The 72,089-nt window shown below is 36.6% G+C and overlaps 3 protein-coding genes across 3 annotated transcripts in view; 2 read left to right on the forward strand and 1 right to left on the reverse strand.

Annotated features, from left to right (window-relative positions):
* LOC149164703 (uncharacterized) overlaps positions 1-6,953 on the forward strand; it is an 8,745-nt gene extending 1,792 nt beyond the window's left edge. Inside the window, exon 3 of the mRNA XM_089429581.1 lies at positions 6,854-6,953. Within this exon, the coding sequence (XP_089285707.1) occupies positions 6,854-6,953 (100 nt within the window). The remainder of the gene's footprint in view (positions 1-6,853) is intronic.
* Positions 6,954-29,949: 22,996 nt separating this feature from the next.
* LOC149164704 (malate dehydrogenase, mitochondrial-like) lies at positions 29,950-44,410 on the forward strand. The gene is made up of 6 exons (XM_089430969.1): positions 29,950-30,288; positions 41,208-41,381; positions 42,219-42,387; positions 42,749-42,810; positions 42,966-43,093; positions 44,271-44,410. The coding sequence occupies exons 1-6, from the start codon at positions 30,019-30,021 to the stop codon at positions 44,278-44,280; spliced, it is 813 nt and encodes a 270-aa protein (XP_089287095.1). The 5' UTR covers positions 29,950-30,018; the 3' UTR covers positions 44,281-44,410.
* On the reverse strand, positions 38,066-39,388 carry LOC149164705 (uncharacterized). Its single transcript, XM_089432158.1, has 2 exons — positions 38,840-39,388; positions 38,066-38,713 (listed from the first exon to the last, which is right to left on the reverse strand). The coding sequence occupies exons 1-2, from the start codon at positions 39,272-39,274 to the stop codon at positions 38,081-38,083; spliced, it is 1,068 nt and encodes a 355-aa protein (XP_089288284.1). The 5' UTR covers positions 39,275-39,388; the 3' UTR covers positions 38,066-38,080.
* Positions 44,411-72,089: the final 27,679 nt, after the last annotated feature.

Raw genomic sequence — 72,089 nt, forward strand, 5'->3', positions numbered from 1 at the left:
ATTTTTTTCCTAGTTTTGCTAATGTTTTTTCTTAATTTTTCTATTTTTACATACTTAATTATATATATATATATATATATATATATATATTTACTTTTTTTTTCTCCAAATTCTTTTAGGGTTTATGAGATAATTTTTTTTAACATTTTTTATTTTTTATTTTTCTCTTTTTTATATATTTTTTTATATTTGTTTTTTACAGACAATTATTTCATTTGGATTGAAAATTTAATTAACAATGTATAAATATGCAGAATATGGAAAATGTAAAATATTGACATTCTTCTTTAAATATGCAAAACAATAAAAACCTCACTACAAAAAAAATTAAAAAAAAAATTAAAAACAAGATAATATGAAGAAGAAGACCACTTCCAAAATTATTAATTTTAAAAAATAATTATTTACATTTCATACAATAAAAAAATTTAAAGTAAAAAAATAGGTCTTTTAAAAAAAGGGTGCGATGCAGAATAACCACTTTTTTAAATCAGCATGAAAATCACTACCATTCACTACCATTCTAAAACGCAATGTGCATAAAAAAAATTAAAGTGCCAAAAACTATGCTCTAAAAAAACATGTGTATTCTGCATCACCCCTTTTCAAAATCGAGTCACTTTTTTGCTATCTTTACAAAACGGGTAACAATATCAGTTCCCGTTTCAAAGTTTACATTGTTGGACACATGGCTCACCAAGTTGACAACATTCCATCCCCAGACTGATGGCCAGATAAAGGTTGTCAACAGGATGATAGTGCACATACTCCGCATGTACAAATCCAAACATCCATGAATCTGGGATGAGAGCCTTCCCTATGTGAAATACAGTTATAACAAAGCTCTTCATAGCTCGAGTGGTCGCAGTCCCTCTCAAGTGGGTCTAGGATTTCAACCATTGTGTCCAATTGATGTTGCCATGCCTCATGCGGCTACACAGACAAAATCCACACATGTACTGTTCGAGGTTGATAAAGCAACCAAATTTATTGAATACATCCAACACATCCACTAGCAGGTTCATGATATCTTGGATAAGTCCAACGAAAAGCACAAGCAGTGACATGATCAACATTGGGTGCCACACAAGTTTCAGGTGGGCGACAAAGTTTGGTTTCATTTGCAGAAAGTACGCCTTACTAAAGTCCATCAAAAGCTCAAACCACTCCGATATAGGCCTTATAACATTACTAAGGCTATGTGATACAATGATTTTGAGCTCAATAGTTCCCCATTCCTTGGCATGCACCCAATGTTCAATGTGGACCAACTTCAACCATTCTTTCCACCATTACTGGACACATCAACCATTGCAGAACAACTCACACCAAGAAATTTAAACCCAGACTGCATGGAACAAGCCACAACTGATCAGATCATGGAGATACAAATCAAAACACTCACCAACATAATATCCAACTGTATCGGGTTGTCAAAGATGAAAACTCTTACACCAAGGCAAGTGGCTCACCATGGCCCAAGTTTAGCAAAAGTTTCCCCATCTCGTGGAGGTACTCAATGCAATGGAGACCATTTCTTCCTAAGGATGGCAGACTAATCCAGGTGGATATTGGTGGCCACCTGCCTATTCCACTTGGACCCCCACCATTGTTTCTTTTAGTTTTTCAATTTCCTTAATTGTAGCACAATTTACTATTTTTGGAAGTTTTTCAAATCCTGAACTTTTGGATCTGTTTTGAGGCCCTAAACAATTTTTTTTTTTGGAAAATGGGAACACATGAATTTTCAATTGATGTTTGTATTCAAAATTTATAGTGCTCGAATAGATATTTCTAACGAGATATCGTGCCCATCAAACATAGATCATATGCCAAAGTTATAACTTGAGAAGTTGATGTACCAATTTACCCTAATGGGGCCCATAATTTTGGCGCTTCATCTCCCAAAGTTAGGTTTTTGGCTGTTTAGGGTTTTCCATTGTTTCTTAATAATAAATAGGCCTTCGAGCCTCATTATAAAAGATTTCATAGTCATGTAGCCGCCACATCCCTTCTTAGAGATAAGCTACCATAAATCGAACTAATTTATTTCCATTCTGTATGTAAACATATTTCAATTCTTTGATATTAATGAAATAAAGTTTTATTTTTGCTGCATCTTTGTGTTTATGTTTATATCTGTATTCTATTGCGTTCCTGCATAAGTCTGGATCAATGGAGATTTATGTGCAAAGTGTAATTTGTTCAATAAGTTGTTGTGTTGCATATTTTTTTTCTGCATGTGTTTTTATTGTCATCACGTACTATATTATACCTTTTTTTGTTGAAACCTGTGATTTTCTTGCTTCATTTGTAGATGGTTTTCATCTAAATAAATCGATAAAGAAGCTATAAAGTATTGAAGAAAACAAATTCCTTGTCTAATGTGTGAAATAAAAAAGTATATACCTCCGACATTTTTCAATGCACAAGATGTTGGAAATAATACTAAGAGGGGGGGGGGGGGGGTTGAATCAGTATTATCAGATCAATAAAATTTTTTCATTTCCATACTTAGATACATATACGCTACTTCATTCAAGGGAACCCGCGTGTATACGCAACTGTGTCTAAAGCAACTAGCGTATATCCAAAATACTTATGATTCAGTTAATCCATTAAATGTTGATCTTTAGTTATTGCATCAAAACTTCATTAACCATATGAACAGTAAGCAGGTGCAGTAAAACAGAACAGATCATCACACACAAGAAGCACACATGAACACCATGATATAAGGTGGAAACCGAATGTGGGTGAACACCACCTGTTGCAAGTCGTCTCTATCTTCTTTCAATAAGATACTTCACTTTACAATATTTTGTACTAGTGCAGTCCTTTACCAGTACGCAGGCTTCTACCTGCAGAGGGCTACAACCCTCTCTCATTTTCCAGGCTCTCCTGGATGGGAGCTACAACCCCCTTTGCTCTTGTACTAGCCGATGTACTAGTACGTAGGCGCCGGCCTACAATCTTCTCTCCTCCAGGTACCACGTTTCATACATTTTCAGACTGGATAGTCCTGAAGCACAACACATAATCTGAAATGCCACGTTTCATCAAATTTTCATACTGGACCCATAAATATCATTGAAACACAAAACAATCAATACTAGCATCATCAATCTCTGAATCACTGAAACCCTGTCAACAACACAGTCACCAGAACACAGAGCAGACAACAGAACTCTGCAACAACAATTAGAACCAATTGAACCATCAAAATCATGCATCAGAGTGCATACGCTACTTGGAAGTGCCGAACCAGCGTGTATACGCAACTTCACCAAAGCGAACCAGCGTATATGTCATTAATTACTTATTCATAACTCCGCTGCACATCGTGACTTCAGTCATACCCAGATCATTACATATACAAAGGTAATATATGTGTTAGCACCCATATCTAGTCCATCAGATCACATAAATATGAGCCATTAAGATCCTGATCCAATATTAGTTCTCATCCATCAAAACACAATCAACCAATCTGAATATGCAGAATACTGACACCATTTAAACTGTCATCAGAACTCATCATCAATCAAAACCACCTGCAACTTCAGACATCATAGCTCAAATGGTATACGCTACTACAATGAACCAAACCCGCGTACATACACGCTTACACCAAAGCCAACCCGCGTACAAATCTATAAATATTCAATCATGACTTGTAGCGATTTCAAACTTAAGTTAAACCCAGTTCAGATCATTACATGCGTCAGTATATAGATCTAGAATTAACATAATAAATCATATAGAGACAGTTTATTTCAAACCATTTGATCCCGATCTATCCTTAGATCTTGTTCTCCATCAACCGGTGAGATCCCTCCTTAGCTCAGATCAAGCAATGCATCATCAACCCATAACCTACATACTGGATCTCATACTTCTTCAGATATTTAAGACTTTTTTGATGCACTTGCCTAATGATCTTCTTCTCCTTTTATAGTCTTAGGCCTTGCTCAATACCATGGTCCAAAACCATAACAAGCCAATACCATGGAACCAATACTTGGGATCAACACATCTGACGAGATACTATGGTCCAAAACCATAGGTTCAAATTCCGAGGACTAACTACCACGGACCAAAAGTAAGTTCTCCAACATATACGCGCTTTTCCTTGCATGAAAGTGCATGTATACGCATACGCGCCTTGGAAACGTTTAACCCGCGTGTATATGCGGCTCGGTCACAATGAACCTGCGTATATGTATTTTCTCTTCATACTTGTAGTCTGATCATCAATTCCTTGCTGCTAACCTTCTGCTCATCAATTCCTTGCTGCTGACCTTCTGCACTATGATTTGACATCTGTGTGATTTGCCATCAAGGACAACACTTGTCTCATAATGCCAACACAAGAACACTACCTCATACACCAAGTTGAAGAGATTGAAAAGTGCGGACCTATACACAAGATCAATGTGGATGGTTGAGAGGCACTTGAAATCATTGAAGGCTTTGGTAAGAAAAAGAGCACGTTCTAAGGGTTCTATGGTAGAGGGATATATGGTATATCAAACCATTTTTTATTTTCATCAATATAGTGATGAAATAGGAAAAAGTATTAATGTATTGGATCACATTTGGGATGTAAACTCAATGGACGATTTTGAAGGGGAGCACCTATTGGGGAAAGGTTGAATGAGGAAAGTGAGATGTAAGTAGATAGTGGATATTTATAGCACATTTGAATTTTTTGTTTTTATGTATATCGTACTTATTTAAATTTTAGTCTTCCTCTATAATCCATTATTATGAAGGTATAACATGGTAACTAATTATATATATGTGAATTGTTTTATTTTAATACAGCTGGTCGAAAGTGGGATGCAATACATTTGTACATTGCGAACAATAAATATTGGATGAAGGTATGGATTGAACAATGAAAACAAGCTAATAATGGTAGGTTATCATGTTATGGTGTGTCTACATTGGTCAAAGAAGCTCAACAAAGTGGAGATAAGAATCTTACACTGGAGAAAATTGATTTAACATATGGTTTAAAATATTATCAGGGACGCATATTCACCCACACTAAGTTTTGCTACAATTATATTGATGCATATGGCATGATTTTTTATAAATTTTCAAATTGTGAAAGTATAAATATGCATGATTATCAATTGACAATGCATTTTTTATGTGTTTGATGTATTGCAGTTGAAACACCACAACAAAATGTGGTGCAATGGCCACAAATTTTGCATAAAAAATTTAGATGAAAATAAGAAAACTTCTAATAGTGGGATAGCTGCATTATTTCAAGTTATCAATGTTTCCTCTAGAGGTGACAAAAATCCATAACTCTCTAAGAATCGATACTATGGGTATCTGCATGATATACTTGAGTATGACTTTGAATCCTTCAAAATAGTTTTGTTCGATGCCAAACGGTTTAGGCTACGAATCCATGAACATGAACTTGATAGAATTGTTATTGAGCAGGTTCACTAGTTGATACAAGGAACCTTGAGACAGGATTAGAGCGATATGTTCTTCCAAGCCAATGTGAACAAGTATTTTATGTAGACATTCAAGGTAAAGTGGGCTGGTCATATATCATTAGATATGATCCCAGAGGAAGGCCCGTAAAGTATAATGTAGCAGAAGAAGATGAAATTGCAGAAGAAGATGATGTAGAGGAGTAGGGGGTTCATGCAATGTCAGATGAAGATGTTGAAGAAGTTTAAGGAATATATGTTAATCGAGACAATGTTAATTTGAATGAACTATATGATATTGACATTGTGTTAGACAAAGAACTTGAAGAAGTTGAACCAAATGTAGAAGAGCATGTTCCAGATGATGATATAGATGATGATGATGTTGATATGGTGAATCCTTTGTACATGAATTTTGAACTGGATGATACAGATGATGAGTTGGACGAGGAAGAATATTAATGATATCAAATTGTTTAAAAGTAAGAGGTATGTATTTATATGTTTTCAGTTGGTTTGTTCTCTTTCGTTCACCTTAATTTTTTATTTTCCTAGTTTTTGTGTTTTTATGTTATTGTGTTTATTTCAATATATTATAGTAGATAGATTAGGAGTGATGTGGAGTGGGGGGGAGGGGCCATATGAGCTTCCAACTTCACGTGGTTGGCCTTGTTAAGTAGAGAATATATTATTCTTGAAATGAAGAGAAGCTCATTTACGTTTATACCATCATTTCCAATTTTGGTTTTGGTTCGTTAAGTAGACATACCAGGCGAGTTGGGCGACGAGTGAACTAGGCGACACGACGGTCGAGAAGACGTGCAAAGTAAGGTAAGCCCATGACTAGAGATGAACTAAGTTCCCACTAGGTTGTCTCATAATGATTTTCAGACAATTAACTAAATTAATGTTTAGGTGTTAAAACCCAGTTTATAGTTGATTGATTATGCAACATGGACATATTAAAAAATGATAATATTTTGTTGTCATTGATGATCTAATGATTTTTATTGAATAATTTGTACACAAAGGTGAACACCTGTGCCTTGGGTGCATCGACATGAAGGCGGATCACCCGGGTGCCATAGAGGGCGTCTCGTGTAAGGCATGCCAAGGCGCCTGCCCAATAGGGACACTTGTGCAATGAGTTGGTGGGTTGGCTTGACTTGGCAGGGGGTGCCCACAAAAAAGAAGTATTGTTGCCCCATGAATGCCCATGAATAGAGTTCCCACAAGGGGGTATCATAATGTTTTTTAGAAAATTAACTAAATTAATGTTTAGGTGTTAAAAGTCAGTTTATAATTGATTGATTATGAAACATGGTTCTAAAAAATGATATTATTTTGTTTTCATTAATGAGATAATGAGTTATGTTCATTGATTTTAATAGCAGGGCGAATGCCTACACCTTGGGCACACCCACACGAAGGCGGGGCACTCGAGCGCCCACAACGGTGTTGCGTGCTGGGCATGCTTGGGCGCCTATGCGATGAATTGTTGGGTCAAATCGAATTGAAAAGTGGTGCCCAGACGAAGAAGTAATTTCAACCCATGATTGCCCATGAACAAAGTTCCCACAAGGGGGTCTCATAATGATTTTTTGAAAATGAACTAATTAATATTTAGGTGTTAAAAGTTGGTTATAATTGATTGGTCATGCAACATGATACTAACAAATGATAATATTTTGTTGTCATTGATGAGCTAATGATTTGTGCTCACTGATTTTCATAGCAGCACAAATGTCTACACCTTGGCGCACCCACATGAAGGGAGGGCACACGACCGCCCATGGGGGCATCACGTGCTAGGAATGTTAGGGCACTCATGGGGCGAGTTGGTGGGTTGGCTTGAATTTGCAAGGGGCGCCCATAAAAAAGAAGTAATTTCATCCCACAACTTCCCATGAACAAAGTTCCCACAAGGGAGTCTCATATTGATTTTTGGAAAATTGGCTAAATTAATGTTTGGGTGTTAAAAGTCGTTTATAATTGATTGATCATGCAACATCGAAATAAAAAATGATAATATTTTTTTGTCATTGATGAGATAATGATTTATGTTCACTGATTTTCATTGCAGGGGGAACGTCCACACCCTGGGCATTCTTGCACGAAGATGGGGCACGCGGGCGCCCATGGGGCATTGTGTGTTGGGCATGCAATGGTGCCCACCTGGTAGGGGTGTATGTACGAAGAGTTGGTGGGCCAACCCAAATTGGCAAAGGAATCCCACATAATAGAAGTAATGTTGGCCCATGACTGCCCATGAAAAAAGTTCCCCCAAGGAGGCCTCATAATGATTTTTAGAAAATTAATTAAATTAATGTTTTGGTGTTAAAAGTTGGTTTATAATTGATTGATCATGAAAAATGGAAATAACAAATGATAATATTTTGTTGTCGATTTATGTTCACTCATTTGCATAACAGGGCAAATATCTGCACCTTGGGTACACCCGCATGAAGGTCGGGTGCTCGAGCGCCCATGGGGCATCACATGCTTGGCACACAAGGGTGCCCACCCTGCATTGGCGCCCATCTAATGAGTTGGTGGGTCGACCTGACTTGGAAAAGGGAACCTGCATAAAAGAAGTAATGTTGGCCTATGACTACTCATGAACAAAGTTATCACAAGGGGGCATTATAATGATTTTTAGAAAATTAACTAAATTAATGTTTAGGTGTTAAAAGCTAGTTTATAATTGAATATTTATCACGCAACATGGAAATAACAAATGATAATATTTTGTTGTCATTGATGAGCCAATGAATATTTGTGTTCATTGATTTGCACAACAAGGAAAATTCCTACATGAAGGTGGGGCATTGGGGCACCCATGGGGCGTCAGGGCACCCATGGGGGTGTTGGGGTCGGGGCGCCCATGGGGGTGTCGTATGTTGGGTATGCCAGGGCTCCCATGTGATGAGTTGGTGGGTCGGATTGACTTGGAAAGGGGCATCCACACAAAAGAAGTAATGTCGGCCCATGACTTCCCATGAATAGAATTCCCACAAGGAGGTCTCATAATGATTTTTAGATAATTGAAAAAATTAATGTTTGGGTGTTAAAATTCGATTTATAATTGATTGATCACACAACATGGAAATAAAAAATGACAATATTTTGTTGTCATTGATGAGATAATGATTTGTGTTCACTGATTTGCATAGCAGGGCGAACACTTGCGCCCTAGGCATGCCCGCACAAAGGTAGGGCGTGTGAGCGCCGATGGGGTATCACGTGTTGGGCATGCCAAAGAATCCGCCCAATAGGGGTGCCTGTGGGATGAGTTGGTGGGTCGACCCGACTTGGCAAGGGGAGCTTGCACAAAATAAGTAATGTCAGCCCAAGACTGCCCATGAAAAAAGTTCCCACAAGGGGTTATCATAATGGTTTTTAGAAAATTAACTAAATTAATGTTTAGGTGTTAAAATTCGGTTTATAATTGATTAATTATGTAGCATGATACTAACAAATTATAATATTTTGTTGTCATTCATGAGATAATGATATGTGTTCATTGATTTGCACAAAAGTGTGAATGCCCGCATGAAAATGGGGCACGCGGTTGCCCATGGAGGCGTCGCGTGCTAGGCATGCCAAGGCGCCTGCCCAATAGGGGTGCCCATGCGATGAGTTGGTGGGTTAGACTGAATTGGCAAGGGGTGTCTGCAAAAAATAAGTAATGTTGGCCCATGACTTCCCATGACTTGAGAATGGGGCCAACATTGATTTTTTTGTTTGTTTGTGCTCATATGCATTGAAATTTGACATGGTTATGGTAGATGCATGCATTGATGATATAGGAGGGTTTTGAGACTCAAATATGACTCATAGAAATAATTTGACAATCAAATGACAAAATTATAACATATATAAATTTCAAGGAGATGAAAGAGTTTCTTACTATTTACTAGTTATGGGCTTATAATGTACTTCATAGTCCATAGGTCGAGAAAACTCCTTACTCTTCCATTTGAGAAAATTTCTTACCCTTCATCATCATCATCACCATCATCTTTGTACTGGGCGAGTTGGGAGACAGGTGAACCAGGCAAGGTGGCGGTCAAGTAGACATGGTTTAATAAAGCTTTAAAAACTAAGACTTGATAAATAATGTCCCATAAAAAACTTAATGGTATGAAACCTTGTATAAATATTTATTAGTATTATCCTATTATATCTAATTCTAGTGTTCACTCTATTGATCATGTAGAATATTTATTCAAGGTTTCATTAAAAGTCTTTAAAGGTGACTTACTTCTCATTATTACTTGCAGTAATCAAATTCCTTGAACAAACTTACCCTCTAAAACTTGTTTGGAGTTCTCCAAATACACACATAGTTGATATGATTCACTTAGTTTCCATAGGATTTAGGATTTCAAGTGGAATTTCCCCCAAATGTTGATCTTAAATTATACCCATCCTCAATAAACTCCTAAACTTGACATGTTATAAGCTAAATCTGGCATATTCCAAGCCTAATATAATCGATTTAACAATTCATATCCATTCACAGACATAAATGATTAATACACCCTTATAATTCATAAAAAATGTAAGCATAAATATAATCAATTAAATAGCCATAAATAATGAACACATCGATTTTTGAGGAAAACTCACCATAGAAACACTATAACACTTAACTTATTAATCACAAAATCTTTTTCAATCCATGGTGCTCCATCAACATTCTTGAATAGAATGAGTTTCCTCTCAACAAATAACACACAACTTTGGCTTTGCATTGTTTAAATTATGTGGACAATATTTTGTTCTGTGACTCATAATATTTGGGCATATCTTGTAGAAATATACAACTTTTACTCATGCTAACATTTGGGTCTCTATTAGTCAATTCTATATTTGCAAAATTCTTAATTAGTGAGCTTCATTTGTACATATTGTACACCATAGGCCACTTCATTAAAGGGTCAAGTTTGTAAGTCAGTTTTGAAGCATCTCAAACTTTTATTCAACTTTTCTATCAAATGATGATGAGATACGTAGGTTTTGACCCTATATAGAAATTACCTGCAGACAAATTCTTAAAATATAGAAAATATACAATGGTGAGAAACACAAAACAAATACAGAAAGATTTCCCCTGGATCCCAAAACCGGGACTACTAGATTGATTTTCATTATATGCCTTTCAATATTACAACACATATATATACATGCCGAAGCATTCATAAAATCAAATCCATTAACCTTGGACTAGAACATAACGGTAGTTCCCTTGACCAGATCTACAAGATACCATGGGCATAAAACCATCATGCCCAAAACCATGTGAAAAACCCAGGCACAAAACCATAGGTAGGTCCGCCCACCTAATATAGGGTCAAATTTTTTTCCCAAGGCGTGCGCGGCTAGTAGTGGAAAGAATATAACACACACCCAACATGATAGACCAATATTCATATGATTACATATGTTATTCTTTCTTAAGGGCATCTTGGAAAGTTTTTATTTCATGTATTCAAAGAGTACCCCTTATATTTTATAGAAGGCATGCTATGAACAATTCTATGGGCAAGTCCTTGTTGATTATATAAAAGATACGGTTAAGAAAATATATAAACCTCTCATTGTATTCCAACACAAGTTCACAAGGCATCTAATTAGTGCCTTTTATTTTTTGTGCTATTAGATGTTTGACATATTGAGTTTAAAGGAATGATAAAAAATTGTCCTTCACTTCCATATATATATATTTTTTTTAATTCTCCTTAAAATTCATAAATCATGTTAACATTCTTTTCTTTAATCACTTTCCAATTTTCTTTGCTTTGTGTGTGGTATATCCATCACAACCTAATTTTTCTGACATATGGACCAATGATTTTTAATATCTTCATCACACTCATAGAGGGATAGATGGTGGTGCAGCATTTGCTTAAGGAGGAGGGTTGTTTTACTATATTGTAGTAGGTGGAGCTAGTCATAGGATAGTCAAAGGTTTCTTAGTGTTAAATTCATCAATTTTGGTTGATTTTACTGAAAGGTTTATTTCATTGATCTAACAATTTTTATCTTTATAGTATGTAAATTGTCTTGTTTGTGGCTGCATCTCTTTCTTACTATGTTTGAAAAAAATTGGGGTATCCTCCTCAAATAGTAAATCATATAAGGGGTATGGTTCTACTATCTTTTTATGTGAAGTAGTATGTTATTATCTCCTTCAATACTTAACCAATTTCACTTTTTCTGGGTATTATAAGGAACAACATATCTCTCATATTGACATGTTTGTATAGTTTATACCACTATGAATATCATCAAGAACATACTTGTAAATGTTCCCAAAAGAATTATTGAACTCGAGGAATTATTGAAAATAGACGACTTGTTACATAAGGATTTGGATGATTACGTATCATATGTCCTAACTCTCAACCTCTATGCTTTCAAAATTCTCTACCAATCAAAGGGTGATAATTCCTACCTCTATTAAATTATATCTTCATTCAACTCGAGAACCATCAAGGATTCTTCCCATGTGAAATCTATATAATAATCAAACCGATTTAGCACTCCAATGACTTGCCACTGTTGAGGATTTTTTCTTCATGATTGAAGATGGTTTGTAACATCATGCATCACTATGATTTTCTTCTAGCTTTTGTCCCTTCCAAATTTTTGAATATTAATCGTCTTCTTGTATGATTGCATTCTTTTGAGCATCCTTTTCTTATTTTCTTCATCTAGTGCATACTCTCACTCTCTTGTAGTTGAGTTCCTTAGTTTCCTCAGCATGATGACTCTTCAATGTGTATATACTAAGATTACTCCATTTTAGGTATTCTCACAAATTGTTACCCCCACCACAAAGCCAAAATTAATTTTACTAGTTGAGAAAGGTACCAAAATTAGCCATTCATTTCTATAAGTATTCCTAAGCTTCTTGAGAAAATTTTCAACTCGCATTAAAAAAATATTCCCACCTAGATTGTTATTTTTTTCTAGTAGTTACTAGTTAGTCTTGTTAGTGGATATCGGGGTTCAACAATCAAGAATTTTTGAATTAAAGTGGCTACTGTTAAAGTCCTATAGTGATAGGAGTCATAATTTTGAACTGGCTGAGGTTAACTATTGTAATATTGTACATACCTTTGCTTTCTGCAAATGTTTTTCATATTAAAATTAAAAAATGTAAAGAGGGTATGTCCTAAAAGAAATATCAAAGGAAAAGAAAAATAAGAAAAGATAAAAAAAATATAAAAAATGAAAAAATATGAACCCCAAACAAAAAACAGATCATGAAAGTGTGCAAGTCCAAGTGCCACTACTTTTTACTTTACTGTCTTAAATAATGGTTGTGTGTAGCTTGTCATACATGCCACAACCCATGATAGTCAAACTACTTAATCTTGACTACTTCATGCTTTGAATTTCATGTTTATAGTTAGAGAATAAAATTTGACCAAACAGTTTAATCTTGGCAGATCATTAGATAGGTAGAGAAATAAAAGGAGCTCATCAGTTTAATCTGAGCCCTTGGAAGATATAAGGTTAGAAGTAGATAGTTTGTTTCATAAAAGAATAAAGGAAATAAAAGGGTTTGCTAGCTTAAGTGCACCCACCAAAGTGAAGAAAAAATGTTAGGGTAGGTAAAAGGGTAAGTAAAGAAAGGTTGTAGAAATACAAGTCATTTGGAGCATAAGCACTACTATCATGCTTAACTATGTGTTTCAAGTGTGCAGGAGCAATTATCAATGAAAAAAGCATGCTCATAAGCTGATTTTCCTAACTCCCCCTTCATTACATTTCACCCCCACTATATACTCACTAATTTCCCTTTTACCCCTTCATGGCTTATGAAAACCCCTTCCCCCTCATTTTTATTCCTACCCCTTAGTTTCATACATTTCCCTAGCTAATTACTCCTAAAATCCATTCCCCTAAGTGTGAAACCCCTTTCCCCCCTTTAAAATCATGTTTTCCCTTCAATAATTACCCAAAACCCCTCTAAACCCTTTATTCTAATTCTAAAAACCCCTCGCCTCATTAACTTCGCCACTTAACCATTTTCTCGACTAAACTCTAGTTTAATCCACCACCCTGGAGAGATAAACTGACCCCGCTACCCCTAAAACCTCGCAGTTTAATTAATATGCAACTAAACATGGGTTAATTACTCTAAACAATGATTAAAACCCATGGGTCCCGCTAACCTCCGCCCAATTACCCGACCGAGCAACTTTCTGACACGATGGCCGTCTGATCATCCACACCCATATCCAATGGCCATCGCCCATATTGCGCTCACGCAATGTTCGACCTTTAACGACCCAAGAGCAAGCGATATGGGCAGTTTTTCTCAGGGTCCATTTGCCTACGGGTCGGCCTCTGGCATAGATCGCTTTCCCCTAGAAAAATACCCCCCGACCCCTATAAGCGGTGTGATGACCTCCAAAACCACCTCCCCGCAAAAATAAAAACCAACACTGTTCATAAAACATAATTTTCTCGCCATTTTTCCAACAATTTGCGGTTAAAAGCCTTCCAACCCCCATTTTCACCTTTTTCGCTCAAATTGCACTGTAGAACCTCTGGAGCACCTGTGCCCTCCAAACTCCTGCAACCAATTTTCCACCATTAGAGCCTTCCAACGCCACCACTACACACCATCCTAGTTGCCAAAGCCCTCTACAAACCCCAATTGAAAACCAATTGCAGCCCCGACTGTAAATTCTAGGTATTTAATCAAAAAACCAGAATTGTCCCCTCTTTAATGAAAAATATTAAATTCTTAAAATAAATAAAAGAATTTAATTAATTTCAATTTAAATTGAGACTCTACCATTCCCAAAGTACCAAAACCCCAACCTGCAACCTACTCATACCCTACCCTGGTTGTTCAAATACTCAAGTTTCATTCCCAAAGCCATATAAAGCCCAATTTTCCACATTTTATCACAGAAATGGCTACCCCAACCTCTCTGGATGTCAGACCAGTGACAACCCCTCACTTAGACATTGACCACTTGGCCCTAGCAGACAGGGATTTTCAAATCAAAGACACAATCACCCAAGACAACCTTCTGAGAATCCATTGCTGGGCCAAGGATAGATTCTTGAACAAAGCAGATGATATCCACCTTTGGGAATCAAATCTGCCCAATTATACATTCCCAGAAGCCCATCCATTTCCAGACATTGTACATTTCTGCCATGCATGTTACATACCTAGCCAGAGGGCTATAATTGCCCCAAACCAGGACTTCTTGTTTTCAATTACTGTTGAATCCATCAACCAGATGCTTCAAATCCAGCCTAACCACAATTTGACTCCTTTGTCCATTGCACACCTGTTGGACCTGTACACCACATTGGACCCAACTAATATTAAACAAATTTTTCAAAATTTCATCATTGAGGAGCGCCATACTCCTAAGGACATTCCACCTTATGTTTTTGTTATTTTCAGATACTGGGAGGAGAATAATCTCCATGATCTCATGCATCCTAGGATTCATATCAGATGAGTTTGTGGATGAGATAATCATGGCCTTCTTTTCCATTTTCACTCCAGGCCAACCTCCTGCCATTATGTATGATTATGCCCAGTTCATTGCAGACAGAATGCATGAACAGTTCACTAGATTTCCCACTGAAAGAGTCTTCAAATACTCTTTAGTGTTGTTTCATATGTTCCTGTATTATCAAATAGATAAGTTCCCAGTGAAGATTTAGAAAATATATACCAAGGGAAAGGAAAGATCAGTTATCTACTGGACACCCTTGGTCGAGAGGTATAACACAACATTCACATACAAAGACTTCATAGATTGTTTTGTTCACACTATCATGAACATGATGACTTCTAGCACTCAACCTAGAATTAGTACTGAGATCAAAAGAGTATTTCAACTGGCAAAAAATAGCAGAGTAGGAGACTGGTACCTATACCAGATTCATACTGAAATTAGGATCTATGGTTGTGAATTACCCCCCTACAAATTGCCTAAGTATCTTCCAATGAGATTATTTCTCTCAAATACTTCAGGCAAATGATAGGTGTGGATGAGTTCCACTTCCTAGCTGCTAGGAAGAAAACATAGTTTAAGATGAAAAACCAAATGGGCCCTTTCATCTGCAACACCAGAGAGGCTAAGCCTGAAGCTGATAAGATACTCCAGCAATTCAAATTCAAGAATAGTTTCATCTGGCATTATGACCCTCATGGGGTTATAAGCAAACTTAGACAAAAGGTCAAGCTGGGACCTTACATCCACTACCCCATGCCTGACATTGAATAGTATGCTAATCAGTTAGAATGGTTAGAGAACACATTGATAGATAAAAACAACATAGTGGTGGATGTGGAGAACACCATGATTGACTTGGAGAAAGAATTTGACCAAAGCTCTTTCTTGCAGGTCCCAGAGTTGGAAGAGCCAATGAATATCCCTCCTATCATTCAAACTCCTGCTAATGAGGAGAAGAATGCCAAAAGAAATAGGGAGGAAGCATCAAGCTCTGCTAAGGACACCACTAATCAGCATGTCCAACTAAGCAAAAGGCCCAAAATGACTCCTCTATCTGAATAGGAAGAACAGATTGCATCAATAGAAATGATTGATACTAATGCAATGGTGCAAAGGAGTAGACAAACAAATGAGTTTGCTGCATTAGTAGAAACATAACAACCCTCTTCTCTAAACACCTAGATTATACAGAGACAAAAGAGTGTGGAGGTGTCTTCCTTTGTCAGGCCAACTGACAAGGAAGCAAATATCAAGGAAAGGTTCAAGGAGATCAAAATGAGGAATGAGAAGCTCAAGGCAGACACTTATGCCAAGTACATGCAAATGACACCACCAAACTAGAGTAGATTGATGTCAGCCTTTGACATCAAAGAAGGTAAAATACAAGTGTCTTTCTTATAGCCTACTGTACAACAACCTAAAACCATAACAAACTACAAGAAAACCAACTTTGAGGTCTTAGCCAGGGATGTGCATCCCATAGATCAAATAGAATTTCACAAGCAGGTTGGAGAGATGATCTACTCCACCCTTACATCAAAAGCAATGGCAGCATTCAAGCTCAAGGACTCATTGGATAATGTGACAACTCAGTACAAACTGGAAAAGGCATCTTCCAGTGCCAAAGACACAATGATCAAATCCTTGGAAGACCTAATCATTTAGCTGGGCCATGACCCAAAGGACATCTAGGCTACTGAAAAATTGATTAAGAAGAAAAATGAAACATTGTAGCCCTTAAGAAACAACTCAAGCTGCCTCAGTCACAACACCCTCAAACAAAAGAAGTCCTAGAAGGCCAAACAAATAATGAGGAGATGATGGACTTGGTGCTACAACTTAATGACTAGTTGAAGGAGATGGAAAAAGAACTAGATAGCTTGATCCAAATCAAACAAGTTAGTCTAGACAGTGCTCCTCCAATTATCATTCCTACAGTGACCACAACTATGTCTTCCACATTGGCATCAACATTAGCTACTGCATTGATAGGAGCAAGAGAAACCACATCAACAATGACATCAACAACAACAGGTACCACAGGTGATGAAGCAACAGACTGGTCAAGGCAATGGAATAAATGTCCATTTAGACCAGTGAGATGAACAAGCTAAAAGAGAAACTTACCAGCTGGGAGACAGATTTCAGGTTAGCCTAGATCATGCATAAGGAAGAATAACAGAAGGCTACTAGAATGAATGAGAGAGTGAAAAACCTGGAGAAGGAGTTAACACTGAGTGAGCCTTTGGGAAAGGCTAAACAATTATTATGGGACAATATCATTGACTCTGTCAATGATATTTGGCCATCTATCCAAGTCATTTTTGAGTAGATAGACTTGATCAAACATGCTACAGAAGCCATCCAGAAGGTCAAAGAAGAACTTGGAGAAATGCCAGAAGAAGCAGTAAGGATTATCCAATTCCTCAACTCCAAGAACAAATATGAGCTACAAGAACTTGAAATACCTAACCGGACAGGTACCATTTTGGAAGTCAAGAGGGTCCTAGCTAAGAGAAATTTAATGTTAAATTTAGAAGATAAGTGTCAAACCATGCAACTAGCCGTTGACAAGTTTATGACCAAGTTTGAGATTTTGAGAGAGAAGGGACTACCTAGTCCCTTAGTCATAAATGATAAACTGATGACACATGAGGACTGCAAAAAGAACATCAGGGAAGTAGCCAAAGAATAGGCAAATACCTCATCAATGAGTGGTATACCAACTGGCAGAGTATTATACTAGACTTTTGAAAATCTGTTTTACCTCCAGCATGAGGTGAAACACTTATTTATCAATAAGCCTACTTTTGCAAAAGATACAGAGGCTGATGAGATATATAGGAAAATGCTAAACATCCAGTTACTAGATGAAGAAAAATGGCAAAAGCCAAATGATTTATTGTAGTAAAAACACAGTAAATTATTAACTGTAAATTATAAGTGTATAGTAAAAAGTAAATGAGCATGGTAAAAGGATGAACACAGGTCAACACAGTCAAAGTGTATCAGGTGAAAGAAATCAGATGAAAGAACAAAGTCAAACAAACTATCCAGGGTGAAATCCAAACAACGTACCAACATAAAGGGCTAAATATCAAAGCATAATAGCTAGGAGAACCAAAATAACAAGGACAACATGAAACAATTCAATAGCTGTCTCTATCTTCTTGCAAGAAGATATTTTCCTTTCCTAGATTAATTCTCAAATTAGTTTGAGATATTTTGTTTTTGTATAAATACTTCACAATTCAAAGTATTAGGGTGGATTATTTTACATTTGTAGAGTTATTGTGATCTTGAACCTAAGGGTGATTGTACTATTTTCAAGTCAACAAACTGGAGCAAGTAATAAAAAAATTACACTATGTTTTTCACAATGATTATTTACATGTTTTCATCTGATACCCGGATCTGAGAATCCTTCATTGCTCTGCTATCCCAGTTGAATTCTTTCATTTCTTCCAAAGTCTGGCCTAGGGAACCCTTAATTGCTCCCTAGATTCGATTTGAAGCCATTCACTATTTATCCTCTGAGATCTGTAGTAACTTATCTACCTTGCCCTATAGACATTATTTTTAGAACCCAATCCAGTCTTGTTTGTCATACATCCAACTCCATAGCCCAATGGAACAAGCCAATCCTCTTTCAATCTAAGTAAAGTGATCCCACCACCAAATTTTCAAAACAAAACCCAAGTGCAAGAAATAACTATCCCAAAATCATCTTAACTAAAACAAAGTTAAATCTTAAAGAGAGAGCCCTCTCTGAGCATCAGGAAGGCTAGCTCCTGATCTCCAAAAGTGGTTTGTGGTTACCTTTGGTTTTTCTTTCCTTTTACTTCAAAAGGATTATGAGAGTGATAACATTTCTGGTGACCATACTGGGGATTTCAATCCTCAGTCTCATAAAACTTCAAGGAAACCTTAAATTAAATATTGAGCCCCTTAAGGTCATTATCGAAAGTAAATTTCCAAATTTTTTCTTAAAACACAGTTTAAAAACTTAAAATTCTGGCTCCTAGGAAGATTCACTATACCAGGGCAAACCCAGATCCAAACCCTGCAACTATAGTTGATGACCCAGACAGAATTCTAAGAAAACCAAAAAACCAAGAAACTCAGGCAAGTAGTAGCCAGCTAGCCAGAGCCAATTCACTCCCTGAGGAGTTGTCAACTTTAGAGGAAATCCATTTTGATTTGTCATTTGACCTCTCATTATTTAGAACTAAATCTGAGAATGCCATCCATGAAACAGTCTTAGACCCTGAGTTTACTCAACTCATTGAATCAAAAAGGGTTATCCATCCAGATTTAGATAAATTTGTCTTGGACACTTTTGACAAGTTAGAAGCCTTGACCTCTACGTTGATCAACAATATAGATAGTGCTTACCTTCAACAATCTATTGAGCTAGCTGCCCTTACTGTTGCTGCCTCTCAAATTTCTGCACAGTCTTCATTCACTGTAAATACCCCTTCTTTTACCACAACTTCACCAATTGTATCTACCACAATCCAATCACCTAAGCCAATTATTAATCAACCATCTTCATCATCATCTAGTTCACCTCCATTAGTTTCAAGTCCTTCCTCAAGCACTACAACTTTACCCCCAAGTCAAACCAGAATCACAACAATGGAAAATCGATATGCTCCTCTTGTTTTACCTGCACAACTCATCCCATGCCCGCAGATTATCAGAGGAAGATTTTCTTGTTTGATGCTACTGGTCATTACACTGCCCAACAACATGTAAACAAGATGTTTGACTTTTTTAAATTGCATGAAATAGATGAAGCAGATGTCCAAATGAGATTGTTTGCCCAAACTTTAACTGGGGATGTCAAGAAATGGTTCAAAGCCTTCCCTGCCAACCATATTGCAGACTTAGCCAATTTTCAAAGGTTATTCATTGATAGATGGGAGAGAAAGAAAAACATGTTGGGTTGTGTTATATTCTTTCCACGACTAGCCCACGTAGTTAACCGGGGGGTTAGAGGGGGGGCGAAGCCCCCCCTTCGTTGCGCCGATTGCATAGTGGGGGGATCATAGGGGGTTTGAGGGGTACAGGTAACCCCACTCTATGGGTTCTGGGGTAGCGCCTCAGAAAATATTGGTTTTAAAACCTACATTTGGTATCAGAGCTATTTTTGCTTCAAGGGGATGCCTTTGTTGCTGAGGGGTTTCGCTCGAGACTGTAGTAGACCCTCTTTAGCGGGAGATCTGTGAGATCAATTCTGGTGGTGAAAGAAGATGGCGAACAATGGAAAGATAGAGATCGAGAAATTTAATGCTTAGAGTTTTGAGTTGTGGAAACTCAAGATGGAGGATCTGTTGGTGGATAAAGATCAGTGGATCACGGTAGATCCGAGTACTAAACCAATGAGAGTGTCTGATGAAGAATGGAAGAAGTTGGATCGGAAGACAAAGAGCACAATACGATTGTGTGTCTCAGATTTAGTATTTCTAAATATATCAGGGGAAGCTACGACGAAGGATTTTTGGGAAAAGTTAGGGACTTTGTACCAATCTAAGTCTCTGGTGAATAAACTGTTCATGCGGAAAAAGATGTATAACCTAAGGATGAAAGATGGAGACTCGGTCATAGATCATATAAACGCATTTAATACCATGGTAAGTCAGTTAGCATCTGTTGATATCAAAATTTCAGATGAAGATAAGTGCATTAGTTTGTTGTGTTCTCCACCAAATTCGTGAAACAGTCTGATTATTTCAATAGGTAGCAATGCTACTGCCTTGTAGTTTGATGAAATAGTCTCATCCTTGCTGACGGAGGAGATGAGATGGAAAAATATGGAGAGCCAGAATGGTGATGCCTTGTCTGTACGAGGATGGTCCCAGAACAGAAACAAAAATAAGTCATCGAGTGGGAGATCTAAATCTAGAGGGAGATCTAAATCTCTAGGAAAACCTGTAAAGGTGGTGTGCTGGAAATGCGGAAAGGAAGGGCACTACAAAAGGGATTGTAAATCTAAAGCTCCTGACAAAGGAAAGGGATCTGATGATGCTCCTTCTGCAGAGGTGAAAACCACCTCAGATGAAGGTGGGGATGTGTACTTGGCTTCTTCAAGTACACATGTAGATCATGAGGCATGGTTGATTGACTCAGGTGCATCCTTTCACTTCACTCCCCATAGAGAGTGGTTCTACGAGTATGAGAATTACGATGGTGGTGATGTCTTCTTACGGGATGATAGGAAGGCTAGAATCATTCGTCGTGGAAAAGTAATGTCGAAGTTGCAAGGTGGAAGGGTTAGAACACTTCCGAGTGTTCTGCATATTCCTGCATTGGCCAAAAATCTAATTTCTGTAAGCAAGTTGGATGATGCAGGTGTAAAAACAGTGTTCGAGAAGGATAATTGCAAGATGGTTTGGGGAGCACTGGTATTGATGTGGGGAGTTCGGATTGGAACTCTGTACAAGCTGCAAGGTAGCACTGTTGTTGATGGGTGCAACAATTTTTTGGTTCCTGAAAGTGGAGCATAAAATCTAGTGGTCTCTAGAGAAAAGACCATGCTGTGGCATCAAAGGCTTGGAGATATTGAAGAGAAGGGCCTTCGAATACTTCATGGTAAAGGTATGGTAGAAGGTATGAGTAACAACTTTCTAGATTTTGATTTCTGTGAAAATTGTGTATATGGGAAGTAGAATCGGGTGAGTTTCCCCTTTTGTGGTAAGAGGGAAAATAGATATTAGAGCTTGTGCATAGTGATGTGTTTGGACCCGTGAAGGTTCCATCACTGGTTAAGTTTGTGTACTATGTATCATTTATAGATGACTTCTCAAGGAATACATGGATATATTTCCTTAAGAAGAAATCTGAAGTCTTTGACAGGTTTAAAGAATTCAAGGCTCTAGTGGAAAACCAGACAGAGAAGAAGATAAAGGTGTTGAGGACATATAACGGTGGAGAGTTTTGCAGTAAGGAATTTGAAGAATTTAATAAGAATTGTGGTATAGCACGACAGAAGACTACTCCATATACAACTCAGCAAAATGGAATTGTAGAAAGAATGAACAAGATGTTGACGGAAAGGGCAAGAAGCATGCTCAGTGGTGTTGGGTTAGGATAAGAATTTTGGGCAGAGGCAGTGGAGACAACATGTTACTTGGTCAACAGATCACCTTCATCAGCGTTGGAGGATAAGACTCCACAAGAGGTATGGACTGGTAAGAAATCCTCTCTTTCATATCTGAGGGTATTTGGATGTGATGCATATGTACATGTTCCAAAGGAGAAACGAATCAGGTTGGATGGTAAATCTGAAAAGTGCATCTTTATTGGGTATAAGGATGGTTTAAAGGGCTATAAGCTTTGAAACCCAGTAACAAGGAAGGTTGTGTACAGCTGAGATGTGGTGTTCAGAGAGGTGAAATATGTTATTGAACATGAAGTCCAACCAAATGAACCTAATAAGATAGATTTTGAGCTAAAGGAGGAAGAATCAGACTCTACAATAGAGGAGGAATCAGAAGATGAAGAGCCACAAAATCTGGGTGTGAGAAGATCAATTCGAGAAAGAAGGCAGCCAGAAAGGTATAGTCCATCTACTTTCTGTTCAAATTTTGCTTTATCTATTACTGATGATGATCCCAGAACCATGAAGGAAGCAGTAGAATTAGAGGATGGAAAACTGGGGAAAGAGGCCATGGTTGATGAAATGACATCTTTGCACAAAAATGAGGCTTGGGATTTGGTGGAGTTGCTGGCTGGAAGGAAACCCATTGGCAGCAAATGGGTGTTCAAGAAGAAGACAAATGCAAAAGGAAAGGTGGAGAAATATAAAGCTCAGTTAGTTGCAAAAGGTTATTCCCAGGTGCTGAGAATTGATTTTGGTGATATTTTTTCTCCTATTGCCAAGGTAACCTTTAATAGATTACTTTTATCTGTTGCTGCTGCTTTTGATTTTGAGGTAGAACTGATGGATGTGAAGACACATTTCTTGACGGGGATCTGGAAGAGGAAATCTACATGAAGCAACCTGAAGGCTTTGCGGTGAAGGGTAAGAAAGCACTGGTATGCAAGTTAAAGAAGTCTCTGTATGGGTTAAAATAATCACCAAGGATGTGGTATCATAAATTTGATACTTTTATATGGGGACTTAGCTTCACCAGAAGCAAAGCAGATCACTGTGTGTATTTTAAATTAATTGGTGACTGTGTTATTTATTTGGTATTGTATGTGGATGATATGTTGTTGGTTGGAAATGACAAAGAAATTATCTAGGATTTGAAGACCCAATCACTACAACAAAACCAGCGATTAGCGTCCCTTTTTACTTCTTTTTTTGCATCTAGAGCCCATTTTTGGTGCTATTTGCATCCATTTATCAAATATGGTGCAAAACTTGACACAAAATTTGCATCAAGTTTTGCACCAAATCTTACACCAAGTTTAGCACCAGGTATTGCAATAGGTTTTGCACCACGTTTTGCACCAAATTTTATGCCAAGTTTTGTGTCATCCTTTACACCAGGTTTTGTTCCAGGTTTTGCATCAAGTTTGGCACCTAATTTTGTTTGACATACTTTTGCATCCTCATTTGCATCCACTTTTTGCACCTACACTTGCATCAACTTTTGCATCCTTTTTTGCATCCTTTTTTAAATCATTTTTTGCATCCATTTTTTCATCCATTTGTGCATCCCTTTTGCGCCAAGTTTTACATCGAGTTTTGTGTCTAGTTTTGCATAAAATTTTGCATCTACTTTTGTTGCATCCACTTTTCCCTCTTGTTTGGCATCCATATTTACATCCTCTTTTGCATCTATTATTGTACCCACTATTGCATCTAAAATTTTTGTGCCACAATTAGCGCCTAGTTTGGCACCTCCTTTTGCACCCACTTTTGATTATAATTTTGCATCCACGTTTGCATCCTCATTTGCGTCTAGGTTTTCATCAACTACTACATCTATTTTTGCATCCCTTTTTGTATCCAATTTTGGACCGGGATTTGCATCGGGTTTTGTGTCTCGTTTTGCATCTACTTTTGCATCGACTTCTATTGCATCCACTTTTGCACACAATTTTGCATCCACTGTTGCACCCATTTTAAATTTCACTTTTTGCATCCCTTTTTACATCTTCATTTGCATCATACTTTGATTCTTTTTTTGCATCTATCATTACATCCACTTTTGTTATGCCACAATTTGCACCATGTTTTGCACTCACTGTTGTATCCACGTTTGCTTCCAATTTTGCATCCATGTTCACATCCTCTTTTGCATCAAATATTGCATCTATTTTTGCATCCACTTTTATGTCAGGTTTATGCATTGGGTTTTGCATCTCGTTTTGTATCTACTTTTGCATCTACTTACATTATATCCATTTTTTGCATCCAATTTTGTTTTGCCTGTTGCATCAATGTTTGCTTCCACTTTTACATCCATTTTTGCATCTTATTTTGCATATTTTTTGTCTATTGTTACATCCACTTTTGTTGCACCATATCTTACGCCTACCATTGCAACCACATTTGCTTCCACGTTTGCATCCACTTTTGTTTCATCCATTTTTTCATATACTTTTGTTTCCATTGTTGCATCCACATTTGTTTCACCACAATTTCTGCCAAGTTTTACACCTACCATTGGACCCATGTTTACTTCCACTTTTGCCTTCATGGTTGCATCCAAGTTTGCATTGACAACTGCATCTACTTTTGCATCCACTTTTGTGTCAGGTTTTTCATGTTGTTGTGCATCTACTTATGTTGTATCCACTTTTCATCCAATTTTACTTCTATTGTTGTCCCCATTTCTATGTTCGCTTTTGCATCCCTTTTCCAACACTCATCATATTTTCTGCATTGATGATATTCCTTATGGCATTGACAATTATGAACAATTGATGACAATGTCAATAATATTGACAATGATGAAAATGAAGATGATGGCGATGACATGAATTGTGATTATGATGATAAAGACGATAGTGGTTACAATGACAATGATGATGATGGCAATGATTATGATGATGACGATGCTAATGACATTGGCGAATCTTCCCAATTTTAGATGTTGTCATTGTCATAATCATAAGCATTATCTTTGGTGTCATGATCATCATTTTCATCTAGGTCATCATCAAAAACAATAATGGCATGAATGATGATGATGCATGATTACAACAATGTCGATAGAAATTACATTAATGATGATGATGGGGATGATAAAAATGACAATGACGATGATAATGGTGGTGATGATGATCATCATCGATCATCTGTCAAAAATAGAGTTGTTATTTCTCTTACGTATATCAATGTGTCCTAAACAACCCTTTTCTAGCACTGATCACATTTTTTGGGTTGATGATATTTCTTACAACATCTACAATTATGAACAATTGCAAACAATGTCCATAATGATGATGATGATGGCATGAATGGTGATTATGATGATAATGTAATGATGGCAATAACAATGACAAGGATGATGGTGATGATGATGACAATGATTATGATAATGAGAATGACCTTACAATCTTATGGATTCGTGAACAATTACTAGTTTCAATACCATCTTCTGGATACGTATTACTATCATTCTTCATGCATTACATTTCCATCGACATCTCTACTCTGAGTAGTGGATGGCATGTCATCAATGTATGCTAATTTCATCAATTCCTCAAATTTTTCACGTGGTAGTGCTCTCTTCTTCTCCTAGTATGGTTTAAAGGATGAATTGGATCATCTCGTTGAATTCTTAATGGTCTAGTTGGATCTTGATCATTAATAGGTGTATCATCAACATCGTTTACCTATAATTAAATGCAACCATTATTTAATGTTAGATAGAAATTACTGTATAGAACATGGATCCATTTCAAAGATATACGCAATAAATTACTCAACAAAACAACATTATACATGTATACAATAAATTAAAAATATTATTTTTGAACACATTATTTTAAAAACAAGCCACATTAATTTCATATTCTTAGATTTTCTACCTTAGGAACATCCAAAAACAACAATTGTCTCAAATTATTCATCTATGCATGTAGTATCATCATGACCAACCTCTTGTTCATTGTGTTGATTTTCTATTTCATTTACAAACTCCATTGTCATATCCTCTTCCACCCATTTCTTTTTGCGTGATTTAATTGTACGGCGTAGGCCACGTCCATATGCAGGTATTTGTATTGGTCTATCAAAATGATTAAACTCCTCATTTGTTCTGATTCCATTGCCAACCTAAAATAATTGATACATGCATTATTTTTTCCAAGGTTAGAGATTAGACTATATGATGTACTTATATCGTCCATTAATTTATAACTGAACTTATTTATAACACCCACAAAGTATAACAATTGTATCAAAGTATTCATTCCATGTATTATCATCATGACTAACCTCTTGTTCATTCCCAACTTTGGTTGAAGATTAAGATGTCATCTAAATACACCACCACAAATGCATTGGTGAAGGGTCACAAGATGTCATCCATCAACTTCATGAAGGTTGCAGTAACATTCGTCAACTTGAAAGGCATGACCAACCATTCGAAAAGTCCCTCCTTGGATTTGAAGGCAGTCTTCCACACATCAGAATTAACCAAACTTCAAGTTAATATTGCTAGAATATTTGGCCCCCTTGAGCTGGTCCAGAAGGTCATCAATCCATGGGATTGGGTACCTATTATAGACAATGATTTTGTTTGGCACTCGATAGTCAATATAGAGTTTCCAGGTCCCTTCCTTCTTATGTACCAATACAATCAGACTCCCACAGGGTGATGAGCTTTTCCTAATGTGCCCTTTCTGCAACAACTCCTGAATTTGCCTCTTGATCTCATTCTTCTCCAGAACACAACGTCGATATATTGATCCATTGGGAATGACGCGCTTGGGGTCAGATCGATGGAGTGCTTGACCTGACAATGGAGAGGTACCCCCGTAGGTGAGGTGAAAATGTCCTTGTACTCCTCCATGACCTTGTCCATCTGCTACTACTGTGTGGAGGAGCCATGTTTGGAATTTGTGGCCACAATCTTCTTCTTGTCCTGAGGGTGAATCATAAGGAAAACAAATTTCCTAGTCTGTGAAATGATATTACTACATTTCTTTGCAGAGATCAAATAGATGGTGGTAGGCGGGGCTACTCGAGCTAAAGGAGTTGGAGACTTTTGGCTAGTCTAGAGAATATCACAAAACAACTCCTAAACTTCAATGCACTTGCTTTCCAACACATACTAAGAAAGGGCAACAAGTTGGTAAACATGCTTGCCAATGAAGGGCTCAACTTCACTTTAGAGGTCATGGAATCTCTATGGGAACAAATTTTTGTTGCTCAATGGAAGCATGAATGTCAGGACATTGTTGAACAAGACAAAGTTCCCTAAGGTGGGTGCACAACATTAATTTTCCTGATTGACCATGATCTGTAGTAATCATATGAGAGGGAGGCAAGATGCCCACACCTAGCGACCTGCATGGCATATCTGCCACCACCATCACAATTCTCAGTAGAGGATGATATTTATGGTATTAGAGGCATTTGTACGAAAGGAGGTGGGCTACTATCATTTCGTAGATCTCACACTCTTCGAATCGAGCACACATTCATGGTTTTGTGTAGGTGAGTACACCACTGTCATTTAAAGAAGCAAAGCATATCATGTTGGATCATTAAGAGAAAAATACAGCCAATTCTCGAAGCCTTTAAAATAGGGCATATGGTCATGGGGTCCTGCAACACTCTATCAATGACTCTAGCTTGCAAGCGCCATGTAATCCCCGACGTTTGCACTTGCAATCAACCCCTTAGGATCTCCACTTTCAGTTATCATCCATGCCTCTCCTTTACAAGGATCTCTATCAATCAAGTTTGGTCTTCTCCTTTACTCCCCTTGCAACTCACTTCAAGATTGGTTCTTTTCCACAACCTCTCTTCTTGCTCCGATTTGGAATTTTGGATCTTGTCTCTCTGTCCCCATGCTTGGCTTTATTTTTGTTGCAGGTTTCCTCACCTGAGCCTCCTCACAATTTTAACCCCCCCCCCACTTTCAGTTAGAAAGGTTAACCTCTATCTAGTTTATTTTTACCCACCATCGACTTGTTCCTCCTTTCAATCGACTTTCTACTGCCCCTACCTCTCACTCAGTCATGGTTCGATGTTGCACCACCATATCCACAGAGGCAGAACATAGGGGCAGATCGAGTCAACTCCCCTCTCCTACTCCTCCCTCCCTGCATGCCTCCCATGCTCAGGATTCCACCGGAGCCATCGTGGACCATTATCAACGTCTCATTCTTGAGGTCATGTAGTGAGCTATTGCTTACATCAAAGGGCAAGTTCGCTAGGCTAGAAGATACGTGCCAAATCATCACGTGGAGCGAGAAACACAAGATTATATTCATGATAACAGAAACTCCACCAGGGCGAGGGCCTCTGCTTAAGAATATTAACCTGTAATGGCATACTGAGACACTCATGGGCCGGGTACTTACTGACAGGGTTGACACCTAACAAGAGCTCCTTATTTGATGTTAGAACTCCTGGACAGAATGAACAACATGGAGAACATGCTAAATGACATGGATGACAACCTCAACCAAATTCTATCTACTACCCAGCCTCCATCAACCACAGGAGATGACTCTCACCCTCGAGCTCATACTTAACACCCTGTAGAATGACAACTCAAGTGCAACTCTAGGAAAAATGATAACTCTCTCTATACCGTCTCTATTCTTCTACTTGTTTCAGAATGTATTTTGGTCTCTTAGTTTATGTAATTTTGTCTATGTATATCCTTGTTTTTGGTTTAAATTCCCAGACTCTCAGTTCAGAAAGAATGCGAGCAATATGAAAATTTTGTTTATGTGCTATTGCTTTGACCTCCCTAACGATAGACCAAACCAATCCATCTATGTTATAATCACGTTTTTTCTCGCAGTAATATAATCTAAATCCTCTAATCTTACAAAAATATGTCATTATTAGCTCAAGGCTGAACTCTTATGGGATTAATACCCTTACTTACTGGATTTTATTTTAAAATACTCGTTTATCTAACTTGCTACATTAACCCAACTACCTTGTTATTTACTGCACTAAGCGCATGAAATAACTCCATTCTTTCAAACAATTCTATCTCTTTATTTATCCTATAAACTATTTATAACAACATTCTTTAACCCTACCTTATACCTTTATAAAAAGATTTAATTATCATTATAAATCTCCATCAACAATTATATTTTTATAATATCTTTCCTCAATGATCTTATTACCTTGAAATAAAAATTAAAAACTATCCTAATCCCTAAATATAAACCTTTCCCTTTCCCTAGAATGGAGAATGGTCCTTCGCACTCTTATAACCCCTAAAAACATATTCTTTTAAAATATATAGCTACCTCAATTATCACTCCCTTTTAAAAAACACCCTAACATCATATTCACCACTTTTAAAGATTCTCTGCAAAGGTTCACCACTTTCGAGGATTCCTTGGGATTGGACTATTCGACATACATAACAAACAACTAAAATGGTCCAATATCAATCAAAATATCCACAATATGACATATTCCATAAATAACTAACATCCCTGAAAAAAAAAACACTTTCCTTTTAAACACACCGAGATTTGCAATGTTTAAATACATTGTAAACTAGTCTGACCCCTAACCAGAGTTTGATAAAAATCTCCTAATATTATTAAATTTATTTAAAAAAATAAAATAAAAAATATCTCTATTTTATAATAACTTAATTAACATTTGACCAACTGAAAATTTCGATCACATGATGTTCCATTCCCGAACCTCGTCCCCCCAAAAGAGGGATTTCTATCACGAGCTGTTTGATTGTCAATAACTAAGAATTTTGCAATAAAATAGATTAAACCAAAGCCCTGCATAGTACCGTGAGGCTTTAAAATCCCTTTTAACAAAGTCGTATCCACACATCTCCATTGATTCGGCCTTTAAGCTCTGGAATCTCCCCCTTCTTCTTCATCTGCCTTCAGCTTGCATTCTTTCAGTGTTACCAACGGCAAAAATGAGTTCTGCAATGCGACGATTGGTGGGATCTGCACTGAAGAATGCATCATCTTCTTCTTTCAAAACTAATGTTATGCCGAGAAGGTTTTATTCGAGTGGTGGAAGTCCACCACGCAAGGTTGTTGTGTTGGGAGCTGCTGGGGGTATCGGGCAGCCATTGGCTCTTCTGATGAAACTCAATCCTCTGGTGTCAAAGTTGGCGCTCTATGATATCGCTGGCACTCCAGGTGTGGCTGCAGATGTCGGCCACATCAACAGCCGTGCTGAGGTGGGTTCCTCTTTTCCTACCGCGTTTTTTTCGTTCTCTGTATGCTGGATTTGTTCTCTCTGCGAACGATAGAGATGTTTTGATTTTAGTTTCAAGGGATCTCCATTGGGATCGATCGTACGACGACCCACTTGGTAGGATCTACATTTCGTTAGTGTTTTACCTGTTATTAGTTCTTTGATTTTACGTTTCTGATATTGCCCATGGTCAGATAATTTATTTATTTTGGTAAGCGCCTATTTTTTTAAAGGAACCAGGCCTTATACCAGGCTTAGACTCCACTGCTATAACCTGTCAAGGTCTCTGGGATTCTTTGAATGTGGAATTTATTCTTTTGGCCACATTTTTGCAGGAAATATGCCTTCCGGGGCTTTTGAACGTGGGTTTGAGCCCTGAAAGCGCAATGATTTAATTTCTTAAACACAACCCAATTCACGTTAATGGTCAACTCAATTCACTTTCATGGTCAGTTTGTAAATGTGTTTGTGCATATTTTGATTGATGAAAAAAAGCACCTAGATATTTATTTCGTGGAAATCCATGGCTGCATCATGTGCACCTACTCGATTAGGGTTTTTAATTTTATGGATCTAGGTGACATTTGGCCCAACAATCCTTTGAAGCAACGCCCATCGCATTGTCATTCTAAAACGATTGTAATGTACACCGTGAATATTGGATTTGACTATACCTGACATTCTTTGGGCCATTTCAAAAGAGGCAGATATTGAGGGCTACATTATTATTATTTTTGATTGTTTTCTTGTTGGCAAATGTCTTTCTGTTAACATAGTGGGTTTTGCCCTCATTGTAGATGCTACAAACATAGAATCTCTATTCCACCAATTTCATGCAGGATTTGCTCCTGATCTTGTCTGTTGAATCTCAATATGGTAGTTAACTTCGATGGTGAGATAATGCCGCAACATACTTCTAAGAGGGCACTGAAAGTGCTATGATTTAACTACTTGACTACAATCTGCCTGACATTTATGGCTAGATTGAAATTTGGGCTGTGCTTATTATTATTATTAGCAGTAGTAGTATTTGCTATTGATAGGAGAAGGTTGAAATTGAGGTTGGGCTCACTATTATTGTTTTTGTTTGGTCAAGGCATTTTGACTGGCGTGGGTGAAACACCTTAATTGCATCTATTCATCAAAGTCACGCATGACTTGCAGATGGGCTCATCTGTGCAAACCTCAATAGCACAGGGGTCATCATTAACAACACCTCTGCATTATCATTGAACTGGTGTTTATCACGTTAACCCGACTTCATATTTTGGAATGACATGGGCAGCCGCATTATCATGGGAATATGCCTCCTGGGTTTTGAACCTGGGTCATCCTCATGACAAGCACCCTACAACTTGCCACTAAACCACAGCCCAATGGACGAGGTAGTTCATATTTTTTTGATGAAAAGTGCATCTATATTTTTAGCAGAATCCACGGCTGGATCATATGCCTCTGCTTAATAGGACTTTTTGATCTGATGGATCTAAGTCATACTTGGCCTAATGACTACTTAGAAGTTAGAATAGTCTCATTGCATTGTCAATTTGTTATTTTGTGAGGATTGAATTGATGACCCTCTGCATATTGGATTTGCCTCTATATCCAACCTTTTTGGGGTCGTTTAGATTTGCCTCTTTATCCATGAGTAGATTAAATCAAAATAGTCTTCGCAGCGTAAATTAAACTAAGGTTGAATAAACTCCCTAAAGTCGCTTGTGAGATGCTAATTATTTATCACAGCATCACTTTTATACATGGATTGGATAAGACTATACCCTGATTGAAATGTCGTATACCTGGATTGGACAAGATTATACCCTGATTGAAACGTGGGTTGGTATAGGTCTTCAATCTCCTACGAGCATAATCATTGCTTTTGGTGCTCTATCTCCTCGGTAGAAGCCAAAAGGTGGATTTTACTATAGAATACAAAATTAAAACTAAGGCATATAAAACAAACTCTAATGCATGTCTCCCAAGTCAAAAGGGGCACAATTGATACACCGTGGTTATGACAATAGCGGACAACAGCCCCTCCAAAATAATTTAGAAAACTAATAATGACATCATTTCGACTTTTGGGCCATAGCGTAACTTAACTTAGTGGTTGGGCTAGGTAATGAGGGGGTGGCCACTTTATTAATATGATTTTAAGTGTGCTTTTTGCATATATATATATATATATATGCCTTCACTATGATGAAAGTACAAAAGGTGGATGGTCTCCTTAAAATAGTCTTCCCACCACATTTGTGCCCATGGTCGGTATAAGGGTTTGCATCATGACTATTGGAAATGGTATTTTCTAGTAAACTCTGTTATAAGTCAAAGTTATAACACGATAAAGGGCTAAGTAAAACATTATAGTATCAAAAAGCATATCAGAACTATCCACTGAAGTATTAAATACAACAATGAAGAGAGAACCAAGTACCAAGACAATTCACCACAACAGCTACTTCACATACCTTTCCAACCCTTGGGGACTAGAACCATCATGTATAAACCAATGTATAATATCCATTCAACACCATGATGAGGCATGAGCACTCATAATGTGCTCGACCAAAATGCATCATCTCCAATCAAACTTGAAGGTGTATAACTCAAGTCCATTGGCATCTCCATATGTCAACCTAAGAACCCTATCATGTGATGGCAATCATAAATTTACCTTAATCACAATATGAAGGGTAAGATATTTCATCCATATTGCACAGTGCAACTTACTTCTCTTGGATGCAATGGAAGTGAACAAATTAATATTGAAAGTCTAGCTCTCAGTTAACAGTAGCAAATAATGAAATCATGGTAAGTTTGCCTCTGCCAGAGCTTCATTTTTCAATAACATCTATAATGAGCTCAAACACATTAAATGAGAAATATATGAGTTGCTTTTGGTAGGGTAGCTTCATAGCAATTGTATAAATTTTAGCCTTCACAAATTATATCCAGGCAACATTGTTTGTCTGACACTTGGAATATTCTAACCAACAAAACCATTGAGGTTGTCCAACCAACAAAACATCATCACAAGATCTCCAAACAGGAGATGTATCAGAAGCCATATAATCCATTTCAGATGAAATAGCTTTCAAATTTGTAATTTTAATGTTTCCCTTACAGTCACAAACTGGTCAAAGTTCAAAACCCAAAGACAGCAATCAGCTGTAAATTGACTATAAATCAAATTGATTATTGTTTTCTTAGTTTCCCAGAAAATAACTAAGGCTGCTAAATCCACTGATGAGCTCTTAAATACATTTTCTATTTTAACCATGTTACACAAGTTTTTGAAAACAGAAACAGGAAACAGTAGGAAAAGACTTTTCAGAAGAGGAACTCTGAGAAACTTAACTAGGAAACAACAGGGGTAGCGCAACAGGGAATGGCGAGAAACTCAGAAAAGACTTGGAAACTGTTTCCGGATATTGGAAAAAGATTTAAATTTTAACTATAAAATTAAACAATCAGAATAAACACTAGGAAACTGTTTCCAGAAATTGGAAAAAGACTTGCATTTTAACTATAAAATGACACAATAAATCAGAATAATACATAAAAACAAGATTAAATTCCATATATGATTTCAAATTTTATTATTTCATATTGCATACCACCATATAAGATAGATGAACATTGCATACTGATTTATGATTTGTATGGAACAAAATCACAATTTTAAATAGAAAAATGAAAAAAAATGCCAAAAAAACTAGAATAACAATGTTCTAAAGTTTCTTTTAAGTTCAAACACTAATTGTGAACAGTAAAAGATATCTGGTAAGGCTCAGTTATGAACTGCCTGGCAACTCTCAGGTGTGCATCAAGATCATGTTGAAAATGGTTGTTATTGATGTCAAAGGCTGTCCAAGCAGGCCCCATTTGGATACACTCTCTCTGAAGGCATTTTCACTCCAATTACCTGGCTCAAATGGGAGCATAGAATATATGATTGGAAAACTTGTTCTGATACCTTTCCAACGATATATGGCACGCCTTCTAACTCCTCACAATTGAAGAGAAAGGAGTTTTTGAAAATTCATTCCACTAGTTGCACAAGTTGGCCCAACTAGTGGACAAATCGGCCCTACCCTAGACCCCAAATGCACTATAAATAGGCATGAGAAAGAGCATTTCTAGCCAGCACTCAAGTATTGGGATCTATTTTTAGAAGATCAAAGGAGTCGGCCTGAGGTTCAATGTTTTGCCCGCGTGATAACTTGTAAGTCCCAGCCATCTTTTGCATTTTGATTTTTCCTTTGTTTTTCTTGTGGCCATCATATTATCTTTTCTTTTCTTTTAGCTACATCAACCTCCAAATGTGCATTCCAGGCCCTACCCAAGGCATGAGGAAATGTGGTGGCCAAATCCCAATGTGAATGAACCAATGGTCAGTTGACCCGAAGAAGGGAGGTGGAATAGGGGCTCATAATTTAAGATGGGCAGTGGTAAGTATGGAATAGATGGAGCACGCTATGTCAGTTTGAAACTGATTTCCTTAGAGCATATCTCCGAAAATATAGTGAACTAAGATCTGAAATTTGAACCAAATATTACCCAAGATTTCTCCTCAATATTCTTCATTATTAACCATCTGAAACCTTCCAAAAAAAATTATAGCAAAAGTGCCAAGATGACCCATTTGAAGTAGGATAACCCTAGGATCATAAGCTCTACTACTAAATGTTATGAACCTTGCGCCTTTAAAATTATAAAAACCAATAATTACAATCATGTTCAAGAAGGAAACCTCCTTTTACAATGAATACGATGTACAAGACAAGATTTGATGATCCTAAGACTATGTCTCCTTAGTGTATATATACAAGACAAAGGGTACAATTGTAATAAAATGGGACTATGCTAGGTTTTAGCATAGATAACAATATAGCAATAGAAATGCAATCACTCAATATCTAGGGCTTCATAAGTGGTTTTAGGGTTACATGGGCCATATACAAGGCTTAACACTAGCAGTGAACCTATTTTGTTGATTGTAAGTGATATGTTATTTTCTAAGTCACCTGACACGGGGATTCGGGACACGTAGGATTCGAGATTCGTGGTGTCAGATTCGGACACGCTGACCCCCCAGAACAAGACACGTTATATATTATTTTATATATTATTATATTAATATATATATATATATATATATATTTAAAAAATATACATATATATTAAAAATTAAATATTATCATATTTCTTACACAAATTTTAATTAATGATACAAATTTATTGATTTCAAACATAGATCTTCATCTATAGCTATTAGCATGCATAGTACATACAAAATTCAAATAAATGTCAGTGGTGCTTGTCACATAAATGATAAATCTATTAAAAATTTAAATCATGATTCATAATTCATAACTGAAAGACAACTTACAACTACAAGATAGTAAGATAAACACACTGACCACTGTAGTTTTCTCATTAAGTCATCAAATCAAAAAGTGTTACATAGGTAGTGTTGGTGCAATGCCAATGGCAAATAGAAATATAAAATATAAAACAACTACAGGTATACAAGCCTCAAGGCATCAATCAGCATCAGAATCAGCGTCACTGTCCCCATCATCATGGTCCCCACTGCTCTCCTCTGCATCCTCCTCCTCCCCTATATCCATAGTCGCCTCTACATCTGCTGGCATGGAGGTTAACCCCTCTAAGTCATCAAATCTAACAGGCTCTAGCACTGGATCATTGAGATCCATGTTGGCCAATGCCAACTCAACAGTGGTGTCCAGACCCATATCATCAGGAACAGTGTTACTAGGGAGCGAGAGCGAAAGCGGGGAGCGGGAGCGAAAACGGGAGCGGGAGCGACATATTCAGAAGCTCTTGGTTTGGTGCTCTTGATTAAATATGAGTTCCATACCCTAATACATGACAAAATTCAATGGAAACATTGCAATCCCCCAATCCTAAAATCCTGAAAAACTGATAAGTTTGCTGGATTTTGAATGAAATCTAAAATTCTACTTTCTCCATATGAAATCCAATGAGGCCGGAACCACTCTCAAACATCCTGAGTCATTTCATGGTAATGTTAAAAATTTAAGTAGAAGGATGAATTTAAGAATTTAACATTACCATGGATAGCATATCAATACTAGGTCCTAGACTTGATCATGAAGCTGCCAAAATGCTCTACTCCTTGCTGCAACAGAACAAATCACTTGCCAACAGCACAAATCACTTGCCAAATGAAAATATTAATGAGCAAACACGCCCTTTTCATTCCCGCACTGAGCTTAGCGAGTCCTAGAAACAGGACACGTGTCCCAAAATCGCGACACGCTTTTGAAAATCGTGACACGACCTCGGATTCGACGTGTCATATTATTTGGACACGAATCCGGACCGAATCGTGTCGGATTCACTGGATTCGGGATTCGTAGGGGGTTTAGGACGAATCCAGTGACTTAGGTTACTTTTGATATTGAGACTGTTATTAACACTGCAGAATAGAATGTGCTAAACTAAACTGCAGAATGCAATGAGTTATGCATATACCACCATGACTTGATCCTTGGCATGACATACCAATCGGATCACAAGGCTATATACAACAGCTACCACAAAATTTAAATTGCACAAGAAGAATAAGGTGCACAAATTTAGATTTTCATCAAACAATGCAGAAGTATGCAACAAAAATGCATCCAAGTAGAACATTTTTCTATTTATACTGTCAAGAAGAATGACACACAAAGCAACGAGCCTAACATTCCACGAGCCTTTGAATGGATCCATGACACACTTTGTTCTACACCAGTACTTGAACTTCTTGGCATAGAGCAGTCTTTGGCAATAGGTGTTATGCTTAAGCCAGGAGGACATCCAGTAATTTATCATTAGAAGACATACGAGCATGACACAAAGTTCAAACCCCCAGTTCAAGCAGACCAAATTTTCACCTCCTGAAAGATGCGTTGGTCTATAGCAAGACAGCAACAACTAAAAGCAAGCAGACCATTAGATACTTGGTTGGAAAGGGAGCTTGTCCTTTGAGAAATAGTTTTATTATTTTTTGAAGTAATTGGGAACAAATTTCTCTAAGCAGGAAGGAAATAATGAGCAATAAAATTACATTTTGTCTATTTTCAGCACCATTTTTAGCACTAAGTTATTTTTATTGCTTCTCACGAGAAAATCTAATTTTGACATGTTAGTTTATCAGATATGTTAGGTCATACTCATACCAAGATATAGTTAATAATTCCATCTTCGTCTCCAGTCTCTGGAACAATTTTGTACTAACTTTTTACTATAAAAATATGTTAGTGCACTCACAATGAATTTAAGAGAGTCACCTCTCTAAATTCCTCACTTCTGCTGTGTGCTTGTAACAGTATTACTTTCCTTGGCCAAATGATAAATCAAAGGACCACATAATAGGTGGGATCATTGGTTCAAATGTTGCCTATCCAAATCATGCCTTGGCCTTCTCTGAATTCATTTAGGCAAGCTCTTGTGAGTAGTATGCCACAAACTACTAAAAAGGATAAACTACATAACCATTTAGTGCCAATGAAATCACTAAAGAATCAACAAAGTGGTCCTTATTCACACTATACATTACAGCAATATTTATGTAAGTGTTTCCTAACTAAAATTCATTAACAACTTGTCCTGCAGATTGAATTGACCTATGAGTTACTTGAAGGATGGCTTATTTATACATAAGTTACTGATAACACTGCTAAGGAATTCAAAACCCAACAAAAATCAGAGATACAGAAATCAAATTTGTAAGTTTGTGACTAAACTGACAGATAGATATTGGTATGTTGGAAGAGCCCTAAATCAATCATGAAAGGTAATGGAATTCTATTACTAAAGCAAATGCAACAGATTGATATATAAAATGCAAAACTTACTTGATAAAAGTATAAACGACTTGACAGTGCCCCAACATCTAGTTCCCATGTTCTAGGATCTTCAATCCACCCTTCTCCCTTATGAGCTGGATAACCATGAATAGCCCATTCTGGATGTGGTAATAATTGCACCAGTTCTTGTGCCTGAGGATTACTATATGGATCACAAAGATCAAAAGGTGCCTCAAGATATTTTGCATTGCCCGGTGCACAGTACAAATGATAAGCAGAGTATGGAAAATGAGTTGTATCATTTCTGTAGACTTTGCTACCATTGGAATTGATGTGATAAGGTGGACAGACAGCAAGGTTATCAGGTCTACACCAGCTCGTCACCTCAGGATTTATGATCATCTCATTGTATCTAGTAACATCTGTTTCAACCTCACCATCACATGGCTGTCCATCATTCTTCCAGCAGCTACCGATATCAATCAAATAAAACTGGCTATTTGAACCACCTCCGCGTATAACATTGAGTGTCAATCTTACCTTGAAATTTGGTGACTCTGGCAACTAAACGAAAAATATTGAAGTGAGCATATGAAGTATGCTGAATGCATTTTCCTAAATACTAAACAGTAAGACAAATAAGGACTCAGGAAAGCTAAACAGTAAGACAAATAAGGACTCAGGAAAGACCTTCAACATCATCCCACGAGTGTCGTAATGATATCCCCCAGAAAATCCTTCGGTGGCATCAGCACGCAAATACAGCATCAACCAAGGATATTTCTTGGACGTTTTCAATTTATGGGAAAATATCCATCTGCCTGTGCTAGCTTGCTTCTCCCAAACAACAGAAAAATAAGAAATATTATCAATGTCAGCTCCTAGACTTGCATTCAGATCATAAGTGCCATAGAAGCTTCCCCTTAAACTGGGTGATTGTGAATCACAGGAATAAATTGCATTTTCTTGAGGCTTTGTCCAGTTGTGATACACAAGCGGCTGATTCATGCAGCCTTTCCCAAAACACGGAAAGGTCCTACTTGTAATGATCGGACTGACTTTTCTACCATTCTCTGGACACAATTCAGATTTAGTATCAAAGTTCCCATTCTTCAACATGATCATCCAAAACTGCCATGGATTTGATGAGTCCCTTACTTCACAGAGGGAACCAAGATATAGCTCTTTCTCCGCAGCATATTTGTCTGGATTACTCTTAGACTCAAAAGAGATATTTGGAAATTGATCCCCACTCCTTAGTTTATTGTCTACCTCAGTGACTTTCTGATTTACTGTGCAACCATTTTGTTTTCCATAGAGGCAACCGCCCACAGGATCTGATATGAAATAAAATAAGAGGTTATTAAGCAGATTGTAGAGAAAGCTAAAAATTACATAAAAATATCAAACATACTGTTCCTCAAATAAAAGGCCCTCTGTTTTGGCCTGTAAGGGTAGAAAGATAGGTAAGAGTTCACCTTGCTGTCACATTATCGAGACATCAACTTCCCTGACCAAAGGGGCTGCAGTCTGGGTCCAAGCACGCTATCACCACTTACTGCTGAACTCAACTCATCGTCTTCAGAACAAAAAAGCCCATGATTGTGAATAGTTAAAAATAATTAGTCCTCTGAGAGATCAGATGTAGTCATGGCTGATGAGACAGTTCCAACAGATGTGGAAATTATGGAAATTGTGGGTGTCAAGCAAACCATAATACTAACTGGGTTTTGTGGAAAAATCAGAGAAAAACTGGTGTTGCAACTGTCTGAATACCTATTGACGCTAAGAATGCAGGTACTAGGAAGTAGACAATGTGACAACAGCTGGAACTAATTCTTGCACCAGAAATGGATTCTCCTCTGCTGGGTCTGAAATTAACTGGGCTTTATCATTATGGTCATCATTCTGATTATTTTTTCAATTGCCCAGTTGATTTCTTCCATTGAATTCATCTTTTCCTGCTTTCATTTTGGGAATGGTGCATGAGGAAGTTGCAGCTTAAGCTTCTACATTAGCATTACAAGGACCTTCCTTTTGTTGGAAAGCTCACCATCACTTCCAAGATTCTGCAAGATGGTCACATGTATTATGCTTCTTGCTGGTTTCCAATCCAATCTCAATTTCTGAAGCTGGAGAAGATTTTAAGAGCATTCTTATAGGCTAAGTATGGAAGATAATGGGGTCTCTCTTCGCATCTCCGCATCATGCCAAAGCTAGAAGGTTGACAAGGGCTTATTGATATCGAAGATTCTGGCAACAATGTGGGTAGTAAGGAGTCTTGTTGGAGAGCCCCATTTGGAAAGCTTAACTCATCCACAGAGACTATGTAATGCAGTCATATCAGCAAAATTTAGGGTCACTTTTCACTATGTGGAATCATTTGTGCTCCTCAATACTTCAGAATATAGGAATTTCTTGTCCTCAAGAGTGTTTGAACTTTGGGAAGCCTGGAAGCCCATGACTAAGTGTATTTACTGGGACTTTATTGGCAATAGGAGGGGATCAGATCTCACCTTCCATCCTATTTAGATTTTGGAGAATGCAATAACAATGCATTAGAACTCACAAGATTTTAGCCAAGGGAACTCAACAAGAAGGGTGTTTTTCTGTGGCATGGTTTTTGGGATACTGATCAAAGGACATGGACAGAGTAGAGAACCCTTGCCTATTCTAAGAGTTTGTTTTCTTCCAATAGAATGATTATCAGAGAATTACATGCTACTATTGATGTCGAGGATCTGTCCAAAATGATCTTTCTAGAAGGGCAATTGGAGAGATTACGGATGATCTCTCTTTTTTTTAAATTTGAAAAATACTTCTTATATTTACAATTACAAATAATCCTATTCTTGTTCACTATGAGGAGGACATACCATTGCTTGGGTCATGGAACAAGGATAACAAGTTTTACTTCTTTTGGAACTTTGCGATAATAATTTCTTTTCTTATTTTTTGGTCTACATATTTATCATTTAATTTGGTACTGCCATATTGATTTTATCATGCTCGTGTCACGACCTTGTCAGTAATTCACAGCAGTGTGACCTGGGTGCAGGTTGCAGGATATATGGGAGAGGAACAACTTGGCACGGCATTGGAGAATGCAGATGTTGTGATCATTCCTGCTGGTGTGCCTCGAAAACCTGGCATGACCCGTGATGATCTCTTCAACATCAATGCAGGGATTGTTAAATCTCTTTGCTCTGCAATTGCAAAATACTGCCCAGAGGTAAGTTGTCATGATTTATGATCTTCTTTGAAGTTTTTGTTTTCATGCGATTTTCTTATTGACTATTTCATAGGAATAAGCATGACGTTCATTGTAAGTTGCTTTGTCGAAGGCTTTGTATGTTTGAGATCTATAGAGATGGCAATATATACAAATACATATTTGCAAGAATCTTTAAGCAAGTTGTTGATCTAGATTTACATACTGTTCTTGTATATAATCAATTCTACTGGAGAGGTTAACGAAGCTTGAAGACTTCTTTGAGTCAAACGAATAGGTGATTGACTCATTATTGACTCTTTATTTAGACAAATTGCAGCTAACTTTTGCCCATAAGAAGGAAATACTAATTGAAATGAACTTAAGAGTAATTAGCTGTGTAGTCCAATGCAAGTTTGCAGCCACTGTTAAAGCCCTGTTATTCTTGTTTCTCCTCTTGTAGTTAGTAACTTAGCTTTTGGACTTTTGAGAAAATTGGCATATGAATATCAATATAAAAAATATCCTTGGTCTTCTATTTAACTGTGCACAAATCCACTTGATCACGAGGTATCCTCTATAACATTATATATTACATACAATCAGTATGTACTACCATTAGTGTGGCAAGTTAATAGATAAAGAAGTATGTTTCACAATTATTTGTTTTGTTCATGTACTGGTGTGTGTGTACAGTATGTATAGTATATTGTTACATATTATATAGATAGAGATATGGAGAGGGGGGAGAGTGTACTGGATAATGTTTTCCTTCTATCAGGAATGGTATATTTGGATTCAAGAAATCATCTAGAATTGGTTTTTATGGCATTGCTGAGGACTTGATATCCATGGCAGGCAATTGTAAATATGATCAGCAATCTTGTAAATTCTACTGTACCAATAGCTGCTGAGGTTTTTAAGAAGGCAGGGACCTATAATGAAAAGAAACTCTTTGGTGTTACTACTCTTGATGTTGTCCGCGCAAAGACGTTCTATGCTTCAAAAGCAGGAGTTCCTGTTGAAGGTATTTAAAATTCTGGCTTGTTATGCTTAGCTACTCTCAAATATTTAGTATTCTGTAAAATATTTTTATTTTTTATAATTTAATCATGAAATATGCATCCTGGGCAAACATGCCAGGCACTTCTCCTCATTTCAAGGATGGTATCATAGGGCTCAAGGCCATCAAAAATATAGTCAGCTCAAGATGTCACTTGAGGGAATTGAACCCGGGTGGGAAGGATAACAGTCTTTGCACACAACCATCTGGGCTAGACCCAATACATGATATGCTGCAGGATCTTACCAACATCATGCTTTTTTTAACATTAGATACAATTCTCAGTTTTATGTTTGTTGTTGATGTCATCCTATGTTGTCTGCAGAAGTTGATGTTCCTGTTGTAGGTGGACATGCGGGTGTTACAATTCTTCCACTTTTTTCACATGTATATGACTTTGTTGGATCCTCATCTTGAGTTTGTTCTTTACTCTTGGATATTAGAAGATTAATTTATCAAAGATAAAATGAGATCAAATTACCTACCCTTCAATACAGTTAAAAAGGGAACATACACTTTTTTGTTTTGATAATTTTTTTTAGGCAACACCAAAGCCAAACTCTGTATTGTCTGAGGAGGACATTAAAGCCTTGACAAAGCGCACACAGGATGGAGGAACTGAAGTTGTTGAAGCAAAAGCAGGGAAAGGTTTAGCCACACTGTCTATGGCGTAAGTTTATGTTTTGGTCCTCTATAGTGGCTAATATGCATTCATATCTTTTGAATGTTTTTTTATTCTTATGTGACTGTCTAGAGTGCTGAATTTTTCATCTTGATGCAGTAGTTGGAGTCAGATAATCTTATCATGGTGTGTGCTTCATGATTTCATGCTTGGCATGCAACATGATTTCATGCTTGATAAGTACCTAATCTGAGATTCACTGTCAATGAGAATATGGCATGAAGGAGCTTCTTTCTCTTTATCTGAATCTTGTACTTCATACATTTGCATGTCTCAAATCTTTTGCCTTAAGCTTAGGTACTTATCCTACATGAAATCATGTAACATGCATGTCTCAAATCTTTTCCCTTAGGCTTTCTCATTTGTGTGAAACTCAGCGGGTGCTTTTAACCTGTGAGGTTTGATCGATGGATTGTTGCCTTTCATTTACCTTAGTTTGATTGAAATGTTCAGAGTTAATCTAGATTCTGCATGCAAAGATCCTTCCCTAAGAAAAGCCATGAGTCTCTTCAAGGATGTTATTCCTTCTTAAACATAATATATGTCAAATGGATCCCACAAAAGTTGTGTGCTTGATGATGGGTAAATCTGGGTATGAGATTTACAAATTTGCACTTACATGTATGCCTGTGGTTGCAATTCACAGATAGGCGCATAACATCCATTCATTACCTCATCTTGAGCATTTGAGCATGTTCATGCAAAAAACATCGCTGGTCAGTTAAATCCATTAGTTGAAAACTTGGAAGTGAAGAGTAGTGTTGTAGTCTTCTCTATGTTGATGAATGCTTTTTGAGACTTCAAAATGTTTAGACATGCAATTCCTTTTTCATCTTGCTCCTGTGTTCTCAATTTTTTTTTTCTACTGTTTTTTAAGGCCAAATATAAACCATGGGATATATATTTTTACCCTGAAGACCTCCAAATCATTTGGAAAAGGGGGTGCTGCAGCAAAAGAGATGGGTTGAATTTGTTGTTTGGATGGACTCTATGGTATGTAATCTTAGTTGGATTTCCAATATACTTTTAAACCATATTTTCATTTTATTTTTTAGTACTATTAGATATTATATCTTACCTCATTTTATGGTTAACATTGTATAACAAAAACATGCGTTGTGTTATGTAATTAATACTAACATGTAATATTGATTTTTTTTGTCAGAATGCTATAGGTAATGATTGCCAAGACGATGATCCAAATTATGTTCAACATATATCAGGAGATGATGAGGATGAGGATGAGGATGATGGTGGTGAAGGAGGAGATGATGATGATAGTTGCGGTGTTGGTGATGATGTGGATCAGAGTAATGAGGATGGTCAAGATGATCATGAGGATGATCTTGGTGGTGGTAGCTAGGCATGCACATGCATTGTTTTTTATGAAGAAATTATTGTGTAGAATGACATTGTTATGTTTAGATGGGTGTTGTGAATTTACCCTATATCAATGAGACATTTTGATTTTGTAATCATACGATGAGTTTGATTTATGTATGTTGTTAATTTATCGTAACAATATTCATGAAATATTTTGATTTGTTAATCATATTTGAATTTTAGTTGTTTTGATTAAAAATAATACTAATTTTATTAGTATTATGTTGCTATTTTATACATGTTTTGAAAATTGTTAATGACACATTGTTATTTTTTTGGATGGATGTTGTCAATTTCTCTTAAATTTCTTTACAAATGATTTTGAATTGTGATATCTGCTTTAATGATATTTAGAAACTATCATATATTTCACTATGAATCTATAAAGGGGGTCATATATGTAAAGAAAAATATACTCTATATAAGAAGTCAAATGCGGATGTAACCATGGATGCAAAATTGAAAGTAAAATTGGATGTTAAACTAGGAATTAATACAAAATGCAAACAATTGACATACAAAGTGTTTTAAATTAGAAGTGAAAAATTGTGCAATAGTTGACACAAAGAAGGGAACAAAGCATGGCATACAAAAGGATATCAAATTGGGCAAAAACAAGGACACATAAATGGGCACCAAATTAGATGCAAAAAAAGACAACAACTAGATGTAAAATAAGATGCAAAGTTGAGCGTTAAAAAGAAACAAAAAACGTTACAAATTAATATGCCAAATGATGATGCAAATAATGGTGTAAATTTGGGATGCAAACTTGGGTGAAAAAAAGGAAAAAAAAAAGATGTAAGAAAAGACATAAAACAAGATGCAAAATGGGGCTGAAAAAAGGTGAAACCAAGGATGCCATATTGGATGTAAAAAATGATTCCTAATCACATGCAAATTTAGGCTCGAACTCAGACACAAAATTATATGCAAATGTGGATACAAAATGAGGCAAAAAAAGATGCAAATTTGGATGGTGAAAACGATGTAAAACTAGACACCAAAAAAATGCAAAATTGGATGAAAAAGTCGGTGTAAATAATGGTGAAACATTGGACACAAGTAGACACAAAAAAATGGTGCAAAAAGGGGCATAAAATAGCTTAAAATTGGATGCAAAACTTGGTGCAAAAACAAATACAAAAGTAGACGTAAAAAATGGCTCTAAATTGAATGTACCATTAGACACAAAATAAGATGCAAAGGTGGACACAACACATGACTCAACATAAGATGCAAATATAAATGCAAATTACGATGCTCAAAATGATGTAACATTAGATGCAAGAGATGGTGTTAAAAATGATGCAAAATTGGATGAAACAAATGACGCAAAATATGGTGCAAAATGAGATGGGAAAAATGGAGACAAATCAAACGTAAATGTGGATGTAAAAAATGGTCCAAAAAAAGATGCAAAAATGGGCACAAAAATGGATGCAAAATTTGGTGCTAAATCAAATTCAACACATGGTGCAAAGATAGGCACCAAAGCTGGTGCAAAAATAGAAGCAAAAACTAGTGTAAGACTAGATACAAAACCTGGCGTAAGACTAGATGCAAAAACTGACACAAAATGGATGCATAAAAAGACGTTAAATTGGATTCAAAATACAGTATAAACTTGATGCAAATGATGGTGCAAAAATGGAAGCAAAGAATGACACAAAATAGGAAGCAAAAGAGAATGAAAAATAGATGCAAAAAATGACACAAAACTAGAAGCAAAACCTGTCATAAAATAAGATGCAAATCTTGGTTCAAAATTTGACAAAAAAAATGATGCATAGTTTGGTGTAAAAAATGATGCAAAATCTAGCGTGAAAAGGGATGCAAAATCAGGTGCAAAAAAGGACGCTTTAAAAATTGTACAATAGAGCCAGATTTAGCGCCAGGTTGCTCATCACAATTACAAAAAAAATGCACTAAAATCTGGCGCTAAATCTGGCGCAAATCGCTGGTTTTGTTGTAGTGAATTGTCCTCCAAATTCGACATGAAAGATCTTGGTGCTGCAAACTATATTTTGGGCATGGAAATTAAAAAAGATCAGGCAAAGAGGAAGCTCTGGTTAAACCAGAGGAAGTATGTCCCGTCAATATTGTAGAGATTTAATATGCAGGATAGTAATCCGGTGAAGGTTACCATTCATGTAGGTGTAAAGTTATCTGTTGAACAGTGTCCCAAGACACAAGAAGAGGAAGAGGACATGTCCCGTGTTCCATATGCAAGTGCAGTCAGTAGCTTGATGTATGCAATGGTATGTACTAGACCAGACATTGGACATGCAGTGGGAGTATTGAGCAGGTTTATGTCAAAACCAGGAAAGAAGCATTGGACAGTAGTGAAGCGGGTTTTCAGGTATTTGCGTGGCACTAGTGATTATAGTTTGTGCTACCAAGGAAGACCAGGATTGGACAAAGTGTTGGATATTCATGGCTTTGTTGATGCAGATTGGGCTGGAGATCTAGATCAGAGAAGATCTACAAGTGGGTATGTGTTTAACCTATTTGGAGGTGCAGTCAGTTGGATGAGTAAGAAACAATCTGTAGTGGCACTATCAACTATAGAGGCAGAATACATGGCAGCCACTCATGCAAGCAAGGAAGTAGTTTTGTTGTAGAGATTGTGTTCAAGTATGGGGTTAGTGCAAGGCTCTATAAGGATAAACTGTGACAACCAAAGTGCAATTTTCTTGGCAAAAACCCTGCATATCATTCAAACACAAAGCATATTGATGTTCAATATCACTTTGTGAGAAAATATTATATAAGACAAAAAGGTGTTGCTGGTAAAGGGGGACACTTTGAAGAATATTGTAGATGCATTGAAAAAATCTGTGAGCTCTGAGAAGTTCTCTTGGTGTAGAAAAACAATGAGCATTGTAGGGCTGGATAAATGACTAAGCTCCCTTGTGGCCCCCTGTGGAAAGAAAACAACAAGTGGGAGAAGGTTGGGTTGTGTTATATTCTTTCCATGACTAGCCCACGTAGTTAACTGGGGGTTAGAGGGGGGGCCGAAGCCCCCCTTTCGTTGTGCTGATTGCATAGCGGGGGGGTCACAGGGGGTTTGAGGGGTACAAGTAACCCCACTCTATGGGGTCGGGGGCAGCGCCCCGGAAAATTTTGGTTTTAAAACCTACAAAACCCATTGCAAATACTTTTTGAATATGACAATATTAGAAGATCTCCTAATGAGTTAGTTTAGGACTATTGCAATAGGTTTAATAATATCTACAATGCAATTCCAGCCAACATTAAGCCTCCACATGACCTAGAATTAATCAAGTTCCCTGATGGTTTTGATGCTAACATGTCATACTAGCTAAGGGAAAGAAACGCTGAAACACTTGAACAAATGCAGAGCAATGCTGTTAGTGTAGAGGCCAACCTGTTAGCTAAGAAAGCACGAACAAGGAATGAAAAGAAATTTGTATTTAAAGAGGAAGCTTCAACTTCAAATGGAAAAGTAGATGTTTTAGCTAAGAGTTTAGAAAGAATCATGGATAGGTTAGAGAACATGGAAAGGAAAAGTCAATGGGGGAATCAAGAACAACAACCCCCAATAAGAAACCCAAATTTTAGGAAGAACCCTAATGCTGCAAAAAATACTACACCAGATCAACATATTAGGCCCCCCTTCCAAGAAAAATATGTTAAGGATTCACAGAACCAAGAAGCAGAGGATGATACCCATATTAACTTACTAGAAACCAAAGAGGAAGACACTGTTTTTCTTACTCAAGAAGAACAGGAGTTATATATGCTTCAATAGTTGTAGTTAGAATCTGGTGAATCTTTTAATTTTAAATAGGGATATGAGTCAGCTATATATGAGGTACATAAATAATATAGCTTGAGAAGTAAGAAGAATAACAAGACTCCAATTAAAAGATCCATCCAAACCCAGACTAAGAAAATAAAAGAAGCTCATGTTAACAAAGTGTTGCAAATCCTCCCTAGCGGAACACCGGAGACTTCAACCCCTAGGATTGTAGATATAACCTCCACTGAAACCCAAACAAAGACAATTACTGAAAACAATCAAAATAAAAGAAATCAAGGCAAAATAGTAGAAACACAGACTAAAATGCCTACCACTGAGAAACAAAATAAGGACACTCAAACTGCACATATTAAGGAAGATCTAAATCAAACAAACAAACCTCAGCTCCCTTTCAACATTAAAAATGAAATAGCAAAATTAAAGATATCAGTTCCTTTAACCAAACTAGTAAAGAATGAATCTTATAGGTCATAGCTAACTGAGGTTTTGAACATAGGAGAGGGAGAGGATTCTGTTAATTTGAATGATGACCAGCCTGAATTATTGTTTGGCAATAAGGCCAATGTTATTCATCAGCAAGGGGGAGTTCCTCCTTTTTACATCAGCCTAAACATTCATGATAAAATTTTGCATAACGCTATGTTGGACTCAGGGGCATCCCACAATCTGATGCCAAAGGCAATAATGGAAACACTGAACCTAGACATTACCAGGCCTTATAAGGATTTGTTTTCTTTTGACTCCAGGAAGGTTAAATGACTTGGTTTGATCAAGGAATTATGTGTGACTCTTGTCAAGTGCCCTGCAAAGAGCATTCTAATGGACATTGTAGTTGCAGACATCCCATCGAAATATGGAATGATACTACCTCGCTCATGGGGAGTAAAACTGTAGAGATCCTTGCAGTTGGATATGTCTTATACCACCATATCTATTTTTGGCCAACCAAGAAAATTATATAGGGAGACCTTGATGTAATACATGGTCAGAAGTGATGGAAAAGCCATAAAACTTTCCCATATACTCCATGCATTTAGATATGGACTCTCTCATCTTATAAAATGTAGAAAATGATAAAAAGGAAATCACAGCCAAAGACTTTAAATACAAAATAACTGACAATTAGAACATATTCCATGACTCACGATGGCATCTACACTTTGATGGGTCTGTCAATATATTAGGGGTTGGTGCAGGAGTGTGGATCCATACTATGGAGAATAATCATGCCGAGGGACATGCTTTCAGATAGAACTTCAAATGTACCAATAATATGTCCGAATATGAAGCCCTAATTCTGGGGTTACAATTGGTTAGGAAATTGGGAGCCAAAAGAGTTTCCATTATGGAAGACTCAGAGCTGATTATGAAACAGATCAGTGGTGAATACTTTGTCAACAACCCTAGTCTTGGTTGACATAGGGATACTATTTTAGACTTGATCAAAGACCTCCTAGAATCAAACTTTGTTGCCATCCCTAGAAAACAAAACATGCAGGCCCATAGTTTGGCCACCTTTGCTAGTACTTGTAAATTTCCATTTCAACCAAACCACCACTACACTACAGAAGTTAGACATAGGCCTGTTATACCAGATAACCTCAAGCATTGGCAGATTTTATCCCAGGACTCTTAGATCTACGATTTCATGAACAATGAAGGTGAATCTCAGAATTGCAAGATAGATACTGATTGTAAGACAATAATCTAGAAAGTAGCACAAATGTAAATATTTTCGATACAGCTAAACCAACTAAATTTACTAGAGTAGAAATAGATAATTTAGAGAATGTAGAGATAGATGAAATAATGGATGATGATCTTGAGATTCTTAATTTGAAAAATAATTTTTTTCCCAAGGGATTAGTACCTTTGGAAGATTTGTTTGACTCTAATGATGTAGCTAGGAAACCCAAGATGGAACCTCTAAGAGCTGACATAGAAGAGTTTAATATAGGAACCGAGGATAAACCAAAACTTATCAAAATATCAAAAGCCTTACCCCCAGAGGAAAAGGTCAAATATATCAATCTTTTTAAGGAGTTACTGGATGTATTTGCCTGGATCTATGAAGACTTAAAATATTATGACACCAGCATAATCCAACACAAAATACCTCTAAAAGAAGATCATAAACCTTTCAAACAGAAACTTAGGAGGATAAACCTAGTTCTTATGCCTTACATAGAGAAAGAGGTTAAAAGAATGTTTGATGCCCAAATAATAGCCCCCATTAGATACTCAAACTCGATTTCAAATTTAGTTACAACTAGGAAAAAAATAGATGAAATTAGACTTTGTGTAGATTTTAGAAACTTAAACAAGATCTCTTTAAAAGACAACCACCCCTTACCAAAAATGGACCATATATTGTAGAGGGTAGTAGGCTCATCTAGGATTTCACTGTTAGATGGATTCTCTGGGTATTATCGGATCTTAGTCCAACCTGAGGACCAAGCCAAAACCGCGTTTACCACTCCTTGGGGTACCTTCATGTATTTGAATATGCCCTTTGGATTAATGAATGCAGGTTCCACATTTCAAAGAGCTATGGATATAGCTTTTGCCAAGGAGACCCATGATTTCTTAGTAGTATACCAGGATGACATCACAGTCTTTTCTAAATCTGACAATGAACACTTAGACCACCTGAGAAGAGTATTTATCAAATGCAGGAAATTTAGGATTTCTTTAAATCCTAAAAAGACACTTTTCGGTCTAGAAGAGGGAAATCTGTTGGGACACATCATATCTGAAGATGGGATTAGGATAGACCCTGCTAGAATAGAAGCCGTTTTGACCATTTCCCATCCCCAAAACATTAAAGAGCTACGATATTTTCTATGAAAGATTAATTTCTTAGGAGATCCATCTCAAATCTAGCATAATTAATTAGGGAGCTAAATAACATGCTAAGGAAGGACTCAACAATTAAATGGATAGTGGAGGCCAAACAATCCTTTGAAGCTATTAAGGAAGCTTTAGCCAAAACTCCAGTCCTAATCAATCCTGACTTTAACAAAGATTTTATTATTTTTTATTTTGCTTTAGAAAACACCATTGTAGCAGTCTTGCTGCAAAAGAACAATCAAGGATATGAACAACCAATAGCATTCTTTAGTAAATCCTTAAGAGATGCCACACTCAAATGCAATATCATGGAAACAAAGGCATTATCTTTAGTAAAGGCTATCAAAGACTTCAGAGTATACATTATGTACTCTCACATTATTGCTTGTTCCAAACTCTATAGTTAAGGACATTTTGACTCAAAATGGGCTTGAAGGTAAAAGAGGCAAATGGATTGCCACAATATTGGAATATGACATGGAGATAAATCCCACCAAGCTCATCAAAGGCCAAGGTTTAGCCAAACTTATGGTTGAATCAAACTATCAGGATCTTGATATCAACTTCATTAGTTCCCTTGATGATCAGGAGGAGATGGCGACTCCATAGATCAGTGAACCTTTTACTGATTCACCTTGGTATGCGGATATTATATTTGTATTACTAAACTTACAAGCTCCTCCTGGATTGACAAGAACTAAACCTAGATTCTTAAAAATGAAGTCATTAAGATATTTTATTATAGATAATGATTTGTTTTGGAAGGAAAATAGTGGTATTCTTTTAACCTATTTGTTGAAGGATGAAGCTGACAATATTTTACAAGAGTTTCATGCAGGGGATTAAGGAGGAAACTTATATTGGAAGAGTACTACTGACAAAATTCTAACGGCTAGTTTCTATTGGCCTACTTTGTTTGCAAATGTTAATAAACATGTGACCTCTTGTCATAAATGTTAGAATTTTGAGGGAAAGAGAAAACTTTACCCTTGCCTCTTAAACCAATTTCCACTGAGATGCCATTTCAACAATGGGGGCTAGATTTCATTGGAGAAATACACCCAATGTCCTCAGCTCAACACAAGTGGATACTGACAGCCACAGACTATTTTCCCAAATGGATAGAGGTCATACCTTCTAGGCAAGCCACAAAGACTCTCATAATCTCCTTCCTAGAGAGTAATACCCTATCAAGATTTGGATGTCCCCAGAAGCTCATTACTGATAATGCAGCTGCCTTTAAATCCAAAAGAATGATAGATTTATGGAACAAGTAACACATCACCCTTGGACATTCCACAGCCTATTACCCTCAAGGTAATGGATTAGCGGAGTCATCCAAAAAAAGTTTGGTCAATATTATTAAAAAGTTACTGGAAGATAATAAAAAGACATGGAACAAGAAGTTAGTCCATGCCTTATGGGTAGATAGACTGACTACTAAGAAGTCCATTGGAACATCACCCTATCAACTGGTTTATGGAATGGATGCAACTTTCCCATCATCCTTGGTAGTGCTAGTCATGAATATCCTCCAGGAATTACAGGTGGAGCCAAATAATATTCAGAGAAGAATAAATTAGACCATACACTTGCAGTAGACTAGAGAAGAAGTATATGTAAAATCATAGGTAATCCAGGAAAAGATCAAGAAAGTCTTTGATAAAAAGACTAAAGCAGATGATTTTTACATAGGAGACAAAGTCCTTAAGTGGGATTCAAGGAGAGAAGACAAAGGCAAGCATGGAAAATTTGATTTTTTGTGGCAGGGGCCTTATGTCATTTATGGCTACAGAGGCAACAATGCCTTTTTCTTGACAAACATAGATGGATCAGATCTACCAGGAGGACCTGTTAATGGTAGGATGCTGAAGCATTATTTTTCCACTGACTCACAATAGTTCACTTTACTTTGCATCATTGTACATAACATTGCAGAGTGTAGATTGGATTGGATGGTAATCCTTTGAAGTTGAAGCCCAGAGAGAAGGCCCTGAGCTTTGGAGGATTCACTGTCATAAGTATCAATAAAGCAGAATCACAGAAGGACAGTTCACAAGGTAACTACAGTCACAATTCAAAGGCTATTGATCTTCATAGTTCTTGACATTTCACCAAAAAATGCCATCCCCATGTGGAGCCACTGTTAAAGTCATATAGTGATAGGATTCATAATTTTGAATTGGTTGAGGTTAAATATTATAATATTGTACATACCTTTGATTTCTGCAAATGTTTTTCATATTAAAATTAAAAAATGTGAAGAGGGTATGTCCTAAAAGAAATATCAAAGGATAAGAAAAATAAGAAAAGATAAAAAAGATACAAAAAATGAAAAAATATGAACCCCAAACAAAAAACAGATCATGAAAGTGTGCAAGTCCAAGTGCCACTACTTTTTACTTTACTGTCCTAAATAATGGTTGTGTGCAACTTGTCATACATGCCACAACCCATGATAATCAAACTGGTTAATCTTGACTACTTAATGCTTTGAATTTCATGATTATAGTTAGAGAATAAAATATGAACAAATAGTTTAATCTTGGCAGATCATTAGATAGGTAGAGAAATAAAAGGAGCTCATCAGTTTAATATGAGCCCTTGGAAGATATAAGGTTAGAAGTAGAAAGTTTGTTTCATAAAAGAATAAAGGAAAGAAAAGGGTTTGCTATCTTAATTTCACCCACCAAAGTGAAGAAAAAATATTAGGGTAGGTAAAAGGGTAAGTAAAGAAACGTTGCAGAAATACAAGTCATTTGGAGCATAAGCACTACTATCATGCTTAACTATGTGTTTCAAGTGTGCAGGAGCAATTATCAATGAAAAAAGCATGCTCATAATCTGATTTGCCTAACTCCCCCTTCATTACATTTCACCCCCACTATATACTCACTAATGTCCCTTTTACCCCTTCATGGCTTATGAAAACCCCTTCTCCTCATTTTTACTCCTACCCCTTAGTTTCACACATTTCCCTAGTCAGTTACTCCTAAAATCCATTTCCCTAAGTGTAAAACCCCTTCCGCCCCTCTAAAATAATGTTTTCCCTTCAATAATTACCCAAAACCCCTCTAAGCCCTTTATCCTAATTCTAAAAACCCCCCTCCTCATTAACTCCGCCACTTAACCATTTTCTCGACTAAACTCTAGTTTAATCCACCACTCTGGTGAGATAATCTGACCCCGCTACCCCTAAAACCCTGCAGTTTAATTAATCCGCAACTAAACATGGGTTAATTACTGTAAACAGTGATTAAAACCCATGGGTCCCGCTAACCTCCGCCCAATTACCCGACCGCGCAACTTTCCCACGTGATGGCCGTCCGATCATCCACCCCCAGATCCAACAGCCATCGCCCATATCATGCTCACGCAATGTCCGACCTTTAACGACTCGAGAGCATGTGAGATGGGTGGTTTTGATCGGGGCCCATTTGCCTACGTGTTGGCCTCTGGCATAGATCGCGTTCCCATGGAAAAATACCCCCCAACCCCCATAAGCAGTGCGATAACCTCCAAAACCACCTCCTCGCCAAAATAAAAACCAGCACTGTTCATAAAACATAATTTCCCCACCATTTTTCCAACCATTCGCGGTTAAAAACCTTCTGACCCCCATTTTCACCCTTTTTCGCTCAAATCGCACTGCAGAACCTTTGGAGCACCTGCGCCCTTCGAACTCATGCGACCAACTGTCCACCATCAGAGCCTTCTAACACCACCACTGCACACCATCCTAGCTGCCAAAGCCCTCTGCAAACCCCAATTGAAAACCAGTTGCAACCCCGACTGTAAATTCCAGGTATTTAAGCAAAAAACTAGAATTGTCCCCTCTTTAATGAAAAAATATTAAATTCTTAAAATAACTAAAAGAATTTAATTAATTTCAATTTAAATTGAGACTCTACCATTCCCAAAGTACCAGAACCCCAACCTGCAACCTGCTCGTACCCTACCTTGGTTGTTCAAATACTCAAGTTTCATTCCCAAAGCCATATAAAGCCCAATTTTCCACATTTTATCATAGAAATGGTTGCCCCAACCTCTTTGGATGTCAGACCAGTGACAACCCCTCACTTAGACATTGACCACCTGGCCCTGGCAGACAGGGATTTTCAAATCAAAGACACAGTCACCCAAGACAACCTTCTGAGAATCCATTGCTGGGCCAAGGATAGATTCTTGAACAAAGCAGATGATATCCACCTTTGGGAATCAAATCTGCCCAATTATACATTTCCAGAAGCCCATCCATTCCCAAACATTGTACATTTATGCCATGCATGTTACATACATAGCCAGAGGGCTATAATTTCCCCAAACCAGGACTTCTTGTTTTCAATTACTGTTGAATCCATAAACCAGATGCTTCAAATCCAAACCAGCCACAATTTGACTCGTTTGTCCATTGCACACTTGTTGGACCTATACACCACATTGGACACAACTAAGATCAAACAAATTTTTCAAAATTTCATCATTGAGGAGTGCCATACTCCTAAGGACATTCCAACCTTTGTTTTGCTATTTTTTCAGAGACTCGGAGGAGAATAATATCCATGATCTCATCCATCCTAGGATTCACATCAGACGAGTTTGTGGATGAGATAATCATGGCCTTCTTGTCCATTTTCACTCCAGGCCAGCCTCCTGCCATTATGTATGATTATGCCCGGTTCATTGCAGACAGAATGCATGAACAATTCACTAGATTTACCACTAAAAGAGTCTTCAAATACCCTTCAGTGCTGTTTCATATGTTCCTGTATTATCAAACATACAAGTTCCCAGTGAAGATTCAGAAAACATATATCGGGGGAAAGGAAAGATCAATTATCTACTGGACACCCTTGGTCGAGAGGTATAACACAACATTCACATACAAAGACTTCATAGATTGTTTTGTTCACTCTGTCATGAACATGCTGACTTCTAGCACTCAACCTAGAATCAGTACTGAGATCAAAAGAGTAATACAACTGGCAAAGAATAGTATTGTAGGAGACTGGTACCTCTACCAGAATCATACTGAAATTAGGATATATGGTTGTGAATTACCTCCCTAAAAATTGCCTAAGTATCTTCCAATGAGATTATTTGCCATGTAATACTTCAGGAAAATGATAGGTGTGGATGAGGTCCACTTCCTAGCTGCTAGGAAGAAAACATAGTTTAAGATGAAAAACCAAATGGGCCCTTTCATCTGTAACACCAGAGAGGTTGGGCTTGAATCTGATAAGATACTCCAACAATTCAAATTCAAGAATAGTTTCATATGGAATTATGACCCTCATGGGGTTATAAGCAAACTCAGACAAAAGGTCAAGCTGGGACCTTACATCCACTACCCCATGCCTGACATTGAAAAATATGCTAATCAGTCAGAATGGGTAGAGAACACATTGATAGATAAGGACAACATAGTGGTGGATGTGGAGAACACCATGATTCACTTGGAGAAACAATTTGTCTAAAGCTCTTTCTTGTAGGTCCCAGAGTTGGAAGAGCCAATGAATATCCATCCTATCATTCAGACTCCTGCTAATGAGGAGAAGAATCCCAAAAGAAACAGGGAGGAAGCATCAAGCTCTGCTATGGACACCACTGATCAGCAGGTCCAACTAAGCAAAAGGCCCAAAATGACTCCTCTGTATGAACAGGAAGAACACATTGCATCAGTAGAAATGATTGATACTGATGCAATGGGGCAAAGGAGTAGACAAACAACTAAGGTTGCTGCATCAGAAAAACACAACAACCCTCTTCTTCAAACACCTAGATTATACAAAGACAAAAGAATGTGGAGGTGTCTTCCTTTGTCAGGCCAGCTGACAAGGAATAAGATATCAAGGAAAGGTTTAAGGAGATTAAAATGAGGAATGAGAAGCTCAAGGAAGACACTTATGCCAAGTACATGTAGATGACACCACCAAACCAGAGCAGATTGATGTCAACCTTTGACATCAAAGAAGGTAAAATGTAGGTGTCTTTCCTATAGCCTACTATATAGCAGCCTAAAACCACAACAGACTACAAGAAGACCAAATTTGAGGTCTTAGCCAGGGATGTGCATCCCATAGATCAAATAAAATTTCACAAGCAGGCTTAAGAGATGATCTACTCAACCATTACATCAAAAGCAATGGAAGCATTCAAGCTCAAGGACTCATTGGATAATGTGATAACCTAGTACAAATTGGAAAAGGCATCTTCCAGCACCAAAGACACAAGGATCAAATCCTAGGAAGACCTGATCATTGAGTTGGGCCATGACCCAAAGGACATTAAGGCTGATGAATAGCTGATTAAGAAGAAAAATGAAGACATTGCAACCCTTAAGAAACAACTCAAGTTGCCTCAGTCACAACACCCTCAAACAAAAGAAGTCCTAGAAAGCCAAACAAGTCATGAGGAGATGATGTACTTGGTGCTACAACTTAATGAGAAGTTGAAGGAAATGGAAAAAGAAGTAGATAGTTTGATCCAACTCAAACAAGTGAGTCTAGACAGTGGTCCAACTATCATTCCTACAATGACCATAACTGTGCCTTCCACATTGGCTCAATATTAGATCCCACTGGTCCAATGGCCACTGCATTGCCAGCAGCAACAACAACCACATCAGCAACGACATCATGAGAAACAGGTACCACAAGTAATGAATCAATCAGGTTGGTCAAGGCAATGGAAGAAATGTCCATTCAGACCAGTAAGATGAACAAGCTAAAAGAGAAACTTACCAGCTTGGAGACAGATTGCAAGTTAGCCCAGATCATGAATAAGGAAGAACAACAGAAGGCTACCAGAATGGATGAGAGAGTGAAAAGCCTAGAGAACGAGTTAACACTGAGTGAGCCTTTGGGAAAGGCCAAATAATTATTATGGGACAATATCATTGACTCTGTCAATGATATTTGGCCATCTATCCAGGTCATTTTTGAGTAGATAGACTTGATCAAACAGGGTACAGAAGCCATCCAGAAGGTCAAAGAAGAACTTGGAGAAATGCCAGAGGAAGCAGTAAGAATTATCCAATTCCTCAACTCCAAGAACAAATATGAGCTACAAGAACTTGACATACCTAATAGGACAGGTAGCATTTTGGATGTCAAGAGGGTCCTAGCTAAGAGAAATTTAATGTTAAATTTAGAAGATAAGTGTCAAACCATGCAATTAGCCGTTGACAGGTTTATGACCAAGTTTGAGGTTTTGAGAGAGAAGGGACTACCTAGTCCCTTAGTCATAAATGATAAACTGATGACACATGAGGACTACAACAAGAAGATCAGGGAAGTAGCCAAAGAACGTGAAAATACCTCATCAATGAGTGGTATACCAACTGGCAGAGTATTATACTAGACTTCTGAATATCTATTTTACCTCCAACATGAGGTGAAACACTTATTTATCAATAAGCCTACTTTTGCAAAATATATAGAGGCTGATGAGATATATAGGAAAATTCTCAACATCCAGTTACTAGATGAAGAAACATGGAAAAAACTGAATGATTTACTGTAGTAAAAACACAGTAAATTATAAACTGTAAATTATAAGTGTACAATAAAAAGTAAATGAGCATGGTAAAAGGATGAACACAGGTCAACATAGTCAAAGTGTATCAGGTGAAAGAGTATTAAAAAGTAAATGAGCATGGTAAAAGGATGAACATAGGTCAACACAATCAAAGTGTATCAGGTGAAAGAGTATCAGATGAAAGATGAAAGTTAAATAGACTAGCCAGGGTGAAAGCCAAACATCCTACCAGCATAAAGGGCTAAAAATCAAAGCATAACAACTAGGAGAACCAAAATAACAGGGATAGCATGAAACAATTCAATAGTTGTCTCTATCTTCTTGTAAGAAGATATTTTCCTTTCCTAGATTAATTCTCAAATTAGTTTGAGATATTTTGAAATAAAATTTTTGTATAAATACTTCACAATTCGAAGTATTAGGGTGGATTATTTAAAATTTGTAGAGTTATTGTGATCTTGAACCTAAGGTTGATTGTATTATTTTCAAGTCAACAGAATGGAGCAAGTAATAAAAGCATTTCGCTACAGGATTCATGAGATGAAACATTTGCAGTGAAGTACTTTCTTTGTGTTATTGTGTTGCCTTTCTTTTGTATTTTCATAAATCTTAAATGTGTTCTAAAATCTAAATGAATTAACTATAAATATCATACATAATTTGTTTAATTGCACTCTGTTTTGCATAGTGATTTATTTACATGTTTTCTTTTGATACCCGGATCTGAGAATCCTTGATTGCTCTCCTATCTTGGTTGACTTCTTTCATTTCTTCCAAATTCCAACCTAGGGAACCCTTAATTGCTCCTTGGATCTGATTTTAAGTCATTCACCATTTAGCCTTTGAGATCTGCAATAACTTATCTACCTTGAACTATAGACACTATTTTTAGATCCCAATCCAATCTTGTTTGTCATACGTCTGACTCCATAGCCCAATGGAACAAGCCAATCCTCTTTCAATCTAATTAAAGTGATCCCACCACCAAATTTTCAAAATAAAACCCAAGTGCAAGTAATAACTAGCCTAAAATAATCTTAACTAAAATAAAGTTAAATCTTAAAGAGAGAGCCCTCTCTGAGCATCAAGAAGGCTAGCTCCTGATCTCCAAAAGTGGTTTATGGTTACCTTTGGTTTTTCTTTCTAATTAATTCAAAATAATTATCAGAGTGATAACAACTACTATGTAGAGGAACTAGTCATACATTTTTTCATAAAATCTTATTTTAACATCATCAAGGGATGCCTTTCCTCTATTGCTTGCTCATAAAATTCATCTACGATTTTTTTGACCCCCTCATCTAAGTTTATTTGACCACTATTAATCAATTTAGAGATAATTCATTATCTTGATTAAGATTAATCATGTGCACCACAATCTATAAATTTCTTAATTTATTTAAGAATGGATATGAGGATTTTTTCAGGTGTTTTTGTGAAAAATTGTGCTCTCACCTATGCAAGTGTGACATAGTTACATCTATGATCGTTTTTGTAATAATTTTAGAATTTTGTTTATCACCACTCTCATGATGTTGGAATCTTCACTGCCTTCGTCCCCGAAACCTCTTTCAATCTAGTGGGCAACTGCGCGAACAAAGCAAGGATAACCCCTGAATAATGAATGATTTCTAGAATAGTTACCTGCTTCATTTGAGCATTATATCTACATGGGTACATTCGTACTTACTAAAGAATCATGCACTAGCATGTCACTTTTACTATATGGTCATGTTGGCTTATCGATTACAACTCCCCTAGCTCAGTACTCAATGTGAGAAAACATGGAATCAATATAAATTCCATCCACCGATTAGGTGAAAATGGACAAACCTACTTCTGGGTATTGCACCACTCATAGGAAATATATAATAATATATAATATATAATATATGATATATGATATATGATATATAATATATAATATATAATATATAATATATAATATATAATATATAATATATAATATATAATATATAATATATAATAGGTTATATATTAGAGCATTATATAGGTTATATATAATAGGTTATATAATTGAATAGTCAAAATGTCTAGTTCACAGTAGAATGAGAAGGGCATAATTAGGTTCACAGAGTGAGCACAAGCGCATTTGAGCAAGGCAGAGAAGTGGGCACAAGGGCATTCGATCAAGGCAACATTGGACACCTATATTCAATATGGCGGTAATCTCGAAACCAGGTTCCTCTGTTTTCTATTTTTTTTTTAAAGAAGGCCTTTTGTCAACCTTTCATAGAACCAACTCATAGACCTTAACCCATGACAGTAAGCTCCAAACCCTTACACATGATTGTAATCTTGAAACCCTTACCCATGACTATAAGCTAAAAAACCTAGAAGGTTTAGCTTGATTTGCATTGCACGGTATTGTCTTGGTCGACCTCTCTATATTACTTATGCTATTATGCATTATTGATTTTGTAAGTAAATCTGGAGGAAACTTTGCTGGTAGGAAGAGGAAGAAGACTGATTCAACGATAATTCCCCTACAACACGAGTTAAATCCTTCCAAATCAAGTGCTTGTTTCTTTGGTTGAGTGATGGCGGATGAAAGAAAGAGGATCCTACAAGTTTTTCTTGTTTTTGGATAATGTTCTTTAACCATCAGGATGAGACCACTTTTTGGGTTTCTTGCATTTCTTAGGGTTTTGAATGATAAGGGTTCCTTTAACTAGTTTAGTCAAGCCTTGCTATGACAGGGTACCAACCTATTTCTTTGAACATATTAAATTGTAATTGCTTGTACCTTTGTATTTTTTTAATGATTATGACTAGTTGGCCAAGTACTTAGTTCCTCTATCAACATTGTTTCAGTTTCAATATGATTTATGACTAGAGATTTTACTCATATAGAGAAATTTTGGCACTTATACATTTTTATTAAGAGAACCCTTAAACATTAAAAAAATTATGTTTGTTAATGTGTTGAGGACCACCAGAGAGCAGTAGCTCCCTTGTAATTCATAATGGATATTTATTGTTTAACTACTTGTTTGTATTATCACTATGATACTGATTTTATAAAAATATTTATTTCTCTCCATTTGGAAAATTTTCGTGTCGATTTATATTGTACATTATATGGTAATTTCATGTGTAATTTCCAACAAGATAAAGAATGTTTCTGCATGAGTTCTTTGCGATCCTTAGGTTCTTTGGCAACCAAAATACTCATTTTTATTTCTTTCCATTCTTTACAAATGTTACCCAATTACTACAATGTTTTTCTGTTGCTAGAAATGAATATAGTCAATGTATAATAAGTGTTGTTACATAATCTACTGATGCTTTTTTCGCTTATGCGCATGCCTCTGCTCCTACCTATGCTACTTTTGGTTTTCAACCTATAAGGTATGCTGCTTCTAGTACTCTAGTGCTTGCCTTTGCTTCTAGTTATAAATATGGGAATGGAACATATGGATTAAGTAACATAGGAAAAGGCATATGGAGTAGTTGGTTTAGTAGTTCCAGGAGCAACTTCAACTAATGTATAATAACTTATTGACACACAATCTATGTTGTCTCTTTATTTTTCTTTATTAAATCTTATTTTGTGATTTTTCTATACACCATGTGATTTATTCATACTAGGATTAAGTTACACATAAATAAATAAATGTATATAGCTCATATACACACTACAACTACCCATATATAGTCTAGGTGGCTTAAGCAGGGTCTGTGAGGGACTTGCCTCCCCTTCCTATGACTTATTTATTTAAAAACCCAAGATTGTTACCTTGTTAAGAGTAAGGGTGTTTAACCTTTCCACACCCTTGTGGAAACTAGCCTAGGTAATTTCTTTTTTACATTGATTCTATGCTTGTATGTACATTGATTTTACGCTTGATTCTATGAGCATGTATGCATGATTAGAGTGCTCTCTTGAGCCACATCACCATTTGTAAGATAAAATTATAATGAATAGAACTCAAAATAAGAACCAGATTACGAACACCATACTCTATTACTCTATTGTATCAAGAGTCTGTACCTGTGAAAATATATTCTTTGTAACCATTTACCTTACGTACATTATAGTCTCTATTTTTGTTGATAGAGCTTTACCTGTCACAAGTTGGCAATCTACAATCTAGGAATCATCAATAGAAAATTATCTACTTTAAGTCTTAGATAGATTCTCATATATAATACCCTTCTTGTGACAATTATATGTATAACTAGTACCTAATATCCTCGTGGGTATGTATCAAGAGCTATTATAGTCCTCCCAACCATAAGTTGATCTCGTCAACTAACTACTCCTAAGCCCTACTTGACAACCAAAATGTTGTGTAGAATTTATGGCTTCTCCCCAATCTCCTACGTTATCGTTTCTTGCTGGACATGCTAGCCCTAGGTTATCTATTCACACATAAATCCATTCCCTCGAAAAGTGAGCAACTTGATGAACATGTGGTGGAAATTTTAATGTAACATTTAGAAGAATCTTTCAAATAATGTCATGTGCAAATTCTTATCTCCATTTGGGTTTGTGCTTGCCAACTTTAGGGGAGTGGTTGTAGAGTTGCATGTCAAGGATAATTTTAGGGGCGAATGTTCGCCCTTTGGCGAAATTAAAGGGGTTTTAAATTTTTAGTGGGCGAATATTTTGTATCATACAGGGAAAATTTTAAGAACCCCCCCTAAATTTATAAATATAATAAATGGGTGAATCTCCATGGTATATAGGAAAAATGGAAGGCGATTTTATCAATAATATAATATGTATATATAATTTTTTGGCGAATCTCTCACCAGGCATGGCAAATATTTTACTCAATTATAAAATCTTGTAAGATCTTGGCGAGTCTTTCACTAAATAATAAAACTTTGTAAAGTCATAGTGAATCTTAGCATAGGCTACATGCTGGTTTAATTCCCCCATTTAAATAGGCTACATTCCAGGTGAATACCATGGGTCAATACCATGTGCCATTTTGGTGAATACCATGGGTCAATACCATGTGCCATTTTTATTTTTATTAATCCTAATATTAGGGTTAATAATGGTTTTTTGCATGGTATTAATAACAATCTAGTCCATGGTATTTGTCCCATAGTATTTTGGCCATAGGTTTCACCTAAATAGCCACTATGGGACAAATACCATGGACTAGATTGTTATTAATACCATGCAAAAAACCATTATTAACCCTAATATTAGGATTAATAAAAATAAAAATGGCACATGGTATTGACCAATGGTATTCACCAAAATGGCACATGGTTTTGACCCATGGTATTCACCTGGAATGTAGCCTATTTAAATGGGGGAATTAAACCAGCATGTAGCCTATGCTAAGATTCACTATGACTTTACAAAGTTTTATTATTTAGTGAAAGACTCGCCAAGACCTTACAAGATTTTATAATTGAGTAAAATATTCGCCATGCCTGGTGAGAGATTCGCCAAAAAATTATATATACATATTATATTATTGATAAAATCGCCTTCCATTTTTCCTATATACCATGGAGATTCGCCCATTTATTATATTTATAAATTTAGGGGGGGGTTCTTAAAATTTTCCCTGTTGCATGTGTTGCTTTCCCTATAGATTTACAAAATAGATAGAAAAAATAACACACAAAAATTCCTTTGGTATATAAGCAAGTTTTCAAAGTGGGTTACAAAATATATTTTGTAAATAGTTGTGGAGTTCCCTTCAACATTAGCTTTAAATGATGAAAGAAAATTCAGAATAAAAACATTTTAAAATAGTTTTGTTACCAAAATAAATGCCTATGAACTTCTAAAACATTGCATCTAAATCATCAAAATACCAACGAACTCTAAGGACCATATAATAGCATAACTAAGGTTTATTATGCATAAATCAAAAGCCTTTGATTGCATCAAAGAGATAGCTATAGATATAGTGTAATTATGTTTCCTACATAAGAATATACAAGCTAGAATATAGAGAGAGAAAGTGAGAGAGAGAGAGTAGGCTATTATTAAATAATATCCAAGTAGAGAAGGAAAAAATAATTCCCTCTCCCAAGTAAACCTACTTCAATTGACTAACCCTTTACAATTTTTTTTTTTTTTTTTTTAAAGTAGGCCCATTAAAATAATTTTATGTGACATAGAGAAAGAAACCCGATATGGGTTTGTAGTTGTTGCAAACTTCAAATCCAGAAAGAAAAACAATTTCAATTATAAACCTGTATCAGTCATCTGTTGACTAACCAACTAGGGATGATAAAATAATGCCCACAATCAAATCGTATGGGGCAAGCACCTTTGTAAAAATAAGTATGAGGATCATGCCCAAAAAAATCTTAGGCTACTAGGCATTTGCTCTGTAACCAATAGGAAAATTAGCCATAAGTAAGAGAACATATAATAGAATTAACTTTAATACGAATGTAAATTATCCTCACCTATTCTATATCAGTATTAGGTACACATGCACAAGAGAAATGAGAATTTATTTCTAGCATCACATAGACATTCAAATTGTGGCAATAAAAAACAATAATTCTAATGAAAATTTGGACAAAATTTGATCATGTTTTATGTGTTATTAATTTTAAAGATAACAAATTTTAAACATGCTCAATAAATCACTCTCCTTATTAGGAGTTAAAGAATTAAGATTCTGAATCATCGTGAGGCCTTCCCAAGATCAATCCAACCATCAAACAATCTAGAAAAAGACTTCCCAAGACCAAGCCAACCACCAAACAAACCAGACAAAGACTTCCCAAGACCAATCTAGCCACCAAAAAATCTTCCTTAAACAAAAACAAGATCTCCAACGAGTCAAAAAGGTTGAATTTACCAAGAATATAATTTCTCTAAATTTCAGCTTCATCAATCAAGCATACAACTTCAACTTCTAAAAAATTGAACTTGAAGTAACCCGAGAATCACAAAAACACACACGAGTGGGAAAATAATAGTAGGAGATCATACTTCTTTCTTTTGCTAAGATTATTCTTTTCTTCACTAGGGTGATTTCTTGTCTTCTAGCCTCCTCACACTAATTTTCTATCACATATCAAATGCCAAGATGTGTGTCACTAGAGGAGGTTGAAGTCCTCTTATTTATAGTCTTCACAAGGGCTAGAGTGGGCCTCTCTAGGCCAACTTTATCATGGATGACCGACATGGTCATGGGGTCTTTGTAGACTTTTCTAAACATCAAAATAATATTTTATTTATTGATACAAGAGCCTAGTCATGTCTATTACATCATGACATAAAATTTTACTCAAGATAAAAATCATAAAGCACTCAATGGGTGCTTAGACCTAGGAACCAAAAACTTTGAGCATGAAAAACATGCTCAATAAATAAATTTTATTTTACAATAATTTTCATTTTCTTTTGATAAGTACATAAGAGATGCATCATGTCATGATCCAAATACAATTATGAAGACCAATACTAGTTACTACTTTCAATAGGAACTTCACATGTTAGATACCTTCAATGTCTTCTAGGGTAGATTACTCCTCAACTAAACTTGTCTCTCATTATTGTGTACTTCACATTTATTCTTATCTGCAGACTTGCTTTGAGATGAAGTTCATGTGTGATTCCTCTCAAAGGAGGTCGAATGTATACTTTATATATCCTTCCAAGGGCTCTTTAAACCCAATGTGACACCAACTTCAGCTAACTAGTTGAACTGTTCTTGGGAGCACTATAGACATTTTTCCAAAATACAAAATGATTTTCTTTCTTTCATACAAGTGCCTAAATGGGTATTTACATAATGAAAATGACCTTTTGAATCAAGAAAATCATATAGGCATGTAATGGATGCCTGACATATTGACCAAATACTCAATCATGAAACCCATGCTTTATAAAATTTTCTTTCTTCTTTTGATCAATATATACTAATTACATCATGACATGAGACAAATGAAAATTATGAAGACTGAAACTAGTTACATTTCCCAATAGACAGGAGCATGTTGATTCAACTAAGCTATAGGAGAAATACCAATTATGTTACCATTTTGAGTTTCTCGCTCAGTTTGGGACAAAGTTTCATTTGATACACAATGACAATAGGTGAACTATGGTTCGTGATATATGTTGCAATATGATATTGTCCAGTCCTCCAAGTGCAGTGAAATAGGATCTCCAAGGGCAGCGAAACAATATCTCTTCAAGACAATGGCTCTTCTAACTTTTTGTGCTCACCAAGGCAACCAACAACACCTATTGCAATTTTGGACTTGAGGAAACCCTCGAAACCCTTGGTATTCACATGTGTGAACTTTAGAATACAAATTACAAACTTTCAAAATCTTGATGTGTCTTTCAAAAGGTTTAAGATCCATCTTTATATATCCTTTCCAAGTGGCTCCATTAGCCCTCTCTAAGATGAGTTTTCCTTGGCTAGCTGACTTGGTCTTGGGAGCCTTCTAGACATTTCTAATTTCAAAATAATTTTTATTTCCTTGATACAAATTCCTGAAAGGGTATTTTACAATATGACAAGGACTCTTGACTAATGACAAACCCTAGGATCATTCAATGGATGCTTGACCTAAGGACAAAGTGACTTGAGCATGGAACCCATGCTTTACAAAAATCGTTTTCTTTCTTCTTTTTATAGGAACATAAGAATTGCATGATGACATGAGTCAAATGACAATTATGAAGACCAAAACTAGTTACATTCTTCAACATATCGAAGTATGTGGATAAAATTTTGTAATGAAATATTAAATGCTATCAAATTATGTTGAGTTCTCAAGTTATGGAGTGAGTTCATTGGTTAGGGTGAATAGGTTCTCAAGTTCTCAAGTTTTTAAATATTACTTGAATATTTTCAACACAAAGAACTCCCTTGTAACTCACTTGTACTATTATATTGTTCTTATGGTTTCGTCAAGAGGTTTATCAAAATATCTTATGAAACTCACTAACAATTTCTCTCATTTTATGGAGTGTTATTGGACATTCAACTAAACAAGTATTTGTCAGATATGTCTTTGTTGAGTGACAAAAGATTAGGTAGGATAGAATAAATTGACCAAACATCTACTACGTCGTCCAACAGGTGAAGATCATCTAAATGGGGGTCATGTTCTTATGATAATGAGAGAATAGATGACATCGAGGTTCCCTTGATGTACAAACATCTATTGAAACATTGGGCACCCAAGGATCTTTGTTATGAAACCAGTTCACAAAAAGATAGAAAAGATAGATCAACGCCTTAGAATTCAGCCTCTTAGAGGGGGCAACCTCCTTTACATTACACAAATGAAAAATTCTTGGATGATTCAAATGACAAAACCTCCTTTCTATATATAGGATTATAAGGGGTAACAATATAACCAAGCCGACCTAACAATAATAATATCGAGGCACAAAAATAACAGTAGAGGGATCCTATGGGGCACAGTAATAACAATATGGGGACAATAGGGGCACAACAATATTAATAAGGGATACAACTACAATAGTAATGGGGGAATCACTAGTATTATAGGGACCCAACATGCCCCTCTCCTTCAAAAAAGTGTTGTCCTCAAAGCTTGAGTAGTTCTGGATGCTTCTGTATAAAATTCTCATCCTCCCATGTGGAATCTTCAGCGTATAAGTTCTTCCATTTGATGAGATACTCCGAAATTGATCGATTTCGTAGTTGTCGAGTTCTTGTTTCTATAACTGCTTCCGGTTCCAATATAATTTTTCCTTCCTCATCAAGTTCTGGCAATATTGTTTGAACTGGAAGCTTGTTTCTTATAATCTTCTTTAAACATGAAACATGGAAAACTGGGTGTACTTGAGAAGCTGCAGGAAGATCCAATTTGTATGCCATAGTACCAATCTTTTGCAACACCTTGTACAAACCATAATACTTTGGTGATAATTTATTATCCTTCTTAGCTTGCTCGAGGGACATTTGTTTATATGGTTGTAGCCGTAGGAATACCCAGTCACCTACATCAAAAATTCTTTCACTGCGATGTTGATTTTCCTATTGTTTCATTCTATTCTACTCCAACATGAGGTTATCCTTTAAGAGTTGGAGAACTTGTTGTTGATGCTCGATGTGATGTTCCACTACTTGAACCTTAGAATTTTCTCTAATATGATGTGATGGATGGTGGCTGATATCCATAAAGTGCCATAAATGGGGTCATTTTTTCTGTAGTATGGAAGGAAGTGTTATACCACCATTTAGCCAAAGGCAACCATTTGACCCATTTTGTCTGTTTATTAGATACAAAGCAACGAAGATATCCTTCCAAATATTTGTTTACTATCTCAGTTTGCCCATCAGATTGAGGATGATAAGATGAGTTATGAGCTAACTGAGTACCAAGACAAGAAAATAATTTTGTCCAAAAATTTCCAGTGAAAATGGGATCTCTGTCACTTACAATAATCTTTGGGTTTCCATGTAGCTTTTGAATTGTTTCAATAAATGCAGTAGCAACTGTACTGGCATTAAATTGATGTGATAATGCACAAAAGTGTGCATACTTGGCAAGTCTGTCAAGTACCACCATGATGACACTCTTTCCTTCAAACTTGGGTAAACCTGTGATAAAATCCATTGAAACATCCTCCCAACATTGGCTTGGAATGGATAAAGGTTGTAATAGACCTGGGGTCTTACTTGTTTCAACTTTATTTTGTTGGCAAACCAAACGTTCCACCACAAAATTTTGAATATCCGATTTAAGGCCAACCCAAAAACATTCCTTCTTAACCTTGTGGTAAGTTTTTAAAAATCCCGAGTGCCCTCCTCAGGGAGAAGTGTGCAATTCCATAAGAATATTTTGTTTGAGTTGGGAATTCTTAGTATAAGCGATCTTTGTACCATAACGAATAATTTTTCTAGCTAAATGTATCAGATGTATTAGAATCTTGTTGTAACTTTCGAATGAGTGCCCACTCTTCTTCATCATTCTTCCATTCCTCCCTTGCTTTGTTTATCATATCTGGTTGGATAATAGAAATGGTGCACAACAATGCTTCCACATCCTCATCCTTTCTTGAGAGTGCATCTGCCACAACATTTTGCTTCCCTTTTTTAGATGATTTCAAAGTCATAACCCAACATCTTTGTGACCCATTTTTGTTGCTCTTCAGAGGATAATATTTGTTCTAGAAAGTATTTAAGGCTATCATGATCCGTTTTTACCTTGAAGTGTCTTCCCATTAGGTAGGGTTGCCATTTCTTAAGTGCATGTAGTATTGCCAATATTTCCTTCTCATAAATAGCTTTGTGCAAATACTTTCCCTTGATTGGACGACTTTAGAAAGCAATGGGTCTTTCATCTTGCATTAAAACAACACCAATTTCTTTTCCTGAAGCATCACATTCCACAATAAAGGTTTTTGTGAAGTCCAGTGTAGCTAAGCCCGGTGCTTGGCACATTGCCTCTTTAAGATGTTTGAAGGCCTTTGTTGCTTCTGAAGTCCATGAAAATGCATATTTATTCAATAATGTTGTTAGAGGTGTTGCTATTCTCCCATAATTCTTAACAAAATTGCGATAATACCCTGTCAACCCAAGAAATCCTCGTAGACGCTTTATGGATGTGGGCATTTTCCATCCCTTAATGGCTTTAATTTTTCTAGGGTCTACCTTAACACCTTCATGAGATACAATATGACCCATATATTCCACCTCTTGCACCCCAAATAAACATTTGGAGCTTTTTGCATATAATTTTTTCTCCTCCAATAGTTGTAGCACCCTGTCAACATGTTCAACATGATCCTTCCAAGACTTGCTGTAGATTAGTATATAATCAAAAAATACTAACACAAATTTTCTAAGGAAGGGTTTGAAAATGGAATTCATCATACTTTGAAATGTAGAAGGTGCATTGGTAAGGCCAAAAGGCATGACCAAAAATTCATAATGACCCTCGTGAGTTCTAAATGCTGTTTTCGGAATGTCTTCAATCTTCATTCTGATTTGATGATATCCTGAATGAAGATCCAACTTGGTGAAGTAAATTGATCCATGCAATTCATCTAATAATTCATCAATGACAAGAATGGGAAATTTATCTTTAATAGTGAGCTTGTTGAGCTCCCTATCATCCGGACACATGCGCCATGATCCATCCTTCTTGTGCACCAATACTACTGGAGTAGAGAAAGAACTTTGACTGGGTTGAATTATACTAGCCTCTAGCATTTTTGCAACCATACGTTCAATTTCACTCTTTTGGGCATAAGGATATCTTTACGGCCTAATGTTTGGAGGAACAATTCCTGGAATCAAATGAATAGCATGATCTTGATCACGAATAGGTGGAAGACCTTTGGGAGTCTCAAAAACCTTGGAATGATTGTCCAAGACTTTTTGGAGATATGGAGAAATAGGTGATTTCGATGTGGAAACATCTAGCGAACATAATTGTGCAATTACACCTCGTTGTTCCTTTTTTAGAAGCTTTTTCATATCGTTAGAGCTGATTATCTTTCCCGGTTTCCCGACAATACCCCTTAATTCAACTTCCTTTCCACCCACAGAAAATTTCATGAAAAGTTCTTGAAAATTAAAATCTATTGTACCTAAGGATTGTAGCCATTGGACTCCTCGTACAGCATCAACACCTCCCATTGGAATGGAAAGCATTGGGCTATTCAATACATATTCTCCCATGGATAGCTTGATATTATGGCACTTTCCAGAGAAATTTATGGTTCCTCCACTTGCAACCATTACTTGACACTGTGGTGCTGGATATAGGAAGCAATTCAATTCTTTTGCTATTTTACAATGAATAAAATTGTGGGTACTTCCTGAATCAATCAACACTATTACCTTTTTCTTCTTGATATTTCCTTCTATCTTGATAGTTTAAGGAGTGGTAATTCCAGTCAATGCATCATACGATATGGTCGGATTCATTTCTTCTTCATCTAGGGTTTGTTTCTGGAGTATATCATCTTCTTTTGACATTTCTTGTTCCTTTTCTTCCTCCTCTTCACAATTTATGTAGAATAATTTCTTCTCAGCACACTTATTGACCTTTAGTGTATTTGCTATCACAACTGTAACAAAGCCCTTTCGCTTTTTTTTCTTCCAATTGTTATGGTGTCAACCTTATAGGTTGTGGAAGGCTAGGGGCAACAACACTTCCATCTTTATAGTTGTGAGTGGTAGGCTTCCCGGTTGCCATAATTTTGCTTTCCATTTTTCTTGCTAACCTGAATGCCTTCTCCAATGAAGCAGGTTCCCAAAGGCAAACCTCATGTTGGATATTATCCTTTAAATTCCCTATAAACACATCAATCATATGCTCCTCTGGAATATATTTTACCCTTATGTTCAATTTTTGGAAGTCCTCAATGTTCTCCATCATTGAACCCTTTTGTTTGAGACTTATCAATTGGCTACAAAAGGTGTTTCTTTTAGTATCCTCATAATGTGCTGTCAATTCTTCTATAAAAAT

Source organism: Pinus tabuliformis, chromosome 5_1 (genome assembly GCF_031772625.1).
Source record: "Pinus tabuliformis cultivar Carrire ecotype Pingquan chromosome 5_1, CPIR1, whole genome shotgun sequence".
In the NCBI taxonomy this organism is placed as follows: Eukaryota; Viridiplantae; Streptophyta; class Pinopsida; order Pinales; family Pinaceae; genus Pinus; species Pinus tabuliformis.

Excerpts from the sequence above, each read along its gene's own strand:
- LOC149164705 (XM_089432158.1), bottom strand. The coding sequence starts at position 39,274 with ATGATCATGTTGAAGAATGGGAACTTTGATACTAAATCTGAATTGTGT. Across the intron at positions 38,714-38,839 it reads CTCGTGGGATGATGTTGAAG|TTGCCAGAGTCACCAAATTT; the intron begins GTCTTTCCTGAG and ends TTTTTCGTTTAG.
- LOC149164704 (XM_089430969.1), top strand. The coding sequence starts at position 30,019 with ATGAGTTCTGCAATGCGACGATTGGTGGGATCTGCACTGAAGAATGCA. Across the intron at positions 42,388-42,748 it reads AGCAGGAGTTCCTGTTGAAG|AAGTTGATGTTCCTGTTGTA; the intron begins GTATTTAAAATT and ends TGTTGTCTGCAG. Across the intron at positions 42,811-42,965 it reads TTCTTCCACTTTTTTCACAT|GCAACACCAAAGCCAAACTC; the intron begins GTATATGACTTT and ends AATTTTTTTTAG.